The following is a 67,325-nucleotide window of genomic DNA, read 5'->3' on the forward strand; positions in this document are numbered from 1 at the left end:
TATCCATTACCAGTAGATACCAAATTAAAATTTAATTTTTTAAACTACTAATACCTTATTGTCACGGATCTCTGATGTTTAATTTACAGATACTATAGTATCATTAATTTGTGATACTTATCTGTAAAACATGGAAAATGACCCAAATGCCTGTAACAACTAATACTTTTTAATAAAGTGTCATAAGACAAATGTCAAAAAAGACCATTTTTCTAGTAGTATATGGGATCTAGATTTTGCCATCCCTAATTTTGATTGCCACAAATTGAGAGTAATTGTTGTAGGTTTTGATATTTATTGTTGTATTTGAGCTTTTCTTGAAAGTATTTCAAGTGAAGAACATATCAAAAGTTTTAAGCACTTATAAATAGAATGTACTACAGTAAAATATGAAGTTTCATAAAAATACATTTAGTAGTAAAGGGTTACATTTCTTACAACTCTTTGTTGTTTTGTAACTCTTAAAATAGTAAAAATTATATTAACCTTTAAAAAAAATTGTTTGAGAATAAGGAACATCATTCAAACCAAAACCTTTTGTGCGTACCACCCCAAATGGTTTTATATATACTTCTAACAAGCATCTACACTTTCGATAACATGTTGTTATTATTGGTTTCGGGAGTTCTGCAAAATAATGAAAATTGGCATGCAAGATATTCTTGGAAATGGTTTTGTTGGGAAAATGAGTTGATTAATATTTTCTATCGTATCAATAAAAATAATTACTTAAAAGAAGGAACAAATGTGATTTTAGATATTAAGATATCATTTAATTGCATGTTTATTGATGAACTGATATTCAATTTTCTAGAATTCACCGCCGCCACTACAACAACAATGGTTATTAATACATTTTGCTGTGCCTTGCTCAGGAATACAATAGATTAAGCCAGAGCAATCGCCGTCACTTTTACAGTTACCATCTGAAGTAGCTTGAGTTTTTGCTTGCGAGGCGACGTCCCTGGCTCCAACTTCCAGCAATTGCCCTGTTAGCATCGATACAAATTGTTAAATCGATATAAGTAAATAGTTTGTATGAGAGAAGGGGCGAAGAAAAAACGACAGAAAGACTAACGAGATGCGATGACTATGAGGATGACCATCAAAGTCGCTTTTATATAACTAATCTTCTTCATAGGCATCATTTTGATTGCCACAAACTGGAATAATTGTTGTAAATTTTGATATTTATTTTTGTATTCGAGCTTTTCTTGAAAGTATTTGGCGTGAAGAACGTATCAAAACTTTAAGCAGTCTATATATTGATGAGGATAGTTATTAGTTGTAGCAAGATTATTAATTTCTTCTTAATAAAAAATGGCAAAAAAATCAAGAACTTAGATTACATTATCAGAAATCTTTCAAAATAGGAAATAGATTCGTTGTTAAATGTAAGAATCCACTAGTCAGATTACATTTTGTTATTCCTAAATAAAATAAAAGTGATAGGACCCGACATTTGGAAGTGGAGCTAGAGTAGCCGCAGTCTGAAGTTAATCGTGGCCCAAATATAAGAAGGATTTTGTGGTGACGACCCTCTAGATCTTGTTGCAGCTACTTATGTATGTATGTATGTATGTATATATATATATATCCCCGAGTCAAACCTGAATCCTAAAATCGCACCGTTTTAGTTAAAAAAGAAGAAGTTATTTATAAACAATAATTCTTTCCGGCCACAGTCCCCACAACCTCTGTCCTGTTTTTGGAATTAAAAAAAAAATTTATGCTTTGAGAACATTATCTATGGATATTTTTTAACTAAAAAAAGAACACCTCCCCAAATCTTTAGCTTGTAGATCGTGTAGCATCTTAACTTCTTGATCCGCTATCGACTTAACGAGACCACCAACTTCTCTCTTTTTTGCAGATCTGGGTATTGTTGTGTTCAACTCCCTCATATGAAAAAAATAGCTCGAAATAATGGAGAAACAGGATAATTTCAAACTCACGGCATGATTGTGTTCAGAGCCCAAAATTCCAATTACCCATAAGCTTTTCAATATTCTTCATCAGGATTATTAACACACATCCCAACTTTAGATTCAACAACTTTTTCCTCCAATTCCTCATTATCTTCTTCAAAATCAGCCCCCTCTAATTCCTCCAAATCTGCTTCTGAAAATGATGCATCACAGAGAGGCTCCTTCTGCAAACGACGGATCAAGTAAATGAATCCGCTTACATCGTGTAGCTTGGCTGCTTTGTTCAAAATCTGCTTTTGCTTTTGCAATTTTGCTAAGCTTTTGCTTTTACTTTGCTTATTAAAAAATTAAAATTAATCAAAGTGCAAAAGTTGAACTTTAAAATATAAAATTAAAATTAATCAAAATGGTGTCGTATTCGTAACGCTTGCAGTTTGACTCAGAATTTGACTCGGAGGAAATAACAGCACTATTACTACTAATAGTTTGTTATTATATTTGGTTTATTATTAAATTACTAGTATTAAAATCACGGCAATTGCTAAGTTACAATTGCTGTAACTTACACTTCATTTAAAAATTATGTGAGCCCCACTGCTTCTTACAACTTTTTGTATGTTTTTAAATGGGGTGTGAGTTATAGCAACTGTAATTTAACGGGATCCTAAAATTACATGCTCATGCATTTTTTACAATAATTCGAAATTAGCCCAACATTTCGATCTCTCCCTAAAGTTTCAACCAAGTTGGACAGAAAAATTATTTTTCTTAAAAAATATATATAACAGCATATAGATTTTTAAGTAGAAATTTTATTTAAATATTAAATGATGGAATGACATCAAATTCCTTCGCGGCATTCACATCTGTTACTAATACACTTTGGTTTCATGCTTACTGGAATTGTTAGAATACATCGAAAATTTTGGCAGTTGCTGTCGGTGCGACAGAGTAAAGGGTCCAGCTTCATAGGCGATGATGTTGTTTCTGGACCAATTACGCATCCGCACTTATGATCAAAACAACCAATAGGCATACCCCCACAATCGAAGCGGGCTTTGATGCAGTCTCGTTCACTGGAACATGGAACATCTTTTGCTTCAACTGCTAGGGACTTCCCTGGTAATCAAAACTAACGTTATGATGATTAGATCGATACCAACAAAACCATAATTAAGTAATATGGATAAAGATACGAGGAAGACTAACCAAACGCAACAATTGAGAAGAGGATCAAGAAAATGATCTTAAGAGAAATTTTCTCCATAAACTACTTGTTGATTCTATTGTAGAAGTACTTATGCACCTAGAAACATTAGTTGACTTGAGCTTATGATCTCCACTGTGTTTATATTTGACCTCCTTTTTGTAGTTTGAATGAGGGGGGATTTTGCAATCAATTGCATATCTGCCTTTCTTTAATGACTAATAAACGCCGAAACCAGAATTTATTTATATTCAATTTATTTTAGGATTTTATCTTTATTACAAAAGTTAAAAACACCAACTCCCAAGGTTTAGTCAAATGTACATACAGATGGTTTTTGTTAGTATTTCTTTTTTTATAATAGTTTATCTTTAGATGGCATCCAGTTGGAGCGATTTTCAAAATGTATAGATATCTGCACTTGAAAATTGTTCTCGTATAAAATATGGAGATTGATAGACAAATGGATTGATGAAAAATAGCAAAGAGCGGATTTTAGACGAACAAGATATGATATTGACCACGATATAGGCTGGTACCTTGACAGTGGAGTAACTCATCATCTCACTAATTCAGTGCAGAATTTAAATGATGGTAAATTCTACTCTGGCTTTAATTCCTTACTTGTAGGAAATGGTCGGGGCTTACAAATTACACACATTGACTATACCTGTTTTTACATTTATTGTGGTTCATATCTTCATCTTCAAGACATAATATGTATTCCTAAAATCACCAAAAACTTAATAAGTGTTTTCAAACTTCTTACTGATAATAAGTGAAGGGAACACTACTTGCTCAGGGGATTGCTAAGAGTGGCTTATACAAGCTATTGTCATGTGAAGATTCTGTTCTATCCTCCAATATTTCAAGTCTCAATCCAAGTTCCATGATGTTAGTCTTACCTTCTAGTACTAGTGTTAGTACCAATAAGGAATGTCTTGGTTCAGTTGCTTTTAATAAGGAGTCTGTCAAAAGTGTAAACTCTACAAATTTGCTACATAATAGACTTGGTCATCCAAGCAAACATGTCATTCAAATCATATAAAAGAATTCATGTATGTCCTCTTGTTATGATAATAAACAATCATTTGAGTTTTGCAATGCTTGTCAGCAAGGAAAGTTGCATAAATTTCACTTCTCAACCTCTGAAATTAAAACCAAACAACCATTAGAACTTATTCATACAAACCTTTGGGGACCTGCCTCAGTAATGTCTATGAATGGTTACAAGTATTATATTTTATTTGTTGATGACTATACTCAGTACAGTTGGATTTTTCCACTTGTTCTCAAATCTGATGCTTTAGAAACCTTCAAAACTTTCAAACGTCTGGTTGAAAAATAGTTCAATATGCCCATCAAAATATTGCAATTAGATATGGGAGGAGAATTTAGAATCTTTAGTACTTTTCTTCAGCAAGAAGGCATTCAGTCTGGGTTCAGTTGTCCTCATTCACATCACCAAAATGGTGTTGTTGAAAGAAAACATAAACACATTGTTGAAACTGGTTTAACCCTTCTTGCACAAGCAAACATGCCATTATCTTTCTGGTGGGAAGCCTTTCACAGTGCATTCTTTCTCATCAATAGAATGCCCACACCAATTCTAAATAATGTGTCACCCTTTCAGAAGTTGCATCATCAATCCCTAAATTATCAGTTTCTTAAGGTGTTTGGATGTGCATGTTATCCACTTCTCAAACCTTATAATTCACATAAGCTTGATTTTCATTCTAAAAAAATGCTTATTTTTGGGATACAGTCCTCTTCACAAAGGCTATAAGTGCCTGGATAGATCAGGGAGAGTCTATATTACTGTTCATGTTCATTTCAATAAGTCTGAATTTCCTTATTTAGAGATGTTTTCTTCTTTCACTTCCTCTCAGTCATCTGTTGGTCAATCAATTTCCTCTTCACCACTCTATGTTCTTCATGACAATAGCTCATATCAATCACATGTTGCATCACCCTATTCAGCTGTGTTACCAACACCAGGTTCTTCAGTTTCAAATCAGCATCATGAACAACCTTCTCTATTACAATCTTCTCCATCACAATCTCAATTTATTCAATAACCACCTCACATATTTCCTTTGCCTCCACAACTAATTAACCAACATCCCATGACTACAAGAGCCAAATCAAGCATTTTTAAACCAAAAACCTATCTTGTTGTCACACAAAATTATGAACCAAAGAGTCTTAAAGAGGCTTTAGCATATCTCAAGTGGCATATGGCCATGAAAGAAGAGTTTACTGCTCTGGAGAAGAATTAAACCTGGACTTTGGTACCGGCAGAGACAGCAACAAATATTGTCGGTAACAAATGGGTATTTTGGGTGAAGTGCAATCCAGATGACAGTGTTTCCAAGTATAAGGCTAGGTTAGTTGCCAAAGGATTTCATCAAACATATGGCATAGACTTCTTTGAAACCTTTAGCCCTGTTGTTAAGCCTTGTAATGTCATAGTCATCTTAAGTCTTGCTGTCATGCATCACCGGTCAGTTAGACAATTAGATATAAATAATGTATTCCTAAATGGAGAGCCAACAGAGGATGTGTATATGCATTAGCCTAAGGGATTCATTAATTCACAATATCCTTCCCATGTGTGCAAGTTAAACAAAGCTTTATATGGTCTTAAACAAGCTCCAAGAGCTTGGTATGACAGGCTCAAGAACTCCCTATTACAATGGGGTTTTCAAGCTTCAAAGTCTGATACTTCTTTATTTTTTCAACACAGTGAGAGAGATATAATAATGGTTCTGATCTATGTAGATGATATACTTGTCACGAGCTCAAATACAGTTCTCATAGAAAATGTTATTAAGCAACTTGGTTCTGAGTTTGCACTCAAAGATCTAGGCGATTTTAGCTATTTTCTTGGTCTAGAAGTTACACCATCAGTTGAAGGGTTTCATCTATCTCAAACAAAATATATCTGTGATATTCTGAGCAAAGCTAATATGCTTGGTAGTAAAAGCCGCACTACTCCTATAAGTGTTTCTGAGAAGCTTTGAAAAGACTTATGCAGTCCATTTGAGAATACATCCCTTAAAAGAAGTATTATTGGATCACTTCAATATGTAACTTTAACAAGGCCAGGGATAGCATTTGCAGTCAGTAAACTCAGTCAGTTCTTAGCAGCTCATATTGTTCTGCATTGGCAAGCCTGCAAAAGACTGCTCAGGTATCTTCAAGGCACTACACATTTTGGTCTCCAGTTTCATCATTCAGGGTCACTTATTCTGACAACTTACTCAGATGTAGATTGGGGATCTGATCCAAATGATAGAAGGCCAATAGGAGGTTATTGTGTGTTCCTTGGTTCAAACCTTGTAAGCTGGTCATCAAAGAAGCAAACACTTGTTTCTCGATCCACTGCTGAGTCGGAATATCGAGCACTTGCCTCAGCCACTTCTGAAGTATTATGGATAACCTATCTACTGAAAGAATTAAAGGTGCAGCTGGACACATCTCCTGTTTTGTATTGTGATAATAAGAGTGTGGAGCCTTTAGCTAGTAACCCAAAATATCATACAAGAACCAAGCATATTGAGTTGGATATTCATTTCATCCGAGAGCATGTGGCTAAGAAAGAATTGACAATTCAGCATGTATCAAGTTCGGACCAACTTGCTAATATTTTTACTAAACCACTTTCACTTGATCATTTTGCTTACATGAGATCTAAGCTCAATGTCTCTCCAAGACCTTGAGCTTAAGGGGGAATGTTAAGATTATATGATAAGTCAGATTATTGCTGCACAAGTGGAGTGCTTAGTCAAGTGCTGAGCTGGAATTCTGTTTTACAAATTTGTTAGATTCCCGCCAAGAGTTGTTACAATTAATTTAGCCTCCAGTCCATGCTTTGCATACTTTAGAAGGATCCAGACTTCACTATAAATATCATTGTATTAATTCAGATCATTTACATAATAATGAAAACAATTTTCAGTTTCTAGAATTCTCTCTCTCTCTCGTTTACATTTTCCTTCACTTTCTTGTTAACCAAACAGAGCTCAATACTTTTAACAGAAAGCAACTGAAAAACTAAATTGAAGATAAATATGCTCGCGGTATACATCTTGTTGATTGAAGCGATTTTTGGGAACATTTCAAGTGTTGTGCTTGAGCTACTCTTGATGGTAACTGAAGTGAAAGACATGTATATATCCTACTTTGAGATTGTTTATAGAGATGGGACGTTGTAATTAAAATAAACATGCTCTCATACAAAATATGGTGACAACTTTTGGTAGTTGGCTATGCTGGATGAAGCGGCTTTACTTTTATTTTTCACTAAATGCTCTTGCATTTTTTTACAATAATAGATATAATTAGTGACTGCATACTTGGGGCTCTCTCTAATTAAACCTCAAATTTGGCTCCACAATGGGCCCTCCAGTGAGACAGATTAATGATTTTTTTTTCATGACTTGAGCATATATATAATTACTAAGAATTAAATTTTATTGAATTATTTTATAAAACGATGGAATGACATTATATGGTCATATTCCATTAACATTGACATATGTTACCTGTACATTTTGGCGGATAGCCGCTTCTACACCTGAATAATCGGCAGCCATTGTCGTCCTTACACTGGAAGCCGATCAACCTGTGAGGCTCAAAATTCTTGGCCAACAATATTCCTTGACTACCAGTTAAAATAGTAGGATGTGTTTTTGTTTTTACTCCGATCACAGCTATTTTCGGTACATTCCACGGGTACTCCCCCACAAAGGCATCACTTGAGCATTAAGTTTGCATCACCACTGCGGCTTGAACTTCCAGCATCTACCCTGCGAAAAAAAATTATATAATTAATTGTAACATAATTTACTGAAAATATTTAGGGGCATGTCTGCATATTTTTGAGCTTAAACTGTAGTGCTGCAATTTAAAAAAACAGCGTTGGCTAATTCAATTTCGTGTTTTAAAATGCACACGTATCTGTACGGGGAAAATTGCTCTCATGTAAATACAAAACTTGTTGGAAGATATAGACCGATAAATACTGATAAAGAAAGAATTTGAGGACGAGCAAAATATGATGAGAATGACAGTGCTTTGTATTCCTATTGATATATTTATTTTATCTAAGATTCAGAATGAATTTTTTAAGTCACTAAAATGTTCTTAGTTAGTTGTTGTCATTTTGATTATTATATGTATTATAATAATGGTGACTATGATTATTATTTTAAATATTGCTGTTAATAATAACAACAACAACAACAACAACAACAATAATAATAATAATAATAATTATTATTATTATTATGATGATGAAAATACTTGATAGAGTAAATATTTATCATCAATATGCCATTAGTTATTGATATATAAGAAGTCTATCATAAGTACATAATAAATTTTTTATAGACAAAAAATTTATCACAAATTTGTCATGCTTTTATAATTTAAGACCTTTTACTCATGATTTGTCACAAAACTCATGTCATCTATTATCAGTTTTCTTGTGATGTCATAACTTTCAAGAACAGTGGTGGCTGAGCTAGCAAGCTATAGATTTAGTTAATTTTTGGTTACATTTGGCTTTTCTTGTGTTGTATGCGTTAATTGTTTGTTTGGACAGTTTTCTTTGTTTTTAATTATGGGAGGATAAGGTTTATTATATTCCTCATAACTGGCTATTTGTTTTATCTTATACGTCAAGAAATTTCCCTCATTTTGTCGAAGTTTGCTTCAAAAATTTTTACACTATGATCACTAGAGTAATCAGTGTCTTAGGGGCAAGTATATAATTAAAGAGACACGAAATTTATCATGGGCTAGTTCTACTTACAAACATCAAATAGAAAGTTAATTAAATGGGGAAAATTCTATGATGCCGTAATTAAAATTACGGCATCAATGCCATAATCATTATGAACCGTTAGATTAAATCAACGATTCACAATAATTAAGAAATAAAAAAATTAATTAATTTATATCTAACCGGTTATAAGTCGGTTAAGTACTTTTTAAAAATAAAATTTTACCGGTGTAAATTTAAAGGAAAAAAAACAGGATTTACCTTTTAAAGAAAAAAAAATAAAAAGAGAAAACTTTCGTTCATGTCTTTTCGTTAATCCCTAATTAACGAATTCCTAAAGAAACCTCTCGATACGTCTGCAGATTGCAGCCATTCTTGAGTTGATTTTCTATCTTCTTCGAATTGTTGAGTCTCTGTCATCCCTGCCTCTATCTTGGTTTGGCCGTCGTCACCTGTGTAAGGTAAGTTTAATCCTCTGTCTCGTTCGAATTGCTAAGCATTTTAGTTTTCTTTCATGGTCATAATTTGTTCATGGCATTGAATTTAAGAATTAAGAAGTCGCTGCAAAGTGTTTGGGTTTGCATAGTTTTCTTTCATGGTCATTATTTCCGCATTTGTTCACGGAATTAAGAAGTTCCTATGCAAAGTGTTTGGGTTTGCTTAATGTCAGTGTTTAGTTAAAGATCACACAGATATTCTTCTTTCCCTTTTATATGGGAATTGAATGGGGATTTCCCGTTAAGTCTTTAATACTCGCTTTTTTGAAGCTCAGATTCTTGAAATTTTCTTCCGACACTGTCGTTTTTCTCCATTATTAGCTGCAAGCTTTTATTTTCTGATACTGTAATTTGATTTGAAACTAAATTTAGCTTATTGAGAAAGGTGTAGACCATAAGAATAGTTTCTAAATGCTGCTCTGCATCAAGCATTCAATTATCATTGTTATGCACTTCTTGATCACTGAGTTATGAATAAAAAAAATTGGGTTTGATATGCTTTTATTTCTGGGTAAATTTTCTGTTGTATTTAGGATGATTTGCTGCCCTTTTTTGTTAAACTTTTCTTGTGTTTTGGGCTTCATTTGTTGCTGTTTTTAGGTTAGATTTTTTGTTGTTTCTGGGTAAATTGGCTGCTGTTTTTCAGTTTATTTTTCTGCTGTTTTTAGATAAATTAACTGCTGTTTTTGGGTTATATTTTCTGCTATTTCCAGGTAAATTTTTCTGGTGTTTTGGGCTTCATTTGCTGTTGGTTTTGGGTTAAATATTTTGTTGTTTCTGGGTAAATATACTATTGTTTGTCAGTTAGATTTTCTGCTGTTTTTGGATAAATTGTCTGCTATATTTGGAATGAATTGCCGCCATTTTGGTTAAATTTTTCTTGTGTTTTGGGCTTCATTTGCTGCTATTTTTAGGTTACATTTTCTGTTGTTTCTGGGTAGATTGGCTATTGTTTTTCAGTTTATTTTTCTGCTGTTTTTAGATAAATTTACTGTTGTTTTTAAGTTATATTTTCTGCAATTTCCAGGTAAATTTTTCTGGTGTTTTGGGCTTCATTTGCTACTGGTTCTGGGTTAAATATTTTGTTGTTTCGGAATAAATATACTGTTGTTTGTCAGTTAAATTTTTTGATGTTATTTGAAAAATTTTCTGTTGTAGTGGGGATGAATTGCTGCCATTATTCGTTAAATTTTTCTTGTGTTTTGGGCTTCATTTATTGCTGTTTTTTAGGTTAGATTTTTTGTTTTTGGGTTAAATTGGATGCATTTTTTAGTTAATTTTTCTATTGTTTTTAGATATATTTAATACTGTTTTTTGGTTATATTTTCTGTTGTTTTTGGGTAATTGGATGAATCAGGAACTAAATTGCAACTGAGTTTGTGTTTGTGCACAAAAACATTAACACACACACAAACAAAATGCATAATACTATTCCAACCATCAAGCATAATAACCATATTCAATTTCTTTTGCAGGTAAACAAAAAATGTGTTCAATTGCAGCAAGAAAACACATATTTACTAGGAAAGCACAAAGAATGTAAATTAACAACTCATGGAATAGCAAAGTCAATTCAAACAGCAGATTGAAAAAGCCTATCAATATAAATCTTTTTTCATGCTACTGCATCCAACAATTTAAAATACATGAAAGACTTTAAGTCGTAGTTGACTTGGCAATTCGCTAGCAAAGCAATTGACTCAATTTAAAAAATTAAACAAACTAGTTATTACAAAAAAATCCAAAAGTCGTGTAGTGAAGGGGGGGAGAACCTTATGGCAGAAAAGTCAGGAGCTTTGTGAGCATCAAAAGAAGGATTTTTTATCCAAGTGCTTGTGATCCCATTTGAAATTGAGCAAGAAATCCCCTCTGCATGGCATAAATGACATTCCGAATGACCTTAAATCACCACCAAATCAAAAAAAGTGTACAACATAAGTGAGGAAGAGCAACAAATGCCAAAAAGCAATCTTCAATAGAATCACCATCTAACTGACTAACTAACGAACTAATTTGCAAGTGGGCATGTCAACAACATGGATAAGTGCCATAAAAAATCAAATTAACAAAATGGGATTCCTCTAAAACAAGCAAAATTGAAAAGGCTTTTGTAAAATTTGCAAAAGAACAAATTTGTAAAATTACCAAATTGATTTGACCCATCAAAAACTGTACTGACAACATTTTCGTTAACCGAACTCATCGAGGTCATGTAGCTGCAAAACAAGTCGTTCTCGAGGTCAACTGAACTCATCGAATTATCGATCTGAAATGAGATGCATACTGTCTGGAATCCGATATTGCACCTTGAATTACGATGAATGGTTGGACGGTGCTAGCAGATTTGGGTTCGGATTTGGCGGATTTCGGCTTTGCATGCTCGGAGAATTGAGAGAGAGAGATTCGGCATTAGAGAATGACGAATATGGACTGTTTTAATTTTTCATTTTGTTTTCTCGTCATAGATTTCTATGGTGCCGTTGAGATTTGAGAGTGAGCCTTTTTTACCGCTTTCACTTAAAAAAGAAAATGAATATTAAATGGAAACGATTGAGTTTTAATAAATTTTAAATTTTATAATTTTTTGTTGTTGTTTATATCTTAATTATATAACATTATTATTTTAAAATAAGTTAAGGATAAAATTGACCAGAAGGAAATAGGATCGAAGGATGGATGTGTTTTCGAAATAATTCAAATTGATTACTTTGGATAAAATAAATTGGATTGCAGTTGTTCAAATTTTAAATTCAGTTACCAACTTTAGATTAAGTAGATTTGCTTTGGATCGCGGTTGGTCAGGCTTTATATTTACTAAATTAGTACGTGGCGTTGTTAAACCAGATCGATGTAGAAGGGAATCTGCCTTTGGACCCAGATCTGACTTAGTACAGATCAATAGCCCGCACGTTCAGGTTTCCAGCCGATATACCAACTTAATTTTGCTTTACCAGATAATAATTAAGTTCTTTAAACGCGGTTGTCAGATTTTAAATAATTTACCAAATCTTTATTAAATTCTTTAGCAAGCCTAGCAACACATACATCTAAAGGCTTGGGTACAAACACAGTACCAAATCCGGTTCCCGGAAATGGTGCTCTGAAGGAATGGAGGGAGAAGAGAAGATTTTACAACTGAGGATCGAGATCTGGTCTCTTTGCCTCAGAGGAACATACAATTTATATGGCAGATCTGATACAGATCAGTCTGCAGAGCATGCATGAAAGCTTTAAAAAACTGAAATTTAAATGCTTTAAATGTAAATTGCGGAAATTTAAATGTTACATAAAATTAAATTGCTGAAATTTAAAGTGCGGAAATTAAAATGCTTTAAATAACATTACAAATGCTTTAATAAAACTGGAATGAAATGCTTACATCGGTTGGTTTTTCTTTGTAGAGAAGAAAGGGAAATAATGGGAAATTAATCTGAAGACAGGAGAAATTCCTTTTTGTCTTCGGATTCCAGATTCCTATTCCCGGAGAGAGAGAGAGAGAGAGAATTCTAGAGAGAAGGGAGAGAAGAAGAGAGAAGTTCTAAACTTAGAAATGAAAAACCTGAGGAGTCTGAGTCTTCCTCTCGGTTTTTATACAAAGGTCTTTAAACTGTTCATTGTAGCAGGATTTTCACAGTAACATCTGGAAATCTGCACTGTTCACTGTAGCGGGATTTTAAGTGCACAGTAACAATTGGATCGTATCTTTGAATAGTAGATGCTTTGTACAAAAATTGAAATACGATACGGGTGAAAAGACATGTGCGCTCTCACTTGTGTCCAGAGGACCACCCGAAGAAACAGGATTAATTTTTTTTTTTAAGTAAATAATCAAATAATTATTTACAATGCTTTACTGGAGAGAAAATTCCGAAACAGTCATCTTCATTATCATCTCCAAGAGAAATGAATGGCTCTTCATCTTCATCTTCTTCTTCGTCTTCAGAGGTGTCAGCTACTGATGACTTTGACCGAGAGGCGAGGAGCTGTTCCATGGCTTTGAAGTATTCTTCTTCTGTTTTGGCGCCTGCCAATAGTGATTAGGCTTTGGACTTTTGGGTCAAAAAGGTTTGTTGGGCTTTGGAATGTGTTATGGTGGGTTGAAGAAGGCCTTTGGCAGAGAGCCAATCTCGGACCAAATTTTCAGTCAATTTTGACTGTTCGTCAAATTTGGACCACCATTTTACTCTAAAGGTTCTTTGAAGGATGAGTTGAGAATCTTGGGTATGAAGCCTAAGGTTCCACATCCATACCCATGGAAGGAAGAAATTTGTACAGAAACAGAGAAAGGGGGGAAACCTTTTCTCGGAATCAGAAGGAGTATAGTGGGCTTTGAAGAAGTTTAGACAATGGGTGGCATTCTGGGTTAAAATTTGTGGTATTGGGCCAAAAGTATTCCACCAATGATGGAACCAGTTTGGAAGGCTTTGGACGGTTATTTTTGGGTTAAAGAAAAATAACCAAGAATGAGATTTTTTAGGATTTTGGATAAAAAAGGTATTATACCAGGCTTGTTGGTAATCCTAGTAGGAATAAGTCCGACAATGAGGTAAACGTGTTTGAAAATTTAAAGGGAAAGTTTTAAAATTATGGAGTAGGTCACCCCATTGGTTTGGGCTCAAAACTTTTAAAATAGTAGCCGTGGAATAGGCTGGATCAGAATGTGATTCACTGAGAAAGAAATGTTTGAACTTAACTGAATCAGTGATTTCTAAAATGCTTTGATAGTAGGACTGGGGCTTTGTTAAATCCCATGGTTTAAAAAACCAGCCCTTAGGGAAAAACTTTGAAATTGCTTGAAAAGGATTAGCATGGTAAAATCCATCTTCTAAAGAAATGATATTTTGAAAATGGGTTTTATCAAACCAATCGGAGGTTTTCTTTGGAGGTGATGGTTGGGAAAGCACAATTTGGGAAGAATAGCTTTCACCAGAAACAATCACATTTTGAGAAGAGGGTTTTGAGATTTCTTTTGAGATAGGGTTTTCTTTTTCTTCTTTTGGGAAAATCTGGCTTTGGGAAGGGTTTTGTAAGGCGAGCATAAGCTCAGGGGACTTTGTAATGGAACTCATCCATTGTTTTACTTGATCATCAGAAGAAGTGGTTTTGTAATGGGCACCATGTTCTTCAACCATTTCTATCCAAGATTTAATAGGCATGGCTGAGGAAAGTAATTTTTCTTTAGAAGGGGTAGCTTGGGGTTCTTTAGAGGTTGCTCTAGATTCAGAATCTTTAAGAACAACTTTACCTTTGTCTTTCTTCTTTGGCGGCATTATCTGTTTTGAAGAAATTCCCGAGTTAGAAAATCAGGAATAAAATTTGTATCACCTTTAATATATTCAATATCAAAATCAAAAACACTTAAAATAGCTTGTCATCGTGCAAAAATCTGTTTTGATGCAATATTTTGAACATATTTTTCCAAAACATGTTTTGCAGCTTTGCAATCAATTCTAAGTAGGAATTTTTGATTTAATAAATCACTTTGAAATTTTGTAATGCATAAAACAATGGAAAGGATTTCTTTTTTGATAATAGAATAATTTTTCTGGCAATCATTCCAATGTGCAGAAACATATTGTACTATATGTTCTTTATCATTTTCTTTTTGCTTTAATATGCCTCCATAACCTAAATCAGATGCATCAGTTTCAACAATTTTAGGTAATGTAGGATTAGCAAGATATAAACATGGGATGCTTTTCACAGAAATCTTTATAAGCTTTACAACCTTGGTATGTTCATCTGTCCAAGGAACATGTTTTTTCTTTAATCTATCATGCAAGGGTTTAGACATCCTATTAATGTTAGGACAGAAATCAAGAACATAATTTAAACTTCCAAGAAATCTTTGTAATTGGGTTTTGTCAAGAATTTTATCAGGAAATTTATCAGCAAACAAAAGAGATCTCTCGATTGGAGTGATTGTTCCTTTAGAAATATGATGACCAAGGAATCTGACTTTTGTTTGAAATAAAGAAACTTTAGAACTGGAAATTGCCAATCCAGCCTTTCTGGTGGCAAAATAAAAAGTCTTTAAATGTTTGAAATGTTGATCGATAGAATTTGAAAATATCAATACATCGTCAATGTAAACAATGCAAAAATCATAATAAGGATTATAAATATCATTCATAATTCTTTGAAATTCTGAGGGTGCATTCTTTAAGCCAAAGGGCATAACAGTCCAATCATACTGTCCAAATGGAACAGTAAAAGCAGTTTTGTAACGGTCATTAGGATGAATTTGAATTTGCCAAAAACCAGATTTCATGTCGAATTTTGAAAAAATAAGAGCAGAACATAATTTTTGAAGTAAATCCTTTTTATTAGGTATTGGGTACCTAATCCATTTTAGAGCGTTATTAAGAGGCTTGTAGTTTATAACTAATCGAGGAGTGCCTCTTTCAATTTCAGAATTTTTATTAACATAAAAAGCGGCACAAGACCATGGGGACCTTGACTTAACAATGAGTCCTTTTGACTTTAAATCTTTGATTTCATTTTTGCAATGTTGTTCCAATTCCATGTTCATCTGGATTGGACGTGCTTTAGTGGGGATTTGTCTTTCATTAAAAGATGTTTCATAAGGTAGATCTACCATGTGTTGTTTTCTGTCCCAAAAAGCAGAAGGTAAATCAGCACAAATCTCTTTTTCAATGAGAGTTTTGAAATCAGAAATCTTTCTTTTAGTGAAATTACTTTGTAACTGGCTTTCAATTCTTTGTAAGTTTAAATCCTTTTGTAAAAACATTAAATCACACTGTTTTGATTTAAGTAGGTTATTTATTCTGTTTTGATAAACAGAACAGGCTTTGACAATATTCAAATTCCTTGTTTTAGGTTTTTCAATAAAAGGGAAAACAAGTCTTTTGTTTGTTGCTTTGAAGGATATACTATCATAATTGACAGTATATGGAGTTATAAGATTTATAAAAGGAGTTCCCAAAATGATGGTATGATGAATATCATTTGTGAGGACAAAAGAAGTTTTAAAATCAAAACCATTATTATGGATTGAGGCTTCAACCTTGGAACTGACATTCAGTTTTGAATTATTAGCGGCAGAAAGTCTTTCTTTTGTTTTTTCATGAAATCTTTTGGGGACGATGTCTTCTCTAATGCAATTTAAATCGGCGCCAGTATCAAAAAGGGCAATGGCGTCCATTGCAAAATCATCAGAAAAGATTAAAGTGACTTTAATCAAATATTTTCTTGTGGTGATTTGTTTTAAAACAAATAGAAAATCATTGGGTACTGACTCAATGTTTTCTACTTTAATATCATCACCATCATCAGGATTAGATTCATTGTCTGAATTATCCTGCAATTGTTTTTGTAAAAGGAGTTGGATAGTATCAGAATCACTTTTTTGTTTTTCTTTTAAATCTCTGATTTCACATTTGATTTCTTTTATCTCTTTCTGAAGATTTTGGATATTAGGAACCGTTTTCTTTGTTTTCTTTTTATCCAAAATTTGAGTAAGATCATAAGAATTCTTTTTAACAATTGGGACTTTAGAAGTCTCGGCTTTATTAAAATCCAAAGTTTTCAAAAGTTTATCAAGATATTCTTTTTGAAGATTTGGATCAGAAATATGCTTTACAAGTTCAAGAAAAGTTTCTTGGTCTTTAGTCAAAACATTGATTTTCTTTAAATATGAATCAGATTCAGATTCACTACTGCTAGATACAGAGTCATCTGAGTCAAAAAGCTCATCAACTTGATATGGATCACTGTCTCCCGACATGGAAGATTCGGAATCAGAAGATTCGACAAGAAGGGGGGCTAATTTGGAAAGGATCTCTTCATCGATGTCAAGTTCATGAAGCTTTTTGTTCATCCTGCAATAATTTGCAGTATGACCTTTCATGCCACATTTATGGCATATAGCTTCTTTGTAATTGAAAGGGGTCTTTGGTTTGGCTCTAAACTATTTTCTTTTAGAGAATTTGGGTTTATTATAAGGCCTCGAAGGTTTCTTATAAGGAAGTTCTCTAAAATTACGAAAGGGTTTCCTAGAATTTTTTGATTTGTAATGTTTCCTGCGGGGTTTAGTAGAACACTCGCCATTACAATATTTGGAATAAGAAGTTTTAAAGGGGTCATAATTGAATTGTTTGCAGAAACCGCCTAATTCTTGTTTAGACTTTTTAAGCTCCCACTTAAGTCGTTTCTGTAATTTCAAATCTTGACAAATCTTTAAATCTTCTTTATTGACGAAACTGACAAGTTCACCATAGGTAAGCTCGTCATAAGGAATACGATTATCATAAAGGGCTTTGATGGAATTTCTTACTTTTTCACCTAAAAGGGTAGGTAATCCAGCAAGAAATTTTTCTTTCCAGGTTATATGATTTGCATCATCCCTTAGAAATAGTCTGGTGAAAAAAGAGGTTTTGTAGCTCTGAAATTCACTAAGTTTTCTACATCTTAAATTATGTAGTAACTCAGCGTTTTTATCCCGGAGGTGTGAAGGATCACCAATGAAATGGAGGGAAATGGTCAAAATAAGAGTAGCAACAGCATCCTGAATAGGGTTGTTGAACTCATCAAAAATAGGGGCTCCATTTTCATCGACTTGAATGGAATTTAGAATGTCTAATTGTTGCTGATTAGTGAGAAGATGATCCCACCAACCTTTTAGTTGACCAGTAAAACCGGCAATTAGGATTTCTGATATAGCACAATCAGAGGTTCCTGCTTGGGTTTTATAGGCATTGTCATCTGTTGCAACAATCCTAGGATATTGTATTCGGACATGCCGTCAATATTCCACTCATAGACAGAAGATGCATTATATCGGGATTGATTTAATGCACTTGGTCTATTATCTATTGCTAGATCTGGTGGAGTCCTGACAGTGGGAAGGGCTAATTCCCAATGGATTTTGTTGGCTTTAGGAGTGGGTTCCTCTTGGAAGGCTTCTACGTCCGAAGAGGCTATAGAAGTTTGGTCATCTTTCTCTAATACTCCAATCTTGCTAGATTAAGGAGTATCAGGGGCTATCTGAACTTTGCTAGATGAGGAAAAAGCAGCTTCTATCCTATCTAATTGTTCTCTAATGGCTGTAGCAAAATCTGACTTTGACTCTTGAACAAGCTTTTGGCTAGTTTTCGAAACCTGAACGGGTTTGAAAATAGGTTCCTTAAGCTTTTTGTCAGAATCCGATTTTGTTGGAATATGAGAAATTGATGGAACAGTAATGGTTGACTTCTGGATTTGGTTTTCTATCCTAGTCAACTGCTTTCCGATTGTATTTAAGTTAGTATTACAGAAATTATTCTGTTGGATAATACTACTTAAATTTGCCTCAGAATCATTTGGTTTTGGAATTTTGTAAGGTGAAGCTCGAATTTGGACAGGAGGTTCACCGTGATCAACGGTTACACTCCGAAGAGGTGGGTGTTCAGATTCTATAGTTCTATCACTATCAAGAAGTTTCCATTCAGAAACTTTCTTCCTAATAGTAATAGGGTTTGACTCTTTAAAAGGATAAGAGACGTTGTTATCAGAAGAATATATTTCGAACCAATCAAAAAACAATATATGAACTTTATGAAGATTCACAAATTCATAATAAGTTTGTTGGATTTCTTTTCTTTGGTTTAAAAAATGTTTGAAAAACCAAAGTCTTTTTTCTTTGTTTAAATCAGAATAAAAATCATTATGCAGAGAAGTTTTATCTAATTCAAATTCTTTTTCAATGACATTAATAACATTTTTTGTAACAGCAGAAAATGTAGGAGATGTTGGAGGAGAAGGTTCCTTCTCTTCCTGACTTTGTATATGTTGATTACTAGTGTAGATCGGATGAGGAACACTAGTAGTGTAATCAACTGATCGAATGGAGGTACTAGGTATATCTGAAGTAGAAAACCTAGGTTGACTTTTTATTGACTGAAAAGGGAGATTTATAACAGAGGGTACTTTTGTAAATTTTCTTTCCAATGAAGGAATGCTTGAGCACGATGCTCTATCAGAAAATCTGGATGAGGTAGATCTCCTGAATGACAGTTTGACCTTACCATCAGAATACTGAGTCACATTTTGCAACTCTGTATTGGGCTCAAGTTGTTTCGGAATCGCTGGTGGAGCGGCTCCTTCAAGGATCCATTCCTCTGGAAGATTTACATCTTTCCATTGGATTGGTTTAGGAATGACCGTGTTTGCTTTGGACAAGTCAGTCTGCAAGAGAAGGGTCTCATCTCTTTTCGACTGGTATTTATGCTGTGTGCTAAATGCAGAAATCATGGCTTTGTAAGAAATTTTAAAAATTAATGCAACTGGGATAGATCCCTTAATCATATGATAATTATGGGTCTTGATTTGTAAAATCATGCTTTTTAAAATATTTTTGTCTTTAAGAGAAATTGTTATATTTGGATAACAATCAAAAGATATGGGACCTTTACATAGACTAGATTCGATACTACTTAATAAAGAATCATCAAAAGAGATGAATCGCCCATCTCTAAGGACAGCAAGGATAGAAGTATCCAAACCTTCTTTGGTCAAAGGTTTTATTCCTACTTGGATTAAACCAATGTGAATATATTTGAAATTCTTTTCTTTTAATTTCTTTAAAGATTTTTCTGAAAACAAATAAATTGTTTCAAAAGGCTCTGAAAGAGTTATATCACGTTCTTCAGTCTTTATAATATAATCATGCTTTAAAAGATCAAGCATTTTTGTTTTGTAAATCTTTTCTTTGGAAATTTTTGGAAGTTCCCAACAATCAATTGTTTTATCAAAGTTCTCAATAATGAATTCTTCTGAACTCACAACATGCTTTGACTCACTAGTCTTCCCGGAAGAAGAGCTAGAAAAGGACGATGTTCTACAGAACGGAGGATCCATGGTCAAGACCTTATGGTCTATTTTTGGTTTGGTCAATATGGCTACAGGTATGGATTTACAGCCCTCAGCGGAATCCTTATCCTAAAACGGGACTTACAACCAGTAAAAATTCACCACAAAACAAAACTTTAAAATAAAACACAAGATTTTAAACACGAAACTCTAAACAATAAAACACTTTCCTCCCCTTGGCTCTGATACCAGAAGGAAATATATCAATTTTATATATATATATATATATATTTTCGGGTTCAGATTTATCATTTTTAGTTAAATTTTAAATTTATGATTTTATACCCAATTTCTCATTCGGGAAAGGAACATGGTCGATTTTTATAAACTAATTTAAAGAAAAATGATAGATTTATGATTTTATTAATATATTAATATATATTAAAATTAATAATAATAATAATAATAATTTTTGAATAAATAATCATTGTAATTAAAATATAAAATAATTATTATGATAATAATTCATTGAGTACTTTTTAGTAATTTGTTACAATCTAACTCATTTCGAAATCAATTCCAAGATAAAATAAACACATCAATGAGATTCCAGTCCATTCCGATTTCAATTCTCGTAAGTCAAGTAAACAATTTATTCTGATTCTCATTCCTCATTCCGATTAATGACAAATACACGCATATACATACATACATATACATACATACATATATATATATATATATATATATATATATATATAGAAGAGTTTATATGTATATAGAAGAGTTTATATAAATAAACTAAATTTATAGAAGAGTTTATATGATAAATACAAATAAAAATCAAGATGCAAACATATGTACATGCAAGGAAAACTCGACTCAACTTTTAGTTTAATTGACTTGACCTAAATTTTTTGGCCTTTGACTCGAATTTAATGGTTAGGCTCGGGCCTAAATATTAGAGCCCGATTAAATTCAGATCAAGGTTTGAGACCTATATGCCCGACCCGGCCCGACCTGATCCTAAAACTTAAAAAAATTGTTATATATATATATATTAAGTTTATTATTTATGTAATAATACGGTTACGACCTTGAGTAATTTTTATTTTTATGTTACTTCAAAAAATTTCTGAAGCTTTTATATTGTAATGTATATGGGAGGCTACACCCAATTTTTAAATTTTAAATTAACTAAAAATTAAAAAAAATTAAAAGAAAGTGTGATCAGGCCTAGGCTTTCAAATAATCGGGCTTTTTTATGCTTGAAATTTTTATTTCAGTTATAGAGTCAGGCTCAGAAATGGCTAAGCGCGGGCCCGACTGGACCCACTACCATCCTTGCGAATATACTATTGATCCATTACGAGTTCATCAGTTAAATTCATAATCACTATAAATGTGTTACTATGGCTAAGCACGGGCCCGACTCGACCCACTGCCATCCTTGTGAATATACTATTGATCCATTACGGGCTCATTAGTTAAATTCATAATCATTGTAAATGTGTTACTATCATTCAAATCTCATACAATCTAAAATTATAAATATACAAAAATGGTTTCAATGACTTCCAAAAGATTGCCAATAGTCTAACTCTCTAATTTATTTCGCATAGGATATGGGTCGGGTCAACTAAGCTAAATTAATGTTGAAAAAAAGAAGCGAATTAATATTGGAGTGGTCAATTGGTCTTCAGAATTGTAAGAATTACAAAATTTTGAAAAATGACATAAAACTCATAAATTAACATTAACTGTAAATTAAACAAACAAACTGTAATCCACACATAGGATAGCTTGACAGAAAATTAAGTAAATTAATGTTAGATTTGAAAATTGGTCTCAGAATTATAAGAAATAAAAAAAAAAATTGAACAAAACAACATAAAGCTCGTAAAATCACATTAAGTATGAAATGAAACTAAAAAATTATAAATCATACATAGGATTAGAAGCATGATATAAAACTCGTAAATTGACATTAAGTGTGAAATAAAACAAAATATTTGTAAATCATACATAAAACTAGTAAATTAATGAAAAAATAGGTAAATTAATGTTGGAGTTGTAAATTGCAAGAAAAACTTGTAAACAAAATAAAAACTTAAAAAAATGACATAAAACTTGTAAATTGACATTAATTGTGAAATAAAATAAAATATTTGTAAACCACACATAAAACTAGTAAATTGATGGAAAAATTGGTAAATTAACGTTGGAGTTGTAAATTGCAAGAAAAACTTGTAAACAAAACAAAAACTTGTAAACAAAACAAAAACTTAGAAAACTAACATAAAACTTGTAAATTGACATTAAGTGTGAAATGAAATAAAAAGTTTGTAAACCATACATAAAACTAGTAAATTGATGGAAAATTTGATAAATTAATGTTGGAGTTGTAAATTGCAATAGGAACTTATAAACAAAACAAAAACTTAGAAAAATGACATAGAACTTATAGATTGACATTAAGTGTGAAATGAAACAAAAAACTTATAAACGACACATAAAACTAGTAAATATTGTTGTTAATAATAATAATAATAATGATGATGATGATGATGAAAATACGTGATAGAGTAAATATGTATCACCAATAGGCCATTAGTTATTGATATATAAAAAGTCTATCATAAGTACATAATAATTTTTTTATAGATAAAAAATTTATCACAAATTTGTCATGCTTTTATAATTTAAGAACTTTTACTCATGATTTATCACAAAACTCTTGTCATCTATTATCAGTTTTCTCGTGATGTCATAGCTTTCAAGGACAGTCATGGCTGAGCTAGCAAGCTATAGAATAGATTTAGTTAATTATTGGTTACATTTGGCTTTTCTTGTATTGTATGTGTTTATGTTTGTTTGGACAACTTTCTTTGTTTTTAATTATGGGAGGATAAGGTTTATTTTATTCCTCATAAGTCATAACTGGCTATTTGTTTTATCTTTTACTTCAAGAAATTTCCCTCATTTTGTCGAGGTTTGCTTCAAAATTTTTTACACTATGATCATTAGAGTAATCGGTGTCTTTGGGGCAAGTATATAATTAAAGAGACACGAAATTTATCATGGGCTGGTTCTACTTACAAACATCAAATAGAAAGTTAATTAAATGGTTATTATTTCTCTAACTCTAAACATCATATTAATTAGAAATAACTTAACCTAATATTATGCATCATCAATTACATAATAAAAAACGCTCCTGACTTATTCCACTGCTAAGAAGATATAAAAAATTGTTTTGCACCATATCTTCAAATTCAAAGTATTTATTATTGCTGGAGTTGGTAAATCTGGTAAATCTTTAAAGAGTAATGATACAGCCACAAACTCTTGTACAAACTTATTTTGTACAAACTGATATGGCATGATAAGATTGGTTGAATTAAATATTACTTGGCCCACATGATTTATTTTTATTAATTTATATTTTCATTCAACCAATGAATTAATGTCACGTCAGTTTGTACAAAATAAGTTTGTACAAGAGTTTGTAGCTGTATCATTACTCATCTTTAAATGAGTAAAATGATTAAAACAAGGGAAAATAACACGGAGACCCCCAACATTTAGACAAGAGACACAAAATCTCTTAATATTTTAAAAAAGACATTCAGATCCTCATTTATTAACGGAAATTATTTTTTAACAGAAATTATAATTTTTAACATGTAATTACCATTATACCCTTCTAGCACATTAAAAAATAATTGTTCATTGTCCGATTTATCCTTATATTATTAATAAAATTACAAATATGCCTTCATTGCTCAATTTCTCTATTTAATTTTTTGTCAAATTTTCTCTTCAAGCCAAATAAATTTAATCCATTGCTCAAGAATAAAAATAAATAAAATTGGTTATTAATGCCATAAAAATAACAATTCTTCATATGTCAATCATTTAAACTTGTATAATCAACAAAAAAAAAATAGTTACAACAATAATTACAAAATCTTAATTGTACTAAATAACATATCGAATAGACATAAAAACCACAAATCCAGTAAACATAACAAAAAATTCTTATATCATAATATTGTATCAAATTGGTACTGGTAAACATTACAACAATAACCATAATATTTTTTGAAAAAAAAAACATAATATGTTCACAAATTTGTATGACAACTCTAACTACTAGCTTGTGAGCTTCCTCTCATAGCTTGTGTGGTTGTTGCTGCCCGATTAGTGTATAAATATTAGTATATAAGCTTTATTTTTATATAAAAACCTAAAGAAAAAAAAAATTAAGCACAAAATTCACATGCTCCAAGACCATTAAAAAACAAATGCATAATATCTCACCTAGGTAGCATTCTAACCCAACTAATTAGATATAACAAAATAAAATTGATTCATTTATTCCATGGACATCTAAAAATTGATAAAAAAGAAATAACAAAAGTAATTAGTAAGAAATCTCCAATAAACTGGACAAATTAAGAACTCTGTTCATCAAACAACCATAAACCAAAAAAAAAAAAATTCTCGTAATCATTTATTTATATTCTCGCACATACATCACATATGCATCAAACAGGCTAGAAATTTTTTATACCACTTTAAATCTATTAGAATTTTTTTCTCAAATCTCAAAAGCATAAATTTTGAATGATAATAAAAAGAAATAAAGTTAATTTCGTAAAAAAAATGAAAATTAAAGAGAGAAAAGTTAGTTTTAAGAGAATTGAACCCTGGATTCCGCAAGCAAGAGCAGCAACCAAACGCGGCTTCCTCGATCGCACGAGCAGCAGCCAAACGTGAGCAGTTCCAGCAGCCAGACGCGGTCTCGATCGATGCACGAGCAGAAGTTCCAGCAGCTTCCTCGATCGCGAGTAGTTCCGGCAACCAGACGCGGTCTCGATCGACGTACGAGCAGAAGTTCCAGCAGCTTCCTTGATCGCGAGCAGTTCCAGCAGCTTCCGACAGCACGAGCAGTTCCAGCACCTTGCGGCAGCGCGAGCAGTTCCGGCAACTTCCGGCAGCGCGAGCAGTTCCGGCAACTTCCGGCAGCGTGAGCAGTTTCCGGCAAACCGTGTGAGTGTGTGTCTGTTAAAGGATTTGTCTAAGATCTGGGAGCAGTGTGTATGTGTGGTTTGTTCGTGTGTGTTAAGGGTATGTGTGTGTTCTGTTCGTGTGTGTTAAGTGTGCGTGTGTTCTGTTCGTGCGTGTCAAGTGTGCGTGGGTTTTTGGTCAATTCATTTGCTATTAATTTGCAATTACGATATTAACCTTTTAATGATTTAACGAAACGGTTTTCATTAATAAATAAAAATTTAAATACTTTTTTAAAATATTAAAGATTTTATGTTTCTTGTCTAAACGTCGAGGGTATTGTGTCATTTTCCCTTAAAAGTTAAAACAATAACAATGATATGGTAAAGAAGAATGGTAACCGCGAGCCGCTGAATTCGAGCCATTTGGAAGGAAAAATTTTCAGGTGAAAAACAATGGTCGACCGGAGTTGGTAAATCAAATCGTATTGCTTTTTCCCATTGGTTTTTCAAGAATTTTCGGCATCGTTTTTCAAAACAATAAAAAATAAAAAATCGCGATTGTCATGTTTCAGTTTTCTCTTCCGTTTTATAATTTTTTTAGTCTGTCTAAATCAATGGGATTTTTTCGGTGGGCTTTTTGATGAAGAAATTATTGCGGCTTGCCACGGGTGTTCATGCACTGGACATCTATTTATTGACTCTTTTTGGCTCCAAACTCTTGTCAATCCCATCGCACAATAGAGTTATCGCTTACTGGGAGGACGAAAATCATGCTTCAATTGCTTGCCATTTCCAGCTTCTCTCCAAAATACCATCCTTATGTACAACATTCCCGTAAGTCTCTCGTTTCCCCATGAGTGTCCTGTTCCATTCTGAGTCTCTCGTACCCGCTGTCGAGTTATGCTGAACTAACTACCAATCATAATATTATAAAAATTTCATCACTAAAGTTTTGCTCAACGACAAGGATCCTCTCCGTATCTTTTATTCTCTCATTTATTATTTCCTTTCCTTGTTTAATGAGTAGTTAAGATTGAGTTTTGTTTTTATTTTTCACTTTATTTACATTCAAGCCAATTTTTTTTCGGCCGCCTTAGGAACGCAAGAAGAGAGGAAAAAAATAAAAAATCCATGCATAGTACAGTAATTCTGCTAGTGCTAGGCAACAGTATTGCACGCGTACTATCCTTTGCTTGTTTCTACCAATAAAAACTAGCTGGTTAATTTTAATTGGTGAAAGGTCACATTTTGAATACCCTTTTAACATTATAATTTTTCTGTAATTAACCATGGCCATTTCAGGTTGCGTTAAAACGCACCAGCCGCCGGCGACGCATATTCATGGCGTTCTAAACAATGGTCAAGGCAAGAAGTACGCTGTCAAATGCTCGGAAAATTCATTTTATCGTACCAATAAAATTACTGAGAGAAACGACGTCGTCTACAAGCCGTTCAACAAAAATGACCATTTTCCCGCCGTCACGTTGCAACATGGTTATGCATCAAAATCTGAAGATGGAGATGAGAATTCAAAGAATGTTCTTCTCAAGAACTTAAATGCACTCTACCGTTTTATCTAGCCATATTCTTGTTTTGGCCTTGTGAGTTCAGTCTACTCCATCATCTGTTCCTTTATTTTTTTTTAAATTTAATCTAATGGTAACCAATTCTCTCCTTAATCATGTGATGTCCGCAGTTTAAACTTCAGCCTTCTTGTTTTCTTTCCAAAAAATTAAAAAAAAATTACCGAACTCAACTCATTAACACTGAAAAATGAACTCTTAACACTCGAACCTTCATTTTGAAGAGGAGAGACATGGTCAACTTATTAAAAAAAAGAGAAATGGCCAACTTATCACCAACTCAAACATATGACAATTGATAAATGACATATATGACCCTTTTTTTTTTGGTTTTCCTTTAATCAGCTTATAGCGACAACGTCGAATTCTCTTCTTCCGGTAGAAAAACTTGCTGACTTGACTCCCACCTTCTTCATCGGATTATTAAAGGTACGTAAATATAAAGTGCTAGAATGAGAGAATTACAAATATATATATTAATTTTATAATTGATGTTATTTGACGAGTGAAAACTTTGAAATAATAAATTAATTCTTCTTGAAATTTCAGCCTTTGGTGCTTTTACTACTGATGCACATTTACGGGACGGCCGTAAACCAGGTGGCTGATGTTGAAATAGACAAGGTACGTGTATTACTCTTACTTTGATGCTGACACAATATGTAATATAATGAACAAATTAGAGAATTAATATTCATATTAATTGCATGGAGTTTTTACATAATATGTTAATTAATCTCATGCTCGTATGTGAATATGTGTGCGTGTATAAAAAAAAAAGAAAAAAACATAGCTACATCTCTAAGATTTAGAAAAATAGTTATGAAGACCCTAAATTTTAAGTGAAGAATACAAATACTCATTTTTTACCATAATACCTCTTGTCTATATTAATTAAAAAAAATTGACTTCAAATTTTTTTATTATGGTCAAAGGAGGTCTTGATGTCTTTGTATTAAAAACTTGGAGGTCTACATAACATTTCCCCAAACTTTGAGTATGTAGATGTCATTTTTACTATATATATAATCATTTTTAGGTAGAAGTATTCTCATTTTTAAAAGATAATATGTGCATGTAATTATTCTCAGGTGCGGATGTTCTCATTTTGTTTTTATTAATGCGGACACGCTCTTAAGCCATATAATTTAAGAGAGTTAAAAACTAACTTTATTTTACGCACACAGATACATACACATATACATACATACATACTTTGCAGCTGTTTCTAATAAATCAACTTAATATTGTTTTGTCAAAGGTTAACAAGCCTTATTTGCCACTGGCTTCGGGTGAATTTTCAGTGGGAACTGGGATTGCAATTACTTGGATATCTGCATTGATGGTAAGCAACTGCCAACGAATAAAGCTCCCTATAAATAATTTCTGTTTAATTTATACGATAAAAAATACTATTTTCTAATTAATTGTCTTGATTTTTCACTTTTTAATTCTTTTTTTTTTTAATTTAAAAAAATAGAGGGATAGGCAGAGTACAAATTAGTTTTTGATACTCTACCTTTTAAAAATTCGAATTTGAGTCTCTAGCCAAATAAACTATTAATTAATAATCCGTTGAGGTTTCATTTCTTAATTAACTCAAACTTAGTATGTGAAAATGTTGCAAGCTAGGAAAAGGTTCTCTTTAATTATCGTTATTGATCTCTGTATTTATCTTCTAATTAAAGATGTATAGGCTTTATTTATTTGATTCACTGATCTGCATGTTCAGGGTCTGGCTTCCGCAATTATGCTGCGATCTCCACCACTTGTTTTGGGCGTCATCGTGTGGCTTTTTATTGCAACTGCTTACTCCGCACAGGTGAGCTCCCAAATTGGTTTTATAAAATGTATTTTGTATTAATAAAATAGTACTCGTAAATTATTTAAAAATTTTAATTTTGAATAACATTAAATTGCTGAAGCTAAGATATTTTGTGGGTATATCAATATTTTTACCCTGCGAGGTAAAATAATTAAGTTCAAACTTTGTCGAACATGGTTGAGAGACCCAAATCACAAAAATAATAATAATGACGATTGAATTAGTTGATTATCTAAATATTTTTTTATTTGAAATTATTAAAAATAAAGTGATATTTTTTTTTTATATAATTAACTAAGTTCATGTGATTGGTGACTTTCAATAATGCAGCTCCCCTTTCTTAGATGGAAGGGAAATTCATTTCTAGCCGCAGTCTGTGTGGTGTTCATGTGCGTACTTATTCCAGCAGTTCCTTTCTTCTTCCACGTCCAGGTATTTTAAAATTATTCATCTTATTGATATGAGATTTTTATTATCTCATCTTGGATGTGATAAAAATTTTCATTGATCAATTAAAAAAAAATTACGAGGAAAATAGTAAAACGTAAAATTTAAAAAAATCAACAGTTAATTATTTCTTTTAAAGGCGGGGTTTTTATGGGTTTTAAAATAATTAAGAGGGGGTAATGATATATTTCTTGAAACGACAGGTGGGGTTTTTATCACTTTCTCGGAAAGGATAGAATTGAAACGACAGTCCTCTTCTTTGATTGTAATAATAAAGAATCATACATATTTTATTAGAAATATAAATATTATCTGCAATAAAATTGATAATTATGATTTAAAATTACTGTTAAATTTTAGTAAACTATGTAGAACCAAAAAAAAAAATCTTAATTTTCTGTGTTTTTTTCCTGATGAGATGGATTTGTTACATGTACACAGAAATATGTGCTTGGCAGACCTATGGAAGTCACAAAACCATTGATGTTTGCAAGTGCTTTAATGACCTTCATATCCGTTGCAATTGCATTTGTCAAGGTACATTTATAATTATTCTCAGATACGATCTCTGTATTTTATAAGTGTAGGTGTCGAAATCTTTTATAAAATTGTAACACGTCGAATCCACAGTTTATACAATTGGTGGCTACTAATTAACCCTTTTTTTTTTGTTTAATTTGAACAGGATGTACATGATGTTGAAGGCGATAGAGAACATGGCATTCAAACACTTAGTGTCATACTAGGGAAAGAAAAAGTGAGTAAATTAGTAAAAACTTTATTATTATTATTATTATTATTTTATTCTTAAGGCCATAATAATTAAACATTGGAATTAATCTCAACAATCTATGATTGTGTTTCAGATTAATAATTATGTATGATGCTGTCCTTATTCATCCTTAATTTTCCTTTACATGCAATAGAGAATCAAATTAATGAATAACAACATAAAAACTGGCTTACAGATTTTATCTTCTTCTCAAACTATAAGGTACTTTGGCTATCTGTTTATATGCTCTCCACTGCGTATGGAGCCGCGGTATTAGTTGGAGCTTCCTCATCTTTCCTGCTAAGCAAGCTTGTAACGGTAATTAAGAATTGAATTATGTTTTTTTTCAAGCGTTAATTAAATTTAGCCTTTTGATAATATGTGCTCAAAATTAATTTTATCTTATCCCTCATATAAGATTTTTTTTTTAATTCCTTACAGATAATAGGCCACGTCACACTTCTTTTATTTCTTTGGCATCGAGCTCGAAATGTTGATCTGTCTAACAATGCATCAATATTTTCTTTTTACATGTTCATTTGGCAGGCAAGTGTAAATTAATTCTTCTTAATTAATTAATATGATGATGTGTTAAATATTACTAAATATCAAATTGATGTGATTAATTAAATGAGTTAAATTCCAATTTCCAAAACTAACTTCTTATTATGCGTTATCTCATAATATTTGCAGTTATACTATGTCGAATCTCTCCTTATTCATTTTGTTCGCTGAGAGTGAATGAAGAACTCGATGTCCCGGCTGTTGGTTCTTCTTATATATAATACAACAAATTTCAATGGCACTATTATTATTATTATTATTATTATTATTTTGTATCCCTATGATCCTTGCTTTAACTTTTAGCAATTGTTGTTGTTGTTGTTTTTCTCTTTTAATTACAAATGTAATTGTTTTGTGATGTATGAAATAATAGGTTACGTGTAACAATCTGTTATTATGTTCCCTTGACTAGGGTGAACAATTTTTTGTTCTAATCAATAAAACTTCCTCTTACCGTTGAGGTTCATTAAAAAAGAAGTAATAATCTATCATGGACATGATTGATGCAGTCAGCAATGTTCAAATAAAGATATGTGGGAGACTGAATCACAATTAAGAAAGAAATAATGTTCCTAAAAATATATACCAATTTGACTCTTATATAAGTTCTTGTAAAATTTAGTTCAAAATTTGTAATTTTTTAAATATTCCTTAAGCAAAAGGACAACTACATCCTTAAGGTTTAGGAAAATAGTCATGAAAACTATGAGTTTTCATTGAGGGATACGAAGACCTCTTTTTTACTATAATAACATTTGAATATAGTAACTAAAAAATTAATTTTAAAACTTTTTAGTAAATAAAAATGTAAATAATTTAATTTGTCTAGTAGGCTAATATATAAAGTAATTTTGAAAGTGTTAATTATTATATTTAATACTAATAATAATATTTGTATTTTCTATAAATAATTTAAATAAATCTTTGAATTAAATATATTTTACAATTAATTAAATATATCTCATGTATCACTTAATATTGAAATTACCTTAAAATTTTATTTAAAATAATTTATATATATATTAACATTATGTTTCTATTTATTATAAAATTTACATTACTATATAAAATATATGTAATAGATTGTAAAATATTAAAATACTTTTTTAATATTGAAATTATTTAGAATTTATATTACTATATTTATTTTAATATTGTACCTCTATTTATTATAAAATATTGGAGTCCATTTTTTTTTAATTAATAGAGTCAAAAGATATTATGGTCAAAAAAGAGTTTTAGTATCCCTTATTAAAAATTTACTGGTCTTTATGACTATTACTCCAAACTTTAGGGGTATCAGTGTCTTTTTCTCTAACTATTATTTTAATATAAATATTCTTTTTCTTATTGGTCCTTAACAAAATTTTGAAAAACTTTTGTCGAAATAACAGTTAATATTCATACTAATTTAGAAACATTGAATTTTTTTATAAAAAAATTACTCAGGTTAAAATAATGTGGTGAGTATTTTTATAGTAACTGAAATTATTACCAAACATAAAATTTAAACAGAAATAATATATCGAAAACAGTACTTAAGAAACTTTTCAACTTTAATGCCTCATTTACAAAAGAAAAACTCAATTTACAAGCCATCGTATTTTGTGTTGAGATATCAAGTCAAATATCAAAGAGACTCGCAACAAGATAAGAAAATGATCAGAAAATATGGACAAAATAAAAGAGAGCAAATAGTTTGAAAGTAGCAAGGGATGATAATGTAGTTATCTCATCTTAGTCCAAATTATTGACTAACTATGACAAACACTTGACAGTAAAATACGCCTTGTTGACACCTTGCGGCTGACTAAGCATGCTAGTCTAATACGACACACATTTGTATTGGTCTCGATATCTCTGTGTGCACTAATTTTGTCTACTTGAAAAAGATAAAATATCATTCCAAAGTCCAAACTCAGAATTTCCAAAATTGCCGTGAGCAATTTTTATTTGCAAACGTTGACTACAAAATCTAGAAATTGACCCAAGTTAATGCCCTCTTATTATCATCAAGAGACAACCTAGTCGGATGAAGAATGGAAACAAATTTTAGAAAATGTTTTCATTTGCAAATAAAACTATCATGATGTGAAATAACAAACATAAAAAAAAAAAAAGAATGAATGATATTTCGTGCGTCTGGAAATTAATTTTGTGTACTCCATTCAATATATCACTTTTTATGACGTCTCTATTTTAGACTCGAATGGCTTTTGTGGATGTTATTAGTGCACAAAAAAACTTGATTAAATTTAATGTTATTACCACAGGATGGAGAGGATACCACTTGAAGGTTGTTGGATTAGTTGTTGCAGTTGTAGCATAATAAACACAACTAGACTCAAGTTTCTTTAGAAGAAAAACACAGTTGTCTTCGTCGCAATTAAATTCAGCTTGATTTAGTATGGTACAACACAACTATGATTATCATAAACAGGTGGTAGATTCCCAATTATTCCTCTAATGAAATCAATATATATACCATTTATTCTTTTAATATTTTCATAGTACTCAATAATTCCTTTGGTACCATCATTTTACAATATTATCTTTTTTTTAAATACACGTTTATTCATATTTCTTATAAATTAAATAAATCATATAAATTGAAATCAAAGTAAAAAAATTTGCGTACATAAAATAAGAAAATAGGTTTTGGTATAACCAAAAAAAAAATAGTTTTTTACTTTTGATTATTTTTAAGTATTTTTTCTTACAATAAATACCATCGAATTTAAAATAGATAACAAAAAGTAAATAATGCAAGCATACATATTATATGGGTCATAAGTCATGTGTATGATAAATAAAAGAACTGAACGATGATAAACTCATAAATAAAATAACTACTTGATCCGTTTAACACCTTTATTTAAGATTTGACATACACTGAGAAGAGAGATTCTATGATAAATCAATATAATGTTATACTTTTTCAGCATGTTTGAGATGATGTACCAGACCAATAAAAATCTAGCAATTGGAGGTCAAATGAGTCTTCTAATGAGATCCACTAAAAATGAGTCTTCTAACGAGATCCACTAACATAACATACTAATTTTTTTGTAAAAGAAAAAAATTCAATAGGTCTCCTGATGGAATCTACCAGACAATATGTTGCTAGTAGTTGGTGTTAAGATGGTGCCCACGAGTCGGTATAAATTTTTTTCCTATTCGTCGCATCACAATGTCTACACTTGTAAGCAGTAAGCGAGGGGACCATGATCAATCCCATTTAATTTGAAATTGACATAATGAAAAACTTGGGTAAAGCATTTAAAAATCACGAAAGGCCACGGATTGTGTATAATTTTAGTAACAAAGAAGAAGTAGAAGAAGAAGAAAATTAAATCCTAGTCCATGTGGTCCAACGAAATCGAAATTTGGCCCAGCCCAAAATTTTTGGTAATGTCCCACACATTGACTCACAGTCACATACATAGAATAGAATAAATTTAACTAGTGGTGTTCAGAATCCAATCCGATCCGCTTAATTCGTCTGATTCGTAAAAATCCGATCCATGGATTGATGGATTGGAAATTTAAAAATCCGCAGTCGATGGATTGGATATGTATTTACTTCTATAAATCCGTAAAAATCCGTGAATCCACAAAAAAAAAAAAATTATTTATTTAATTAAAAAATATTATAAATTTAATTAAAAAATATTATAAATGTGACATTACATAGTTACATAAGCACTATAACATATCTTAGCCATTACCCAATAATAATATAAAATAAAAAAATAATTAAATAATCAAATATACAAATATAACTTGTAAAAATTGTAAAACAAAATAAAAGCAAAGTCACATGCACTAGCAAAAGCAATCTAACATAACGCCAAGTTACCAACAATTTACAAAGTCACCCAAAAGCAAAGTAAAATAATGCAAGTTACCAACAATTTGCAAACAAAAAACCCTAACCTTCCCCGTCGTCACACGCACTAGCAACACTCAATACTGGTTCGATACACTCTCAACACCGATTTGAAGGACGTCAGTCGCACGATTCCGGCTAGAGCAAGCCATCTTCTTCCCCGAGTCCATCGAGCCACTTCACAATCACTGGTTCCAGCCGAACAATTGCACTATCACAACCTTCAAGATCGCCACCCGTATGGCTTCTCCTAGTTCCCATCATTGACAGCTCCGTAATCACCACTTTTCGACAAGCGCAACAGCCCTAGTGAAGGATCAGATTGTATTTGATTTCAGAAACTTCGCCATTTCAATTAATTGTGGCTTTATTTGAACAATTAATTTCGGTGTTATATTAATGTATTATTGTTACTTTATTTGAACAATTAATCTTAGTGTATTATATTTTGAAACTTTGAACGTATTATTATAGTTTTATTTGAACAATTAATCTCAATGTGTTATATTTTAAAACTATGAATGTATTATTTTATCTTTATTTAAACAATTAGTTTATTTAAATTTTATTCAATTTTTAATTTAATCAGTATTAAATATTTTTTTTATATTAGATTTTTTTTATTTCATTAGTTCATGGTAGGGATGGCGATTTGGAATGAGATTGAGACATATTTTTGTCCCATAAAAAAATTTAGGAACGGGACTGGGACTTTTTTTTTTTTTATCTCACTTGCATACATGAGACAGGAGTGAATTGGCAAATTCTGCCACATCCGTCTCATTGCCGACTAAGAATGAGAATATTTTCAATTGGGATGGGATCCCGCAGGATCCTATCTCTTTTGGGACGAGATCGGGACATATTTTTATCCCAAAAAAAATATAGGGACGGGAGTGAGACGTTTTTTCATCCCACTTGCATATACGGACGAGAATGAGATTGGTAAATCCTATATCATCTCGTCCCATTACCAACCTTAGTTCATGGATTGGAGAGAACTAAAAATTTTTAATTCGGAAACTAATGCGCAAAATGGTGGATTGGATATGGATTAAGTTAAATCCGCATCCGATCCGCAGACGTATGGATTGAGTTAAATCCGCATTTGATCCGTAGATGTATGGATTGGATTTGGATTGAATTTATTCAATCCGTGGATTGGATTGGATTGAAAAATTATAATCCGCAAAATCATGGATCGGATCTGGATTAATGTCTAATCTGTAAAATCCGATCCGTGAAAACCCCTAAATTTAACATCAATTTTCTGGACCAACCTACGTTACAGAATATGTAACGTACACACCCAATGGGAAGCAGCACACGTGTCCTGAGGAGAGAGAAAAACCGTGCAAATGCAGGCAATAAGAGTTGGCTACAGTTGGATTTGTAAGTTACAGAATCTGTAACTTAGCCAGCTCCCAATTTTCTTTGTAAACCAAGTCATAGACTATCCAGATATCCTACGAAAATGACTTTTGAATCTTTGGACGTGGAGTGGACTGGGTGGTTTTATTCATATAGATGCCATTTGACTAGAGCTGGCAAAATTTAACACGATTCGATTATTTGACACGAACACGACACGAATAAATGAGTGTGGATCGTTAAATTTAACACGATTATTAAATGGATTGTTTTGGGTCGACACGATTTTTTTCCATGTCAGATTAAAGTTAAAGTTTTTGACCTATTTACCCGATCAATGACTTGATTATATTTTCTATTTTAAAATAATTTGTAGGTTTTTATTATCAAAACTTAAATATTAGAGATGATTATCTCTTTTATTTTTATTTTTTGAAAAGATGAATATAAGTACACTATTTTATTTATGTTTGTACAATAGTTTGTAAATGTTTGATGTAAATTTTATTTAATATATAGATATTAAGCAGGTTATTGGGTAACCCAATTATTTTTCTGTATCGGGTTTGGGTCTTAATATTTTGACATGATTATTAAATGAGTCGGGTTTAGGTCAACCTAAATTTAACACGATACGAAACTGATACGATACGAACACGACCCGATGACCCATTTGGCCAGCTCTACATTTGACAATATCACTAATTTTTGAAATTTTGATATAAGAACAGAGTAATAGAAACACTTTCTTGTTTTAATACTGATGTTGTGTTACGATCATAAATCTACTGATAAGTTTGAATTTTATTATTTTTGAAAAGTATAATTCTCATAAATAAGATATTTGATTCTTCTGAACTCACATCTAATTATCTATTCTTTAAAGTTTGTACCTTACAAATTATGTAAGATATTTAAGTCCCATTAGTAATAAAACAAGTAACCAAAAATTAAGATCTTGCATTTATTTCATAATATATGTACAACAAAAAATAATTGGTATGGTTTGTATGAGTGATTAGTTAATATAATATTGATCACAAACCAAAAATATAAATACTACACTAAAATATTTTGTGTTAATCTAGTATTAACCAGTATGAATATACAACATAAGTAATATAAATGATTATATTAGTCCACAAAATATGAAAGAAAACGAACCACGATTTTTTAAAATATTTCTCATTTCAAAGCCATCTCCCAATTTTAATGTGAAAGGGGTTCGTTCTCAAGATTGTTTGATATCTATCGATTATGACTTTTTATATAAAATGTTAAATAACTTTAACTTGGAAAATCAAATTACAAATGTAATGCGAATGATTAATTATATTTTGGTCCCACCATTTGGCTATAAAAACAAAACATCATAATTTATGAATTCTTATTACATATTACTAATTTAAACATGTGGGAGCTTAAAATTAAAAAAGAAAAAAAATTATTAAACAAATTAGACTTTATTAACCCACTTGATTATTTTAACAACTCACAAAAAACACTTGATATATATATTAAAAAAAAGAAAAAAAAACAGAAGTTATTGCTGACAAGGACAAATTTGCCAGTGGAAGACCCCAAAAGCCAGACTTGTCATAAGCTAGAGCCTAGAGCCACAAGGAGTCAAAAAGGTCACAACACATTTTAACTTTTTGTTTATTATATTATTTCATTCAAAATGAAATGAATTAGAAAAATTATAATTCTCTATTATTAAAAATTCATTAAGAAAAATTTGCCTCACCAAAAAAAAAAACTTGTACGTATGATGTGCTATGTTTAAAAATTCTCTATTATTAAAAATTCATTCAAAATGAAATAATAAACAATTGTGGGAAACGCGAATTTTTTTTCATAATACAATAAAAATATTCTTTAAAATTTATTATAATTAATAAATTATTTTTATTTTATTTAGTAAAAATAAATAAGTAATGGTATAATTACAAACTCTTGCACAAATTAATATGTTATTAATTTATTAATTAAATAAAAATATAAAATAATAAAAATAAATTATATAAGTCAAAAAATATTTAATTCAACTAATGAATTAATTCTATATTAATTTATATAAAATAAATTTATATAAAAATTTGTTGATATACGTTACTCAAAACAAATTGTTCTGGTAAACTGAGACAGAGGACTCTCACTGATTCTCGGCGAACCAAAGACACATGAACAGAACATTCGTATGTGTCCGTACCGTACACATCATCATCAATAATTTTCCAATGGCTATTTTCTCTGTGTGCATGTGAAATTACAAATACAAAAACAAACAAATAGAAAGAAAAAATCAACACAGCACACGAGTTCGAGCTCTCTTTCTTCTGCCAGCCGAGAGATATAATATAATTTAATATGATATAACATTTTACTTTGCTTTTTCCTTTTTTTCCTTTTTCCCTTTTGTTGTTTTAATCGAAACAAACTTTACAGTGTTTAGCAAATAAAAATTCAAAATGGTTCTTGAATCAATCATCTTTAATTGCTACCCTCCTAGCTTGCTTGTACCCAATTTGGCTCTGGCTTCTGTCGACGGCTTTCTTGCTCTTGTTGCGTTCTATCAGGTTTGATTTAAATACCCTTTTGCTTATTTTTCATAATGGTGTTGTTTTCATTTAAAATTATTTGCCTTTTTTTTTTTATTCTTTTGACGGGAGGTTGGTAATATCGTGGAATTGAATTTGATTTATGAGGTGATCCAATTGATGGTATATTTCCTGTGGTTAATCAATTGATGGGATATAACCTTTTGTGATATTGGGTTGTATTTGAATGTGAAAAGATGGTGTGTGTTGTTTGCATTGGTCAGTGGGAGCTCTGTTATGTGTTTGGTTGATGAGAAAATGCGGGGAGAAGATAAAGTGAATTTGGGATTTTACAGCCATTTGGGGTTAAAAACTTGGAACTCTCTGCTTTAGATTGTTGGAAATTCATGCCAGAAAATGGTTAATGAATGATTGAATTGTTGAGGGATTAATTAAATCTGTCAATTTGATATTAGTGTTGACTGTCTGGTAGAAGTTTTGAGATATATGTTTTTTTTTTCTTTTTCATCTCATTGTGTCTTCAAAGACTGTAATTGTAGTTGATACTATCATACGCTAATTTGTGTTTAAGAATATTTATTGCTTATATTCATTTAACTGAGTTAATCTCTTTACCCGAGAGCCTCAAATTATAAGTCAAGTTATCAGTTGTTCTCTCTGCACTTCCTCATAGTGTGATTTGTATAAATCCTGAAAGAACGTTATACTTTTGCCAACGGCTCATGGACATTCTTTAGGTGATATTTTGAGACATTAAATGTGTATGCTTGTTTTGCACAGAAGTATTCTCGTGTGAAGCCTTTTCCTTGTTAGGTTTAGCTTGAGTCATTGATGATCAACTAATGGTTGCCTGGTATGTTGATGACTTTATACATTAAAAAGGATTTTCTTATTTGATTCTTTGTTTGGTACTTACAAGTGAGCCATTTTATTGTTGCAGCTCACCAGAATTCACATGCGAAATAAAGAGGTCGGATGGACGCGGCAAAAAGTGAGTCATAGCATTTTCTTTTCGGTGCTTAGTTTAAAAATTGTAAAGTAATTTAGATTATTTCATTTAACATTCTGAAAATAATTGTTGCAGTTGCATGCAGAAAGATGAATTTTTTTAATCATAGTTATTGTTTTCAAACTATTCACTCTCTCATTCTTGTGTTATATTATTTCTTATAATCTTCTCTGTTAAGATTCTTCTTCTTTTGGTCTCCAATCTGCTAACAAGGATACCAACACAGATATAAACAAACTGTGGCAGTTCATTTTGCTTGAAAAGCTCACAAACTCCTCTTTTCTTTTTCTGAGTGGAAAGAATATTACTTGCCATTTTGTTTCAGTGTTTGGTTCTATAAGACAATGAACATAATTTTTGTGGTTTGTTATTCATATGTTTTTCTTTTATGCTAATTCTTTTCATCTACTATTGCAGGTACTCCATCTCATGATTGCCTCTTCCAATTTGGGTAAGAATGAGGACTCAATGATCGTACCATGGGATTTTGTCACCTTTGAACAAGTCTTCATTACATTTCTATTTTTAACATCTGCTTCAGAAAGCATCCGCAAGATCTTGATTATCATTTTAACCATTTACATGGAATTCTTGGTCTCTTTGACCCAGACTACAGAAAGCTTTCAAACTCATTTTTTTTTTCCTTTTTTTATTGGCTTCTTAATTTGGAATTTGAAATATAATAGAGTGCATATAATGATGTGGGAAGTGGTCATGCTGTAGATAATCAAGCTTTTTGATCCAATCTCCTTTCAGGGTACTTCATTTATTTTATATCTACTCTTCTTGCTACTTGTGATGGGTGGCTTTGCTGGTCTCATGCTTGTGGCTTTATCCTCATGGGTACGTCCCCGTTGACCATGGCTTAAACATCTAGTTCTTAAATTTGTTTACTGCAAGTTTGCTGGTACTGTTAAGTGATTGAAACTATTGCTGCAGCTTCACCCAATATTCTGTTTATTGCTGCATTTCTTCTACTCCTATCATTCTGGTAAGCCTTTTTTTTGTTTCCGCAAATAAACTAAATACATTAGAATAGCTGTATTAACTTGGATAATGTAGATGTCATGAATTACCTCTCAGATCTTGCATATCTGCCATGCAATTGTGTTCTTGTGAGCTGGATGTGTTCATTACTCTATCTTTTGCTTGTATACTTTTAGAAGAAACTTAAACCTGCAAGTGTAACATGAAGATTACGCAAAAAATGATAGTTAATTAAATTACTTTCCATTCAAATAGATTATAGATATTATTGAGTCAATGAATAATTGATAATGTAGTTAATGCGCTTATCAGTTTTTTATTCTTCTGTTGGACTTCAGAACTTACCTTGTAGCTCTTTCTCGTGAAATGGTATTCAAATACTACAATTAAACAAACAGGTTAGCTCTTTGTTTTTCTAATTTAATAAATAGGGATTCGTGCTGTATACAGCTGTAGCTTGCTAGACTTTACAGAGAGCACTATCCTTTTTTTTTCCCCTTTAAATCCAAAATTAATTGATACTTCCTTTCTATTCTTCACTTGTACCATCAAGTAGCAGTTGAATGCTGTCAATGTCCTTGATCTTTAAATCACGCTTAGGAGAAAGGTCAATAATATCTTGAAAATATGAATTATATTGATACAATCTGCAAATTCTGTGCTGGGGCTCTCCTTCTAGAGCTTTCATATTGAGATATTAAATTGAGAATAATACTATGTGATTTATAGATATGTATCTGCTTCCATGGGCCATGATTCTATAGGGTCGACCTCTGCCATCAGGCGAATGATGAAGAGGATGATGATGATGAAAATAGCAGCCAACAGGCTTTATTGGACAATTTGATTAGTAAATCAGGTAGATCAAACACTGGTGGTCGACGGAAATGTTGCCCATTCCAAGGCATTCATGTTGGTAGCAGACAAAAATTTGTTATTGTGGTATGAGAACCAATAGTATTCTGTTGATATTTTCTCATCTCTTTTTTAAACATTTATTATGGAATATGTTATCGTTTTTATTATATGATTTTGATGATGATGATGATTATTACTATTATTATTATTATTATTTTTGCTAGGTTGTTTTGCTTATCTTCATCCTGATGATATCATTTGCAATAATAATCTGGATTGGTGCGGGGAAAAATCCTATTGATTCTTCAGTCGTTGCTCAGGTATGCAATATGTTCCTTCCGGTTCATCGTGTTTGGCAGATTATTTTCAGAGAAAACACCTTTCCTAACTGAAGACTAATAGAACAAATCATACTAAACAATTTTCCAAAAACTGATACCAGTTTTTAATTTTGGAATATTGATTTTAGCCCAAAACCCCTTCGCAATTTAATTTTACACATATCAAAACTTGGTTAGAATTTAGGGGCGTGTGTGTGTGTGTGTAGAAATATAAAAAAATATTTCTTTCTTATCAAAAAATATATTTCCTGTTCTCTTTATTTCTTTATAAATTTTTATACATTTCCTTTTATAAAAACATAAAACATGTTCTTCGTCTTGTAATGTAGATATGACTTCTAAATTTGTTGTAATTGTTGCAATCTTTGAGCAGGTATATGTAGATTTTTTTGCTGCAGCCATTCTTCTATTGGGAGGAGCTTTGGGTAGTTATGGTGAGTTAGTACTTTGGTAATTTTTGAAGTATTCGAGCATATTAATGATTGGAATCTTTGTTGGATGTATTCTCTACTGATGCGGATAGAGGATATATCGTGTATATGTTTTACATCTCAGAATTACATAGGTGTTATTGCATCTGATGTCTACTGTTTTGGGAAGACTATTTTCACTATGTGAAAGTTAAATATGTTAGTCCTGGAAACAAGAAGTGGCTGCGAATTGATGATTAAAACAGTTGCAGGCAGGTGCAAAAACTTGCTTGCTGAGGCTGTGTGTGATGGCAAGTCATGGACCCAACTAAAAAAGCATCACTTATTGACAAAGATGTGCCAATGTCGCCATCTGTATGTAGTTGAGGTTAAGGCATTGTATCATTCTGTATTAGCATGGAAGGAAATGAGATTCCTTATATTCAGACCTCTAATTTGTTTCTAGTTGTCTTTTCTCAATGCCTTTGAATTACAGAAACTCTGGATCTGTATGCATGTGTGTCTGCTAATGTGCATGATTCAAACATTGTATATTGGTTAAATTTCAATCAATGTAAATGTACCTACTAATTTATGTTTCTGGGAAAGTTTTGGAATTTAAAAATTTCAGGTATTATTTCAAGTTACATACAATTTTAAATTTTAAATTTAATTAGAGCTAGTTTACTAAGTATTCTGAATAAACCATCATTGTTACTATTACGAATCAGAAAGCTGTGTCACTAAAATTTATTATTGCTATTTCTATTAATTGTTTATTTAGGTCTCCTGCTATTCCTTAAATTGAGAAAAGTAAGGTCTGAGAGAGCTTCTTTAGAGATGTGGAAGGTACTCATCTCATGAACTTTTATTATTAGTCCTTTTCTTTTACTGGTTTTATTGTAGTTTCTCTATCTTCATGTTATACCTTCTATTTTCGAGTGTAGTTCATTGAATTGCTTAAAGTATTGGTGCACCTCTTTCGGCTTAAATTTAACAGTAAATTTTATATCTGATTTAATTATGGAAAATTTGCAGGTTGCTGGTTTAGCTGTTGTCTCTGTTATATGTTTCTCATCAAGTGCTATGGTAGCTATTCTAACAAACATTCCTGTAAGTGGTTCTAGGGTCTAACATGTATAACAAAGTTGTTACGTATATTGTTTAGTTTGTGTTCTTCCTATCAAACCTCAATTTACCATTTTGTTGGCAGCTTTCTTATCACTGGAATCTCATGAAAATGAGTGGACTAAAGCCTCTAGTTCTGCTGATTTTGTACTACTTTATGGGTATTTTACTTGACTATCATATATCAAGCTGATCTTGTTTAGTAGAGTGTTTTCTATATTGACTCATTTATGAGGTTTACTGCATTTATTATAACAGTTACCTTGGAAGTTATCCATCTTTTCTTTTTGTCAAAATTTTCAGTTATGTTAATTATACTAAATAGTATTCTTAATTCTACTGCTAAATCACATTCATTATGGTTGGTTGCATTTCCCTTCCTTTAAATACTATTGTCGTGCTATGTAAAGGAGTTTGCCACCTCTATGGTATATGGTAATAACATCTAGATGCTATTGAACAGGTTCATCAGTGCCCTCAGCTTTTGTCTTATGGGTCATGAGAGAACTGCCACCTCCAGTCGCAGATAATATACAAGAACAGTCAAGAGTGATAGCTTTTATTCATTCTGAGTCTGCTGGAATGCATCATCCTCGGAATTGGGCTACTGCTACCAGTTTAAAGAATGAGGTTTGTGAGATTAAATCGCTAGTCAAAGTTGACCTCCATGAATCGTATTTGATAGTTTCTGATTACTTCAAGAAAAGTTCTGAAACAAACTTAAGAGAGGCACCGGTTAAAAAAAGGAAAGAAAACAATGTTATATATGTGGTTTGATCATTCTTCATACAGCCTAATCTTAGGTCACTGATTTGCTGAGGCCTACTTATAAGAGCCCTATTATGCAGTTGAACCACATTTTTAGTATGTGAGATATAAATGGCCTTGGTATTGACCAGTTCAAATAATCTAAATGTGGTCTATAGGCAAACTGACTGGCAATATTACATCTATGCAAATGTAACTTGAGCCAAATGTGTAAAGAAACACAGTGAACTGAACCAATTTGTTCAGTTCTTAAGAACCCGAAATCAAGTTACAGCTTTTTGCATGATTATTTTCTTCAATAATTTTGTCCGGATGATTCCATGTTGACTATTTAGATTCTAAAACACCAGAGCGCTATAATTCTACTATCTGGTGTTGTTACCATTAAGGTGTTATTATCCTTTCTTTATCATTTCATGGACATATTCTACCAAAACACATTGGTCTAACTGCAGGCATCAAGAGGAAGTCCCATATAAACATGCATTACTCAGATGGATAGGACCATACTTCTTTTCACCACCGAGGAAGAAAAACTGTTGATGCGGATTGCAGAATGTAAGTTTGCCGTGGTGGTAAGAGTTCTCAAAGTCGACAGCTATTTCCGGAAAGCCAGCAACTCGCCATCTTGACAGTCAAGTCAGTTGCAAATATCATTTGTGCATAATTATGAGTAGCTGCAACAATTTGCGTTTTAGACCTGTAGATAAGTCTCTATTGTAGAAATGCAGGATTGATGTAGCCAGTTGATTCACTAATATTTCTTTTCCAGAATGAGAATGTTGTATATGCATCCTGATATTTCTGTTAGAAATATAAGCCATGCTAATAACAAACCTTCATGTTCGGCATTCCTATGAATGTCATAATGATTGCAATTTTGTGAAAAGTAAATGTCTGTTATGTCCTTGTGTTTATGTTATACGCTTTACATTTCAAATCATTATCTTTACGTTTTACGTTATGCTTGGTTGTAAAAGTTTCATACTTGGATATCACGACCAAAAATCCTGAATTATTTACAAAAGAAGCTCCCGCGGGCCTCTGAACTCAGATTCTGATTTTGGAATCCCTGACATCAAAGAAAAGGCACAAACAAAGTCGAGTTTCTTGGGCGACACGGATTCCTCGGAAACTTTTGTTTTCTTGTCTTGACAAATTATTCCTCGAACTTTGTTCACTCATTTTGATCCAAAATATTCATTTTGGAACCCTTACTTCTCCAGAAATCTATGTTCTGCATACGCACTTGTAATGGTTTCTGTTAGTGTCATGTCAAATACAAGCATAATCGTTTAGGGGACGGGACTGCTAGGGCATTGCTCCATACGATCATAAATATGCAGAATATGTCTACTTTAAATAGCTACTTGTACCATGAACAAGTTCATTTGTAATTTATAGTATTTTGAAAGAAAAACTTTAAATTTAAAACTGTCTAAGAATTTATTACTAGTCCAATGTTTGGAGACACTCGTTCACCTTGCTCTCAGAACTCTCATACTGGCAAGTTTATAGACTAACATCAAGCCAGACCCAAATCAGATCTAATTTGACCCAAGCGTATACTGACCACAAAGATGGCAGTAAAACATGTGACAATGTAAAAATCTAACCACAACGAAAATTGATATTATATTAATATAATGAATCATATTTTTTTTTCGTGTCTTTTTAATTTATCTCTTATTTTAATAAAGTAAAAAAAAATCTCTTATTAAAAATTATCATTAAAAAGAAACATAAATACAACTCTATTAATAACCATATCCTATTACTTGCAAACAAAATTTACAAACTACTATGTTTCACCATTAACCTATAATGTCACAAACTACCAACAGTAAACTATAGATACCGAACATGAAAGATGCTACAGTCACATTGATGGACAGAGGATTTATTTTAATTATTTTCCTCGTACACGTGTCAGCACGAAGATTGTATGCACCAGTTCCCGCTTCCGATCTCAGCTTCCACTGACAAAAGCAAAACAAGACAAAACAAAATGCACAAAAGCAGTTGCACCATGAAAAAGCAGAATCAAAAGCTCAAGAAGCGTCATCAAAAGCAGAGTCATCCCCTCCCTTCAGTTCACTTCCGTATTTTCTTTACCAAAAGCAAAAGCGTTCTCCTCAATCAATCAATTCCTTAACTTGGAGGCTTTTTAATTCTATTTATTAAAAAGATTGTACCATATTCATGCATGTAAATTCTTTTCTTGCTCATGGAGACAACCACTTTGCCCCACTTAATACCCAAAGCATTTCCCTTTCTCTTTCAATACAAATACCCCCAAAGATTAAAAAAAGGAAAAATTTATGTTGTGTCTTCACAAACCCAACTCAAAACAACAACAAGACGAAGAAGAAGGAGAGAGTGAAACGAGTGGTTCACGTAATTGTAGTAGTAGTGAGTGGTTCGAAGAAGAAACGGTGCCGTTATGGCGAGTTCGAGTGGGACTAAGAAAGCTGGGGGCCCACCACCGCGGACGCAGTCGACGAAGATGAGTCGAGCCCAAACCATGTTCGTGGACGTGCAGAACGAAGACGGCCCCGCCATTGACAGTGAGCTCGTGCCTTCGTCTTTGGCTGCCATTGCTCCCATTCTTCGTGTCGCTAATGAAATCGAGAAGGACAATCCAAGAGTCGCTTATCTCTGTTAGTTCTTCTTCTTCTTCTTTCGTGATTTTATCTCTCTTTATTTTATTTTATTTTTATTTTTTAATTGGGTTTGTTAATGTGATGTTATTGGTTGCTTGCTTATTGTTTGTGAAAGTGTGTAATGTATCTTAGCTGCTAAGTAAATTAGTGGGTGTTTAGAGCACATGTTGAACAGAGAATCTATTACAATTTGATCTTTTTTTTTTTTTTTGGCTCAAAGAACGGCAATGTGTTCGTGTACACAGTGTCCTAGGTATGCTTAAATTCTCGAATTTGTTTTTGAAACGATGTGCTTTCAATTTGTTAGGTTCGAAGGTCAGCCTGTGGTAAATGAAATTGTTCTATGTTTGAGAGGTGGGTGAAAATTAGGAATCTATATCGGAAAACAATTAAGGTTTGCATTATGGTGCATACTTGAACAGTGATGTGAACTATGTAAAATTGTGTTGGTGTGACAAATGAATGACAAAAGTGGTGCATCACATGCCTTCCCCGGCTGCATTTCTTATTTAATTTGGAAAACGAAGATGAGTGCTCAGCATACTAGTGCATGAGAGTAAAACTTTTGATCAGTAGATGCATTTTAAGCTTTCGGACATGTATGAATGTATGATGCTGGCTCTAAATTGAAGAAAAAAGCTTTAGGAGGTAGAGCTTATTGATCTGTCATGTAAATCTCAAAAGGTAACAGCTTGCCTCCTGGGGCTGTGATAGCCTTTGCTGTTTTCCTTGTCCTCAGCATTTCTAGATGAACTTTAGGTTCTAAGTCCAGTGTTATATGTCTATCAATTACCTAAGTGGCCCAAGAATATATCTCATGGACTGTTGGTGAAATCTTTTTCTATATCACGAGTTCATGAGATGGCTTTTGATGCTCCAGATTAAGAATGCAAAACAACTCAAATTTGAGTCATACCTCCATAATTTCAAGGCATTAATTGAACACATGAATATAATGCTTTTTGGAGGGTTTCCTCTCTTGTTTTAAGCTCTTTAATTTATCTTTCAATGTTTGTGTGAACAAGAAATGTTTCCCTCTTGTGAATAAACTACTGGGAGCCAACAAAAGCAATATATCATGGTTGCCAGTTCTGGAATCTATGCAGTCCTTTAGCCAATGTTCTTTCCGATGGTTGCCTTAGGAATGATTAGGAATGATCTTCAGCATTTCTTCAGCTTTTGTTGTTTTCTCATAAATGTTATGGATTTTCCATTTTCTTATGGACCACTTTCTAATTCTTTGCTCTCATGCTTTGGCTTTTATTGCCAAATTGATATATCATATGTTTCATCCCAAATACTTCAGATAGTGCTTCATTGAATATAGTTAGGAATAGATATAATATCTTGGCCTTTCCTGGTATGGTTTGAATTAGTTTTTTAAGAGTTGGAGTATACCCTTTCATAAGAGGTCTGTCTAAAAAATTTTCGTTGTTTATTTGGACATGAACGTTATAATCCTTGATGATGGAGCAGGTTGACAGTGGATTTTGTAGAAGAAAGGGCATCCAAACTTTTGCTTGTAATTTTTTTTTTATGTGTATCCTTTTTAATTATTCAACTCTCATCTCAAATCAATGTAAGGGCTTATCTTAAATATCTCTTTCTTTGTAGTTCTAAATATTATTTTGCATATGTACTTGTTACAATCAAAATTCCTTTCGTTTATTATTTAACAAAAAGAAAAGAAGATAAAAGAAAAAACTAAATAAGTGTCATAACTGAATGGCTTTGCACCAGTACTTGGTTTTATGTTCCACGTACCAGTATAAATATATATTGTTTTCATGAGAAAGTGGGCATATACTGTTCTAAGAAATAGAAAATCACTTTTTCTAGAAAAAGAAATGTTTACAAAATTTTTCCTCTCAAACTAATGTTGTTGCTTAAGATGCAATATCTATTTTCTTTTTTTTTTTTCTTGGCCGCATGCTACATTAGTTTAGTAAGTGCCTTTTGGTTATTGTTTTATTTGATTATTTATAATTGTGTGTGTGTGTGTGTGTGTTTTTCCCCTTGGCTAAATTTTGATAGTTACCATGAATTGTCTATGACAGAGGTACTTTCATCGTGCTTCTGTGGTTGAAATTTACCTTGATTGTGACCTCAGTATATATATATATATATATATTTTTTTTTTTATTTTTTTTTTTTCAACCAGGTCGCTTCCATGCATTTGAGAAGGCTCATAGGATGGATCCATCATCAAGTGGACGTGGTGTCCGGCAGTTTAAGACCTATCTTTTGCATAAACTCGAGAAGGTAGACCTAATAGTTGTTGCTGGTCTTTATAATTGTTAATTTTTTCCTTTTTCCTTCATTTTTCCATTGAAGTATAGTCCTTGTTTGAAATTTTTTGTTTTTAAGACTTGTCTTAAATTCTATCCTTAGCCTATGAGCATAAACTTTTGGGTCAAGCAGTTTCTATAATATAATATCAGTGCCAAGGTCTTAAGTTTGCTTTCCCCTACATGCAGACTCTCTCATCTATTTCTTCAATTTCCTAGCTCACTTTTGGTTTCTGTTCTTAGTCCATGTTTTTAGGCGAGGAAGACTGTTACAATTTGTCTGAAATACTAATGTTGGGCCCTTACCTATGAGCTTAGGCTTTTGGTCAAGCGGTTTCTCTAACACGTCTTAATCGTCTAAATGATTTCTCTCATTGTTTGGTATGTACAGCAGTCTAGGAGTTAGACCACCTTTAGTAACTTTTCCAATGGTTTGGTTTGCTGAAAATTTTGAATATAGGTGTTAATTGGGTTACAATTTGGAAGTTTGGCCCAAAGGCTCATTACCTCATCCTCATCTTGCCAAAATAGGTCCCAGAGGGGATGTAAAAATGAGGTCTTACCCTTTCAGCCTTTTATATGAAATGACCTCTTTCAAGACTTGAATTCTGTAGTTAATATCCACAGCCAGGGACTTCTAAACTTACACTCGCCTAATGTTAATAATTCTTTGTAATCTTGCGTACTACTATTTAGAATAATTGTTCCTTTTGATATGTATTTATCTTTATCATCTTTTAAGAAAGACTTGAAAGCTGGTGTCACCACTGAATAGGCATCTTAGGAGTTCATAGATAAAATTCACAGAGACTGTAATCTCCAATTGCAATGTATATTGATGGTTATCTTATTCATTGTCTAATCTATGCACAGGGATTCGTTGGCCAAGTATTTTTGATACATCTTACTAGCTTTCTTTTTTTATTTCTTTCTTTCTCTTATTTATTTATTTATTTTTCAATACTTATTGGCTTTCAAAACTGATGTCAAGACTAAAATCCAATGACATGTCAAGAATCCAAAATGAAAGATTTGTCACGTCCTAAATTTCTATTTGTTCCAGGAGGAAGAAGAAACAAAACCTCGGCTTGCAAGAAATGATCCAAAAGAAATCATGGCGTATTATCAGAATTTCTATAATGGAAAAATTAAAGAAGGCCAATATGCAAAAAAACCGTAAGGCTTGATTTTAAATTGCTGACATGCCCACTTCAGCTAAGCACAATATTCATTGTCTTGTTCTTTTCTGGTTTTGCTTCCTGTTGAAGGGAGGAGATGGCTAAGATTTTGCAAATTGCATCAGTTCTGTATGATGTGCTGAAAACAGTGGTACCTCCAGAAAAAGTTGACGATCAGGTTTGATTTGTATAATATCAGTTTCAAGACATAAAGTTTTAAATTTTATCTTTGCATCTGGAAAATGCTGAAAAGGTTAATTCGCAACTGATTTGTCCTTGCAGACCCACAGGTATGCTGAAGATGTTCAGAGGAAAAGAGAACAATATGAACATTATAACATTCTTCCATTAAATGCTGTCGGGGCCAAAGCAGCAATCATGGAACTTCCTGAGGTTGCCTATCTGAAGTATTTGTCATCTTTGTTTTTCATATGCTCATTTGTTTTATCTTTACTCAATTGTCTTTATGGCTGTGGGAATAGATCAAAGCTGCACTTCGTGCACTGCGTAATGTGCAAAACCTTTCCATGCCCAGTGTAACCACCAATGCTCCTCATGACTTGCCTGAGGAGAGGAACAAATTGGACATACTTGATTGGCTTTCTTCTGTTTTTGGTTTTCAGGTAACTTATTCCTAGAATCCCATATTTCCCTTTTATTTTTCTATCCACACGTCACATGCTGCGGCTTTAGTTTAACTCTGTTCTTGATCCACTCTATAAGATTCCACTATATCATATCAAAAATTGATGTTAAACCTCATACTTCAATTATAATTAAAAGAGAAGAGTCAGCTCTGAATGCAATCTGGGCATTTCTTCGCCCAACCCACTGCATCTAACTTAGTAACTAGGACAGAGGTGCCAATTTTACCAGTTGAGTAATAGAGATTCAATTTTCTAAACCTCATCTCTGGATTCGTTAGTATTTCTTGTATGAATCTTTTCCCCATATTATTTCTTAATAAAGTGGTATTGCTTGTAGCCTGTGTAGAACTAAACATTCTTTTCTCTTCCAATGCTTCTAGGCACGTATTCCTTAATCTGCTTTGTTCTCTTTTTCTTTAATACCACTTGAATAGAGTCTTTCTTCTGTGTTGAAGGATTCCAGTCAATGTTGGACATAACCACGAGTAAATCATAATTAACTGACTCTGATACATCCTCAGTCTACTTTTGGTGAATTTATTCATTTGGTATCTTGTAAATTCTTTGTTCCTCTGATCCATCCTATCCATGAAGTGTAACTGGACTTGTGACTGAATATTAATCATTTTCTTCTACTTCATGAGAATTTTAGAATTATGTAATACTTCAGTTGAACTTCTCTAAAAGGTTTAAATTTTCACTCTCTTAGTGGACAGCTGGCCCACTCTATGTTTTGATTCTTCATACTTGATACAATTTAGAGTTTCTTATCAAAAGAAAAGAAAAAAAATGTTGAACTTCTCTAATAATCCATCTTACTTTAAGTTTGCGGGTTTCGACGATTACATATTCTCTAGCTGCATAGATTTATTATCCTCCTTGCTTTAGTTCTATGGTTAACATATGCCTTGGTCTGTAGTTTATAAATAATTGACTTAAGATAACTGAAATAATGGGCACTTTATGGTTAAAGTTTTAATCATATTCCCTTATATTTTATCTTATTCTTAATCTAAAACACCATATTTTATCTTATTCTTAATCTAAAACACCCTTAGATTTGTAAAGGTATACCTTGATAGCTCCAGCTTGTGATTACTTATCATCCTGGTTCAATCTATATGTCCAATGTTGTCTATGAATTACATGTGTATCTTATAAATTGGATGAATTTCTGTTGAGGAAAGCATCATTCTATCTGAAACCTTCTTTTCACGCATCTTAATGGAATTTGAAGAAAGGAAATGTAGCGAATCAGAGGGAGCACCTAATACTGCTTCTGGCCAATATGGATGTACGGAAAAGGGATCTTGCAGATTACACCGAGGTAAATATCATTCAGCTGGCCCACATAATGCTTTCTGATGTCCTAGATTCTGTTAATATGCTTAACACATGTCTCAATTATATTCCTTATTTCATCATATGTCAAAAATTGACAAAAGCTTCAGCTAAGAGGCAGCACTGTACCAAAGTTGATGGATAAAATCTTCAAGAACTATTGGTCATGGTGTAATTACTTGCGTTGTGAACAAAATACTAGGTAAGTTATCATGTTGCCTTCCAAGATTAATAGCTTGAACCATGGATCAGTAAATATTTTGCACACTTTATCATGTTGCCTTCCAAGGTTAATAGCTTAAACCATGGATTAGTAAATATTTTGCACACTGTATCATACTGTGTACAATAAGATGATCCTTAGATTTCGCATTTAGTGAGAGGATTATTTTCACCTTGCAGGACTCCCCCAGGTTCTGACAAACAACAGATACAGCTTATCTACATTGGGCTTTATCTTCTTATCTGGGGTGAAGCTTCAAATATTCGGTTTATGCCTGAATGCATTTGCTACATCTTCCATAAAGTAAGTTTACTGTCACTAAATACGATTGATGATTTAAGTATTCTCTATCTGTAGACCGGAGCTAGTTTCTTTATGACTTGTAGTATAATTTCTTGGAGGGTGGAATTTCTTTGTACTTTAGACTTGTGTAACTGTGTACCTTCAATTAACTGAAGATGAAGGTTTTTTACTTGTTTATCAATTATTCTTTTAAGGTTTTGTCTTTTCTTACTCTAGCTCATCTCTTCATCAATCTCCTGAAAGAAAATTATAAAGTACTTACTCATTAGTCTGCATATTTTTGAATTTTATTGAAGAAAGGTTGGGCAGAAATATGCGGTCTTCTCAATTTAAAAAGGACCCTAGAATTAGATGTCTCTTTCATGTGTTTATCCTGTCAATCCTGGGGTAAGAGGCGGCAGTCTTGAGAAGCATGCCTGAGTTTAGCGACTGGCTATTTCTCACTGTAATCTGAGCGACCTGAACTGCCTATCACATCTGGTCATATTTTCCTACCAGTCATTAGTCATATTTCTAGATTGAATTTCCCAAAACTATATGACAGAGAAAATGCAGCAGTAATTTAGAACCCACTCATAGACATCTATATGCTGATATTGTTTCTGATACCAATTTTAATATGATTTTTTTTTTTTTCAAATCATCACTAATGGTTTTTCTTGAACAAATGTCTCATTAAATTTTACACGATAGGAAGATCCATAATGGATGATATGGTAAAACTCAATGATAGCATAAGCACTCTTATTCAATTATAATGAGTGATAAAATATGTTGGGTTAAAATATAATATTGGGACAAACTATGCTAGGTTAAAATATACCATTGGGACTGGGGATCTAGGATGTTAATTCCACAGAGTTTTTTTAACATTTTTTTGCATGTGCAAAAAAACAGTTATTTGGCAATTTTACTGTGTGGCTCATGGTTAATATGATATCAGTTTTCTACACTGTCAGTCTCTTTCCTTTTAATGTCTTACATCTTCTGCGTCACTGAAAATAATCTGCATTTTGTTTCCTGATTATCTAAGATGGCAGAATACGTTTATGGAATTTTGTTTGGCAATGTACGTCCTGTCACTGGAGACACATACCATGGTAGTCAAACGGCTGCACCTGATGAAGAAACATTTCTGCGGACTGTTATAACCCCCATCTACCAGGTGTTGCGCAAGGTAATTATTGTTTTGCTGTATTGCACATATTGTCTTTTTCAACACTTACAGGCTTTGTACATGAATATTGATTATATTTGGTGGAAAAAGGAAGCCAAGAGAAACAATGGGGGAAAGGCAAGCCATTCAAGGTGGAGAAACTATGATGATTTAAATGAATACTTTTGGTGAGTTTTCTGGTAGTAACTTCTTGTTCTTACTTCATCAGACAATTATTATCTGAAACGCCACAAAACCCCAACAATTGTTTTCAGGTCCAAGAAGTGTTTAAGTCTAAAGTGGCCAACGGGCCTCAAAGAAGAATTTTCTGTTCATTCAGATGTGGTATCGCCTGCACATGAGGTTCATTCCTCTCTTGCGCTCTTTTTAATTATTTTTTTCTATTTTTAAATGCAAGTTTATTGATCATCTTTTACTATTATAATCAGAGTATTGTGTTTCCTGTAGAAGGAGTATTGTTGGTTAATGATTACCAAGAATCATAAATATAAAGTTCGTTTATTTATCTTTTGATTCCCTGAGTAAGAGATAAGTTTGATCATTGGTTGGTGATATAGTGTGACACTAGGAACCATATGTCTTAAATGCATTTGACAATGTTTTGTTGATACCCACAAAAATGTTATGTAATTATTAAGTTGATCGAAAGGTACTCAAAATGGTTGGGTAAATAATATTTGGATTAAAAGAATATTTCAACCTGCATTACCTATCTTCCTTTCTCAATGGAATTATTTTAAATTGTAACAAAAAAGGACGAGAATAAGGAAGCCATTATCAAGAAAAAAGGTTACAATTTCTCAAGATCATATTGATTGTGTTTATAAAAATTAAGGGCTAAATGTTGCAATATTATTCTTAAATGGCATAAACCCTCTTGCACACTTGGTTTTCATTTGTTTGAAACTGAAAAATGATAGTGTGTTGAAGTTTTAGCTGTTGGTTTTGGCTCACTATAATTTACACGGAGAGAAAAGTACTTGTAACACTGGTTAGGCAATTCGGATTTTGAAATTCTTTATTGTTATTTATTTTATTTTATTTTTGAGAAACTGTAATTCAGATTTTGAAATTCGTACTATCAAATTGAGCATCATTATATGTAGTAGATCTATAGAATAAAAAATGTAGCAAATTAACATTTTCTGCTTTTCTTTCTCTAAATTGGTTTGATATATTTGTCACCTAGATTATTGCAAAGAATTCCTTGTACGGGTATTATGTTTCTTTATTTATTATTAAGTTTTTTAGTATTTAAGGTTCATAAGTTTGCTTACAGACGCCTAACCGAGTACCTGCTGGAAAGAGCAAGCCTAAGACTAATTTTGTTGAAGCTCGCACATTTTGGCACCTTTATAGAAGCTTTGACCGAATGTGGATATTCTTTATAATGGCTTTCCAGGTGGCATAGCTGTTTGAGAATGTGATAATTATTTTACCATTTTTGCAAAATTTGATTGTGATTCTCAATTTATGTCTTTTAGGCTATGGTAATTGTTGCATGGACCCCTGATGGATCACCAGCTGCACTTTTTGATGAGGATGTGTTCAGAAGTGTATTGACCATTTTCATTACTCAAGCTTTTCTTAATTTACTGCAAGGTATTGTTGATATGAGATTAAAAGTTGGAATTTGTTTCTCCATCTCAATAATTAGTCCTTGTTGCCTGCTTGTAATCATACAAGAATGAAACTTAGCTGTATTATATCTCTGCTTTTAGCAATTTTGAAGCTTGATTATGTTACAGTGCAACAGCTAAAGTTCTGCAGATATATCCTGTTATCAACAGCATGTTGTAGATTGATACAAATTTAGTCCAAGATTTCTTACTTTCCTACTCATTTTCCTGCAGCTGCATTGGATATAGTCCTCAGCTTCAATGCTTGGTGGAGCTTGAAAATTACCCAAATACTAAGGTACCTTCTGAAATTTGCAGTCGCAGCTGCGTGGGCAGTGATTCTGCCAATTTGTTATGCCAGTTCTGTGCAGAATCCGACTGGAGTAGTGAAATTCTTCAGCAACTTGACTGAAAATTGGCAGAACCAGGGATCTCTATATAATTATGCTGTTGCAATTTATTTGATACCCAACATATTGGCTGCTCTTCTATTTTTTCTTCCGCAACTTCGGAGAATTATGGAGCGGTCAAACTCACATGTTGTCACACCTTTTATGTGGTGGGCTCAGGTAGGAATATCCAGAACCGTTACCTTTCACTACTGTTCTTGTTCTTATTTCTCTTTCTTGCCTTTTGAATTTCTTTTCTAAATTGAATAAGTGTTCTTTTTGTCTATTGTATTATCTTGCAGCCGAAACTGTATGTTGGAAGAGGCTTGCACGAGGGGATGTTCCAACTTCTGAAGTAAGATAAGAGGATGCTTTTGGTTTCATTTCCTTTTTTCTTTATCTTTATTGGGATTTGGGACTTTGGGGGATTTAAAGTCTAATGCCATGATTTGGATGTGCCTCTTCTCCATTAACAGAGTAAATTGCGTGTGCCCAGGTATACATTGTTTTGGATCATGTTGCTAATCTGCAAGCTAGCATTCAGCTATTATGTGGAGGTGATTTGTTCTTATCCATGATAATTGAATTAATACCTCTACAGTTCAAATTTACTGCTGAATTTAGTGCAAGCACATTGGGTATATGCTTAAAATAAAGTGAATAGCATTCATGAAGTTATCGACGCATATAAATAATGTTTTCTGCATGTGCATACAAGCTTATGTATCTGAAAGTTCATTTAAATAATTATTTATATGTATGCTTGCTAGTCATCTCAAGAAAATTGGGGTTGGACATTTAGAACTCTTCTAACCTCTGCTGATAAGTAATATCTATATGATAATGATATTTATCTGGCATGGACCTCTATCAGTGATTATTATGTATGGTGTCATCTTAATTTCTAACCTTTTGTTTCAGTCAATCACTGGTCTTTGAACTTCCCCCTTCACCATGAAAGGAGCCCAACCTGAATTTTTTTTGTTTGATCTGATACTTTTTAGTTGAAGTCTTATGGTTATGTGGATAAATCTTGTATTCTTGGACCCGTATTTATGGGTCAAATGAGAGGGGGAGAGAGAGAGAGAGCTTTGTCTGTTTCCAGGGTCTTTAAGGGCCCTGCTGCAACCTCACCTTATGTTTTTCTCTTTCATGGGTAAATTTGCTTGCCATCTTCATCTATATACATTAGCAGAAAGCCATCATATTGTTCTGGTGGTTTGTTTTTTGTCAGTTTGCCATTGCCTTCAAATAATAGTCGTTTATTGAAATACTTTATGCGCATCCACATTTGAGTCTATTTCTCTATACTTACAACATGATATTGAGCACTTGCTAATAAATAAACCTGAAATACAAGGATATGGTCTCTTGCATATTCTTCCACCCAGAACTTTATAAAAGAATTGGAGTTTGCGAAATGATGCAATCTTTAGCCAGTCAAGGTGTCAAAGAACGGAATATATGCTATATGAGTTTGTATATTTATATGAAGAATTAAGTACAAACTGTTAAACTTCATTTAATTCCTATCAGCAACTATATGCTGTTATGCTTCATTTGTGCAGCAGCTATATCTTTTGATTGGGAAGAACATGTGAACTGAGTCTCTGGTGCATAAATAATTAATACTCAATTAATGAATACTATCTCACACCCATGTCAATATAAAGCAATAATTTACATATTTTCTTCATAGATATTGCCACTAGTTGGACCCTCGAAGTTGATTATGAAGTTGCATGTCGATAACTATGAGTGGCATGAATTCTTTCCAAATGGTAATTATTCTCCTTTTATTTTTTGTTAGTTGTTCTGATTTACCTTTTATATGTGGCTGAATAATGTTTTCATCGGAAATTTCTGTAGTAACCCACAATATTGGAGTTGTTATAGCAATATGGGCTCCAATTGTCCTGGTAAGTGGACTGTAAACGAACATTTGGGAATAGCAAATTTTATTCCTTCATGATGTGTTTTATATAATACAGTTTTACCCTTTAACGTATTTCATTTTGACTTGTTTTATTGGCATATAGGTTTATTTTATGGATACTCAAATATGGTATTCCATATTTTCTACTCTTTTTGGTGGGATTCATGGAGCATTAAGCCATCTGGGTGAGGTTAGTGGGCAGTTTTTATCATACTGTGGGAAATATTAACGGAAACATGTTAATAAAAGATCACTATTTGTTCAGTGACATGTATTGATCTGGGAATCCTACATTTGATTTATATGGAAAACGGTATCTATCAAACTACTTGCTTGTAGTAACACTTGTATCAGTTAGATTATCATGATTTTTCTTTTTCTTTATATTATTGTATGAAACCATTTTCATTTCTTAGATACGGACACTTGGGATGTTGCGTTCGAGATTTGAATCTGTGCCAACAGCTTTTTGTCGGCGTCTTGTGCCACCACCAGATGCAGCTAAAAAGGATAGACACATGGTACTGCTAATTCTAATTGACTTATTAATAATTTCCATATGCAGCTACATTTTCTTTCAAAAAGAAATGCTGAGAAACTATTCCCCTCTAAGCTGGATTTTGCATTCAGATTGGAGTTCCATGGGATTTCTTGATCAGATAGGATAGGATAAGATTAACATTCCAATTCTGTGTTTGGTGCTGGGTGGAAATAATACTGGACGTAACATAACATCTAATTACGGGGAAAAAGATACAGAAAATTATGACAATAGGAAAAACAAGGAAACAGAAAAAATGAAAGTTGAAATAACAGAGGAAAATATGAATTTTATTGGCCGATGATCTTTTGGTGGCTGTAGAAAGCGACCGATGCTTGCTAGAGACTCTAATGCTGGCAAATGGAAGTCATTGGAATCCATCTCTACCTCTGCTTGTTTTTTATCCAATTGTGATGAGGTTAGAAATCCCACTAACTAATCCCATTATCGTGGGATATGTATCTGGTTAGATGCCCTCTGCATCTATTGCATGATGCTTCCAAAGGGAATGGTAGTATTTACGATCCTATCCCACCCTTCACACTGTAAGTGATGTAGGATGATTAAAGAAAAGAAAGAGAAAGAAGTTGAAGGAAGGGACAAGAAATCAGAATTGAAAGGTAGTAGGAAGTAGATGAATTATGCTATATTCTTCTCTGTGTGTCTCAACATTAGTTACACAAGCTTTAAGAAAAAGATAAGACACTAGTTTAAGTCTGATCCAAGAAAATCATGGAAATCCCATAAGTGCATCTCTAACAGAACCTCTATCAGTATGACTTTCAGTATTTTTTATCAAACTGTGCACATACCACTTTAGAGCCTTTCATCTTTCATGTCTTTCACTAAAGTAATTATTAACTATCACAGGATGAGTCAGCGCATCGAAGGAATATTGCAAATTTTTCTCATGTGTGGAATGAATTCATAGAATCTATGCGGGAGGAGGATCTGATCAGCAATGAGTTAGGACTGCATCTTTGATTAAAATGCTGTCTTATATCGGAGACATAATTTATATGTCTTTAATATTTTCTTTGATTTATTGTTGTTTAGTGATAGAGACTTGTTGCTGGTGCCTTATTCTTCAGAAGATGTCAGTGTTGTCCAGTGGCCACCTTTTCTGCTTGCTAGCAAGGTAAATTTTTTGAATGGTTTCCCATGTTAATCTATGCTATGCTTAATTTCTAACTTTAATTTTCTTGTGTTGGATGTATGACAGATTCCAATTGCATTAGACATGGCGAAGGATTTTAAAGAAAAAGAGGATGCTGACTTATTTAGGAAGATAAAGAATGATGAGTATATGCTTTCAGCAGTCGTTGAATGTTATGAGACACTCCGGGAAATAATTTATGGTCTTCTGGAAGATGAAACTGATAGGAGGTAAGAGTAAATTTCCAATTATTTCCAATGTTTTTGTGGATAAAGAGAAGAAAGTTTCCTGATATTAGAAATCTCATAGTCGGTTTCCTGTTTTCTATTATGAAACAGTATTGTGAGGCAGATTTGTTATGATGTAGACATTAACATTCATCAACACCAGTTTTTGAATGAATTTCGCATGAGCGGGATGCCTTCACTCAGTGAGAAGTTGGAGAAGTTTCTAAAACTCTTGGTAATATTTTTCCTTTATATTTTCTTTTTTTCGCTTTTTTTCCTATTGTTGAGCACTTCATCAATGAATTCCTAGATTTGATTTCGGTTCTGAGTACTCAAGTTGGTTGGTTGGTTGGTTGGCTAACAGCTATCTGAGTATGAATCGGAAGAAGTGTACAAGTCTCAGATAATTAATGTCCTCCAAGATATTATGGAAATCATCCTTCAGGACATTATGGTTAATGGCTATAAGTAAGTGCTGGTGAATTCAATTCAAACTTTGAATGTAAAACCTATTTGTACTTATACGATTGATGAATCTTGACGAGTTGTTTATGATATGGGTTTCCATTTCATCCCATAGAATCCTTGAAAGATATCACATGCAAATCCAGACTAATGACAAGAAAGAGCAGAGATTTGAAAGGCTAAATATCACCCTTACGCAGAATAAATCTTGGAGGGAAAAGGTACTCTTGGTAATCATTTATTTGGTTTAGTTATCACTTGAGAATTTTATGTTGCGTTCTTGTATTCTTATTCCATTCTACATTCTCTATAGGTGGTTAGGCTCTATTTGCTATTGACTGTCAAAGAATCTGCCATAAATGTGCCAACAAATTTGGATGCCCGCCGTCGTATCACTTTCTTTGCAAATTCCTTATTTATGAATATGCCAAGCGCTCCAAAAGTTCGTGACATGATCTCGTTTAGGTCAGTCGTTGTTGAACACTGATTTACTGAAATGTTGAAGCTTATCTCACTGGAAAGGAAAATCCTCTGTATTATGTTTATGATGCCGTTATACTGAACACTCTGTTTGAGAACCGTCAGTGCCGCAATTAGATTGCCAGTAAAGGGTCTTGTGTTTCACATGGTTGCTTTAGAAATTTGCTTCACCTTTTGGTCCATTAGACTTATTATGAATGAGTTGCCTCTTTGTTTCACATGGTTGCTTTAGAAATTTGCTTCACCTTTTGGTCCATTAGACTTATTATGAATGAGTTGCCTCTTTCTCTTTCAATTATCACGAAGGGGTCAGAAAGTAGGTGGATGTTTATGTTCTGTCTCTCTATCTTTTTTCTTTCTTTTTTTTTTAAAAAAAATCTTTTAGGAGTTGTTTGTTCTATTTTGACATAATTTGTTTTTTGATCCATGGTACAGTGTTTTGACGCCTTATTTTAAAGAAGATGTTCTTTACTCCATTGACGAACTTAATCAGGAAAATGAGGATGGGATAACAACTTTGTTTTACCTACAGAAAATATATCCTGGTGAGTTCTACATCCACTGCTGCAGTATGCATTGTTTTTGTTTCAATTGGCAACAACTTACTAAACAACTAGGTTTGTCTGCAAATTAGATGAATGGACAAATTTCCAAAAGCGCATAAATGACCCAAAACTTAATTATTCTGAGGATGACAAGATCGAGGCTACTCGTCGTTGGGTATCTTACAGAGCACAGACACTTTCTAGAACAGGTCCGTATGAAAACAACTTCGCAGTTTATCTTGTAGTATATTGATTTAAATAGCTATTTCATTAAATAGATCTATATGTTTCTGCCAGTGAGAGGGATGATGTACTATAAGGAGGCTCTAGAACTGCAATGCTTTCTGGAATCTGCAGGAGACAATGGTTTGTGGTTTCTGTCACAGCTTGTTCCCCATTACCATCTTCTATAGTTCAAATTCAGTATTGTTCAAAGTTGATACCATGGCATGTCGAAATAAATTATTATGAAACTCTTCATGCAGCATTTTTTGGCAGCTATCGGGCCATGGAATCAAGTCAGGGAGATGAGAGGGCTTCTGCGAAAGCTCTGGCCGATATGAAGTTTACATATGTTGTTTCTTGTCAGCTCTATGGTGCTCAGAAAAAATCGGATGATCTGAGAGATCGAAGTTGTTACAATAACATCCTAAATCTCATGATAAAGTAAGTTCAATTTGTTGCTGATGTAGTACACTATCTCCATGTTATTTAACTTTTGAAGGAATCCTTGATTTATGTTAATGCTGAACAGGTACCCATCCCTGCGTGTTGCTTACATAGATGAAAGGGAAGAAACTGTGAATGAAAAATCTCAGAAATTTCATTATTCCGTGCTTTTGAAGGGAGGTGATAAGTATGATGAGGTACGAATAGCAATAGCTAGTTTGATTTTGAATTCATTTGCTTGAAGACTTATTTTATAAACACCTAATGTTAGATGGATACTTACAGTGGGTACTAGTTAGTTCAACTTGTATGATCTGTTGGAATGGTGCCAGAGGTTTGGAGTCTGAATACTCTTCTCATCACAGGAAGAAGGGATTTGGATTAGCTTTGTTTAATGAATACTATTCTCATCACAGGGAGAAGGGATTTGGATTACCTTTGTGTAATATTTAGTAAAAAATAGCAAGTTTCCTTATTAAAAGAGAAAAAAGATGGATGCTTTCAGTTAGATGTTTAATCTCATAACTTCAGTCATTTTGCACTGTGCATTTACTTTTAAGAGAATTTTTAAAACCATCTAGTGAAGTAATTATTCATTAGTAACGAGGTATAAATTGAATCTGTAACTTTCTTCTGTTAAGATTGTTGATTGTTTATAGGTGCCTCTCTCGTGTCTTATGTATGGCCTATGTTATTGGTTGAGATTCATCAGCTTATATTCAGTTTTGAGTCAGACTTGACTGATGTTGAATGAAGACAATGTTTTACCTCTCAATTTCCTCTGTTTTTCCTCCCTTTCCTTTTCTCTCTGTTGGTTCTACACCGCTTATTCCTCTATCTTATCATTTCTTTAGTTTGATTTTACATTGTAAATAGAATTACACCATCTCCGCCAAGATATAGCACTTTAGCTTCAGTATGTGAAATGCAATTATCCCGTTGCAAAATGTTATATACCAAAATTGGTTTGCTGGATTCTCCTTTTGCTTTGACTGGATATTGAGAAAAATAAAAATTAAAAAATCCTCAATCAGGAAGATTAATTGAGTGAAGTATGCAGAGTGGAATTGCAGTTAGTTTTCCCCCAATGCAAATTGTGACTAAGAGGCTGCTTTTAGCATATAGCTGAGTTTTAGCATAAAGTTGAGTTAAGTCTACTTTGCAAATGACATTTGCTTTAAATTTCCACCTACTCTAGAGATATTCATGCATGCACTGTTTCCAAGGGGACAACCTAGTTGGTTTGATCTCTTTCCGTGGAAGCAAGATGTCAGGGGATTGAAACCCCACTAGCACTCCAACCCTGGAAGGGATGATGGGGTGCATGGTAATTTTAAAAACACAAACACATTGAAAGAGTATGTAGAGTATGTCCTTCTGCCTTCAAGGTCATGGACTTTTTTATTTCATTGGGATAAAAGACTACAAAGACATGATTGTCAACAACAATCCTTGTCCATGAGTTCTTTTTTCCCATCTCTTGTTAGAGATTGCTTATAATATCCCTGTAATATTGCCTATATTGCTAGGAAATATATCGGATCAAGCTTCCGGGACCTCCAACAGATATTGGTGAAGGAAAACCTGAAAATCAAAATCATGCCATTATATTTACTCGTGGAGAAGCCTTGCAGACCATTGACATGAATCAGGTAACTTCCGTTCTCCTTCTGCCTCCTTTTAAGAAATAGTAAAAAGTGATTCAATGTGTTTTTCTGTGCTTTTCTCTCTTTCCAGGATAATTACTTTGAGGAGGCTTTCAAAATGAGAAATGTATTGGAGGAATTCCTGAAGTCTCCTTCTGGGCGGCGAGAACCTACAATATTGGGTCTAAGGGAGCATATTTTTACCGGAAGGTCAGCTTAACACACACCCATCTTATCTCGATGATTATTCTGTTGTGTAGACAATCAGCAAGTGTATTTATACATGCTACTTTCTCTCTTCTCCACCGTACAGTGTCTCATCACTTGCATGGTTCATGTCCAACCAAGAGACTAGCTTTGTCACTATTTCCCAACGAATTTTAGCATATCCATTGAGGTAAGCCTTAAATTATTTTAAATCACTCCTTAATTGTTCTTACATTTAATCCTTGTAATCATTACATTGGATGTCATCCCTATGGAAATTGGACCTTGTGTTTTTATGTGCTAAATTTTTTTCTTTTTACCTCAGCATGGCCACAAAGGTGGGTGGTAGGTTGAATCAACATTTGCAGATATGAAGCGTATTTGACTTTACAATATGCCAATTTTTTTTTTGTATTCAGAGCGTGTGATTTTATCTGATAATTGTGCCACCACATGTTTGTTTTTGAAAATACGACTACTGTTATCTCGGTTGTTCCATTCTACTGCTTAACAGAAATGTATGCACAGATTACACAGTTGTTTAACTTAGCCACTTGTCTTCTAACCTCGGTCTAGTGTCCTGATGTCCAACTACATGCCTTAAAAACACTTTAGCTTATGGAAACCCTAAAATATGATTCCCTGTTGCTAACCATCAGAAGCAGAAAAAGTTCCTAATTATCTTACGGGTAACGCAGTAATGAAGTTCTATTACCTTGCCTGCTTCCCACATCATTAGTTCCAAACACATGAATAGCACTAAATGTTAGGCCAAATCTAAATTAACACTCAAAACCCTACAACCAATGCTAACACCAAGGGGTTTAGTTGAGTAGTAAAGACTCTTGGATTCAACCAGGAGATCAATCAGTGGTTCAAAGCCTATTGGGGTCATCTATGTGGGTATTGTTTCATTATTTTACTTTATACCCGATATCCCTCAACATTTCTGTGCTCACCGAGTTCTCCTTATGCCACCAAGGGGGAAATTACAGACTCATAGGCTGTAAACATCCCAGGTAGCCGACCCAAGGCGTTTTGAGCTGCCAACTAATTGGTTGCATCCAAATGTACCACTGAATTGCACCCCAAGTGTTCTCTTATGAATCTAAGCTAAATAGCAACTTTAGATTAGTCAAATTATAAAGATGTTAGGCCAAAAACCAAAAGTGATGGGAACTATAATTCTTTGGTGAGGAAGCTTATTTCTCTGTTTCTACCATTGGAGCATCTATTAAATGTTTCATATTAACTTTGCAGGGTACGTTTTCATTATGGTCATCCTGATATATTTGACCGAATCTTCCACATAACAAGGGGTGGCATTAGCAAGGCTTCAAAGACAATTAACTTAAGCGAGGATATATTTGCAGGTAGTCTTTGTTTCTTCAGAATATATCGACTTAGAAATCTATTCTGATGGCTAATTGTGTTGAAATCTTCAGGGATGAATTCAACTCTCCGTGGGGGATATATAACACATCATGAATATATTCAAGTAGGCAAGGGGCGTGACGTGGGAATGAATCAAATATCATCATTTGAGGCAAAGGTTGCAAATGGAAATGGAGAGCAGACACTTAGTCGTGATGTTTACCGGCTTGGACGCCGGTTTGACTTCTTTAGAATGCTTTCATTCTACTTTACAACAGTTGGATTCTATCTTAGTAGCATGGTATGTTAATCAAACTAGTCTTCTTGTTAAATGTTTCTTAGGAGCTCCAATAGATTTATAGTTCACGTCTTCATGATACCTACTACTTGAGTTTCTGCACCAACCATTACTGTACAATGATAGGTTTTTGAAACAATCTTTATTTTTATTTTTTCAAATATACTTAATGATCTAAATCAATTCGATATGTATTGTCACTAATCCAAAGCTGTCTTTTTTCAGATTACTGTGCTAACTGTTTATGTGTTCTTGTATGGACGTTTATACATGGTTATGAGTGGATTAGAAAGAGAGATTCTTGAGAATCCATCCATACATCAAAGCAAGGCCCTTGAACAGGCGTTGGCTACACAGTCCGTCTTTCAGCTTGGGTTGTTATTGGTTCTTCCAATGGTTATGGAAATTGGCCTGGAAAAAGGGTTCCGCAGTGCTCTGGGTGATTTTATCATCATGCAGCTGCAGCTGGCTTCTGTATTCTTCACATTCCAGCTTGGAACAAAAGTACACTATTTTGGCAGGACAATCTTACATGGAGGTTCTAAATATCGAGCCACCGGACGTGGATTTGTTGTGTTTCATGAAAAGTTTTCCGAGAACTACAGGCTGTACTCCCGAAGTCACTTTGTGAAAGGACTGGAGCTGGTTATACTATTGGTCTTGTATCAAGTATATGGGCATTCATATCGCAGTTCAAATCTTTACTTGTTCATCACAATCTCTATGTGGTTCCTGGTTGGCTCCTGGTTGTTTGCACCTTTTGTGTTCAATCCATCCGGTTTTGACTGGCAGAAAACAGTAGATGATTGGACAGATTGGAAAAGGTGGATGGGAAATCGCGGTGGTATTGGCATCCAGCCCAATAGAAGTTGGGAATCATGGTGGGATGGAGAACAAGAACACCTCAAATTCTCAAATATAAGGGGAAGAATTCTTGAGATTATCCTTGTTCTTCGCTTCTTCATTTACCAGTATGGAATTGTCTACCACCTTGATATAGCTCATCGCAGCAAGAATATTCTGGTATACTTACTGTCCATAATGATTTTTGCCTATTGGTCTACAAATTCTTTTGGTGTATGGCATCTATTTGCTTTATTTACCATATCCTTCACATTTTTGTAGGTGTATGGACTCTCTTGGCTAGTTCTAGTAACCACTCTTCTAGTTCTGAAGGTATGGAAACGAAACTCACATGTACTGAGGGAATGAACCTTTTCCCAACATACGGCTGAGGAGCTATGCATATTAATTTGTAATGCACTTGCCTTTTTGTTTCTTCTGTTGCTGTTAGATGGTATCAATGGGCAGACGAAGATTTGGTACCGACTTTCAGCTCATGTTCAGGATTCTCAAAGCACTCCTATTCCTTGGCTTCATGTCAGTCATGACCGTCTTGTTTGTAGTATGCGGTCTCACCATATCAGATTTATTTGCTTGCATGCTTGCTTTTCTGCCTACTGGGTGGGCCCTTCTACTGGTAAGTTTGAACTTCAACTACTTTTGGTAGTACAAAGTATATGCTGAATCTTGAATATAGGTTTACTTTTTCAACATCTCCCCTACTTTTACAGTATTTTCCAAATTGACCATCATATTGCAATCCTAAGTGCATGAATAAAACCTACTCATGTTCATGCAGAGCTACTTTGTGCACTTGCTGAAACGTTTCTTCCCCCCCACCCCCACCCTGTTTGATAACTTTATTTCCTTGTGTTTACTTTTATGCCTGGGGAGAAAAAAAAAATCACTTTCACAATCCTTTAATCTTTCCTCTTTTCCAGAAAAAACTACATGATTGTTTATTTTTCATCACACAACTATCCAATTAAAGACATCAACTGGGATGGGAGTACATATAACAAAAGAACTACATCGCTTTCTAAATCATATTTCGTTTTGCTTTGTCTTTTCAAGATTGGGCAAGTTTGCAGGCCATTGTTCAAGGCCATAGGATTCTGGGAGTCAATAAAGGAGCTAGCCAGAGCATACGAATACATAATGGGATTGCTACTCTTTGCACCCATAGCCATTTTATCGTGGTTCCCATTCGTATCAGAGTTCCAAACACGCCTGCTCTTCAATCAAGCATTCAGCAGAGGTCTCCAGATTTCTATGATTCTTGCCGGGAGAAAAGATAAGACTGAGACAGAAAAAAAGTGATGACATGTTCTATTCTTCCACACTGAAGTATAC

At 33.0% G+C, this 67,325-nt stretch overlaps 2 protein-coding genes and 1 pseudogene across 4 annotated transcripts; all 3 read left to right on the forward strand.

The window, feature by feature from the left end:
* Positions 1–26,014: 26,014 nt before the first annotated feature.
* LOC112099298 lies at positions 26,015–30,606 on the forward strand (annotated as a pseudogene).
* Positions 30,607–37,842: 7,236 nt separating this feature from the next.
* Positions 37,843–44,656, forward strand: LOC18043890 (tobamovirus multiplication protein 1). Its single transcript, XM_006437090.2, has 13 exons — positions 37,843–38,274; positions 39,197–39,247; positions 39,683–39,716; positions 40,022–40,108; positions 40,205–40,256; positions 41,017–41,194; positions 41,335–41,430; positions 41,825–41,885; positions 42,646–42,710; positions 42,900–42,974; positions 43,075–43,150; positions 43,453–43,619; positions 44,213–44,656. The coding sequence occupies exons 1-13, from the start codon at positions 38,167–38,169 to the stop codon at positions 44,234–44,236; spliced, it is 1,074 nt and encodes a 357-aa protein (XP_006437153.1). The 5' UTR covers positions 37,843–38,166; the 3' UTR covers positions 44,237–44,656.
* A 1,121-nt stretch (positions 44,657–45,777) lies between these two features.
* Positions 45,778–67,312, forward strand: LOC18043891 (callose synthase 7). Of its 3 annotated transcripts, none has more exons than XM_024185362.1 (42): positions 45,778–46,417; positions 48,582–48,682; positions 49,772–49,884; positions 49,977–50,064; positions 50,169–50,279; positions 50,369–50,509; positions 51,771–51,860; positions 51,979–52,076; positions 52,277–52,400; positions 53,434–53,577; positions 53,668–53,744; positions 53,832–53,919; positions 54,857–54,979; positions 55,062–55,179; positions 55,431–55,765; positions 55,888–55,940; positions 56,082–56,142; positions 57,285–57,366; positions 57,455–57,504; positions 57,625–57,711; positions 57,938–58,042; positions 58,933–59,027; positions 59,119–59,200; positions 59,285–59,448; positions 59,557–59,680; positions 59,810–59,913; positions 60,026–60,131; positions 60,224–60,375; positions 60,826–60,935; positions 61,025–61,144; positions 61,233–61,301; positions 61,421–61,601; positions 61,690–61,801; positions 63,134–63,256; positions 63,342–63,460; positions 63,564–63,647; positions 64,718–64,830; positions 64,903–65,132; positions 65,355–66,152; positions 66,255–66,305; positions 66,424–66,609; positions 67,047–67,312. In XM_024185362.1, the coding sequence occupies exons 1-42, from the start codon at positions 46,201–46,203 to the stop codon at positions 67,290–67,292; spliced, it is 5,775 nt and encodes a 1,924-aa protein (XP_024041130.1). In that variant the 5' UTR covers positions 45,778–46,200; the 3' UTR covers positions 67,293–67,312. The 3 variants fall into 3 exon arrangements, with proteins under 3 accessions (XP_024041130.1, XP_006437154.1, XP_024041131.1); XM_006437091.2 differs by having other exon boundaries at positions 51,985–52,076; XM_024185363.1 differs by lacking the exon at positions 54,857–54,979.
* Positions 67,313–67,325: the final 13 nt, after the last annotated feature.

Source organism: Citrus clementina, unplaced genomic scaffold, assembly GCF_000493195.1.
Source record: "Citrus clementina cultivar Clemenules unplaced genomic scaffold, Citrus_clementina_v1.0 scaffold_4, whole genome shotgun sequence".
In the NCBI taxonomy this organism is placed as follows: Eukaryota; Viridiplantae; Streptophyta; class Magnoliopsida; order Sapindales; family Rutaceae; genus Citrus; species Citrus x clementina.

What these genes read in the sequence shown, in the direction of transcription:
- LOC18043891 (XM_024185362.1), top strand. Translation starts at nt 46,201, where the DNA reads ATGGCGAGTTCGAGTGGGACTAAGAAAGCTGGGGGCCCACCACCGCGG. An exon ending in TCTTTATAATGGCTTTCCAG is followed by an intron (nt 54,980 to 55,061) that starts GTGGCATAGCTG and finishes TATGTCTTTTAG; the next exon opens with GCTATGGTAATTGTTGCATG. An exon ending in CTTTTATGTGGTGGGCTCAG is followed by an intron (nt 55,766 to 55,887) that starts GTAGGAATATCC and finishes ATTATCTTGCAG; the next exon opens with CCGAAACTGTATGTTGGAAG.
- LOC18043890 (XM_006437090.2), top strand. Translation starts at nt 38,167, where the DNA reads ATGGTTCTTGAATCAATCATCTTTAATTGCTACCCTCCTAGCTTGCTT. An exon ending in CTTCTACTCCTATCATTCTG is followed by an intron (nt 40,257 to 41,016) that starts GTAAGCCTTTTT and finishes ATGATTCTATAG; the next exon opens with GGTCGACCTCTGCCATCAGG. An exon ending in GACAAAAATTTGTTATTGTG is followed by an intron (nt 41,195 to 41,334) that starts GTATGAGAACCA and finishes TATTTTTGCTAG; the next exon opens with GTTGTTTTGCTTATCTTCAT.